Source organism: Boleophthalmus pectinirostris, unplaced genomic scaffold (assembly GCF_026225935.1).
Source record: "Boleophthalmus pectinirostris isolate CB_2022bp ecotype Guang Dong unplaced genomic scaffold, ASM2622593v1 HiC_scaffold_21, whole genome shotgun sequence".
Lineage (NCBI taxonomy): Eukaryota > Metazoa > Chordata > Actinopteri > Gobiiformes > Gobiidae > Boleophthalmus > Boleophthalmus pectinirostris.
Genome location: NW_026571175.1, coordinates 24,520,922 through 24,593,010, shown reverse-complemented (window position 1 = coordinate 24,593,010; position 72,089 = coordinate 24,520,922).

Below are 72,089 nucleotides of genomic sequence, written 5' to 3'. Positions count from 1 at the left end.
GATGTTGTGAGATGGTCCCACTGGAAAACTGTTCAGATTTGCAATGAGATACACAGCCTGAAATGAATTGCACATCTGTAGGACATAATGTACAAAAGAACAAAGAAGAATAATGGTAAAAATGGACAGAGCCTACACTATTTTGATAAGGTTATTCCTCAAATTTGAAAGATGTGTTTTACTTTTCACTTGTTTAAAAGTGCATTGTGTAACTTTTCGGATGAATGGTTTGATTGATTTGATTGCTTTGCTGAATGTTCTACAGCACAGGTGTCAAACATGCAGCCCGGGGGCCAGATCCGGCCCTCCAAGACCTTTAATCTGGCCCTTGGCAGATTTTAAATTTTTTTTTTCTAATTTGTAATTATTTTTAAATTAAAATATTGTTAATTTTCTGTGGTGCTTATCATAGCAGCATCTCCAGCGTCTCTGTGCGTGGCCCCTCCCACCAGAGCAGCACAAATGAAGACTTGTCTCTTTCCAAACGCTCTTAAAGAACGATCGTTTTGACTGTTGACCGTGACACCCTCATCAACAAAATGTCCAACATGAGAAAAGTGGAGCCGAGTGCAGGATTTTCCAAGAAAAATTTACTTATCCCTATTTATACAAGTTCATGTTAAACAAGTTCATGTTAAAACATTGTGTTGAAATTTTATTTTTCTTAAAATTTCAGGTTGTTCATAATATAATATTTTGTAAAAGAAAGAGTTCATCAATTAAAAAAGATTTCTGTAACAGATTTGTGTTTCTCTGCACAAATATTTGATCTTATTGTTATTTTTGGGGTTTATATGACATAAGTTTTCTGATCCGGCCCCTTTGGGATCAAAGTTGGTTGGATACGGCCCCCGGACCAAAATGAGTTTGACACCCCTGTTCTACAGTATTGAATCAAAATTATATAGATTTTGCATTTATTTTGTTTTTGGTTAGGGTTTATACTGCTCAAAATACCTTGAAAAACATTCATTCTTACTATGCTTGGGCTTGCCTTTCCATAGATCTGACCTGTAACTTGGTTGTGCCATCTTCTCAACCAGAATGTACTGTGGAATATTTTATGACACCCAAGTTTTTTACCAAATTTTAATCAACTTCATTTGAATAGTTTACATTTTAGGTTTGAGTATTAATTAAGATATTGGCTCCACATTCAAGTTCAACATCCAACAGCAGAAGTTTCAGAGCTGCTGTAATTGCCAGAAACCTGAAAAGTAGCAGAGCCCTAATCATGACCCCTGAGGGACTCCCCTGATTCTCCATTCATATTCATAGGGGCTCAGTCCTCCACAGCGTGCAGTGAAATAGGTGCAACACGTGCCAAGAGGGATACAAAATGGCTGCCTCCAATATGGCTCCAGCTGGATTTGTTATATCAAACCCAGTATGGTGAGAGACAAGATTCCCAACTTGAGGGGCTTACAGGGATGCAGGCCAGGTCCACATTAGGCTGTAATGAGTCCCCTCGGCCACAACTCCGCTTCATGAATAATTTATCTAAAACAAGGCAGGTCAGAAAGTACTGCCCAGACTTCTCACTCCCAAAGTTTTTGAATACTTGAACATGTACTGTGTGTGTCTGTCATTATTTTCACCACTTTTCTGACAGTTTTAGCCAGTCCTTCTGGCTTTACCTTCAGGACTGATAAAGAACGGATAGTTAAGGACTTTTTAACCTGAGCTTGTCATTCAAGAAGATTGACAGTTTTGCAGTTTCGTAGATTTCTTTTAAGGAGACTATTGAATTTTAGAAAATGTATTTGAAAGATGGCCCACTGCTGATAATAAAGCAGCTGGAAGGCACTTGTGCTTGTGTTCCAAGCAGTGGCTCTGATGTTGACTATACCACGCCTGGACAATCGCTTTAGTCTGCAGAAGTAACACTGAACAATATCCACCTGATTCTGGAGGTTGCTGTGGCTGCCATCATTAATTGGGTTGTTTTTATTTTGTATGGGGCTGCCAATCTTTACAACAAATAAATTAAATATGGATGATAAAGCCATTTTAAAGCCTCCCTGAGAATCAGTGAGGTGTTGACTTGTCGGTGCACATGAACATTGAACATTTTACACAAATGAACCTACTTTATGTCATATTTAAGATGCAAAACTTTTCCCAGATTCCCAGAAATTAATGGGATCTTTGTTTATCTAGAAGTGCCACCACAAAAAAGCGGTTTAGGAGCAATTAGAGACAAAAGTACGTGGGGCAGAATAAGGTGGATAAAAGGAGACGATTGCATATAGGGTTTTTTTTTTAAACCCACATGAACTCAGAGCATCCTCCCTTTGATACATGTGAAGTGTTAAACATCACCTCTTGATTGACAGCTGTCATCCCGGGCTGCTGCGTCACGATACTGTGCACAAGTGCTGAGTCATGTCAGGCTACGTCTCATTGGCTGCTACAGTGTCCTTTATCACCTTTATCACCTTTTTCACCTTTTTCACGACTGTGCCTCCACTCTCCTGACACAGCCCATCTGCAGCCCTCTGCTACAGATACTTTTACTACATAATGCACTCTTTAGAGACAAAGAGGACTTCAAGTGGGCACAAAGTAGAGCTGCCCAATCAGTTTGAAAATGCAGTTTGAGTTGGTGCACTTATCAGTATTTCATTATTTTATTAAGGATCATTATGGCAATCACAGCACTTACCAGAGAAACTGCAAATAGATTTAATTGCAAAATTATACAGCCTTAAAATAAAACCACACTGAAGACCCAGGCTTACATTTATACATTTATACTTTGACTTTTCTTTTTCAGTGAATTGACATTATTATAATCACCTTATTCTAACCCAGTGAGAAAAGAGTACAATGACCTCGGAATTTAATATACCAGAAGTCAATAGGATCTCAAAGAAAACAAAAATATGCCATCATAGAAAACATTTATTTACTCATTCATTCAGTTATTTGTAAAGACCGAAGGATCTCGGTGAAGAAGAACCATTGGACCATAGTAAATATTATTACTTCAGAGCAGTCCCACTCCAAATGATGAAAAATATATTAACGTTTGATGAGACATTTTCTGAATTTTTCTCACAGCACTACAGTCAAAACAAATAGAAATACAATCTTAAAATAAGTAAGCCGCACCCAAAATAGATCAGTTTCAAAAGAAAAAGGATGACATTCTCAGTGAACCTATGATTATAGAACTGATTTTGGTGTTTCGGACAAATGCCATTACTTCAAAAGTTAAAACAAAAACTAAATCGTACTACTTGTAATATTCTATTTCTAAATATGCTTTGTGTTTTGCAAGATACAATTTAAAAGGTTCATAATCCCAACTTGCTCTCTTGCTATTCATTCGTCTGATTAAAAACTGAAATAGAGAGAGGAAGGAAATTGAAGAAAAACATCAAATAGAAAAAAGCAATTTTCCGATGTGCCATTAGCCGCCGAAATCCAATATTACTGATTCTTTTGTGTGAGGGTGGAGAGGTTCAAGGAGGGGCATGGACGTGGACCACAGTCAAACACAAATATGAGATAAGACATCCTTTAGTCTGAAATGGAATCAATAACAACATTTTATTATATTATTTCATATTTTAAGGAGATGTATTAAGCCAAATCAACTTTTAAGAGATTTTTGTTTTCCCATTTCTTGATCGTGAGCGACATTTAGATTCATGAATGTTTGCTTTGAGTAATCTTTATTCTCCTGTATTCTCTGCAAAACTGACTCTTGTGAGCTTTAAGACATGTTGTTTCCTTATCAAAAACATACCCAGAGTTGTGTTTTGTTTCATTCACACATCTGAATAATCCTATAATTACTAATCTGTCTACTTCTCCAAAGCTGAAAATGCTCTGTTTCAACTTGAGATGTCATGAATCTGTAGTTTTCAAGTTAACATCGACCTTTTAGCTTCAGTTCAGTATAGATTGGGAATACTTAATTTGAGCACCTGTATTCCGGTAAATTCACAATACAGTTACTTTTCTAAAATCAGAGGAGTACATTATGAATTTTGATCATGTCATTTAGTCTTTAAACTGCAACAAATCAATGAGACTAAACGAAAGTGTGATTGTTCCATCTCCAAATAGTGATAAGAAATACTTATAAAACTGTGCAAATTTAAAGCTGTTATTAATGTTGCATCTTTACACTATACTGTAAAACTACTATCGATGTAAAAGTATTCTAAGTATTCAGAATATAGTACTCTGATTGGACCATGTCTCAGGAAATACAAAATCAATCTATTAACAGATTATTATTAACGCAAGGAACGTCTGTCTGTGTCTCCTGTTGGTTTGTCGGTTTGTCTGTTCCACACATAACTCTCGAACCACTCATCTCACTGATCTCAAATTTGGACGGCGTCATCCTAATGGTGCGGGTGTGTGCAGCGCCAAGTTTCATGTTTTTAGGGCCAAAAATGCCAAAGATATCGGTCAATCACACAACAACACTCCATAGCCGCTGTGTCACATAACAGCAAATGCTTCATGCATGTGATACTGAGTCTGCTGCAGAAACACACACACACACACACAAAAGTCAGAGACACGAGCTGAGACAAATGATGTACGGAGCTTTCCTCTGGCTACACTTGGAATCGTAAGTCTCAGTCAAACAGCTTCTGAAGTTATCGCTGCTGTGTTCACGCAATAACCTATACATGAATCCCAAATTCTGGACTTCCGGTCATCGCACAATGCATACTGGGAAGGATCCTCCAACAATGTGAGCATCAAACCACCATGTTTGATTTCCCAGTGGGATGAATCTATTGACAAAGCCAGTCTTTTCAAGTCTTTTGAACCATATCACTTTTGTTTCTGGTTCTGATATTGTCATATTTTAGTTATGCGATTCAGACATTGTAATTGTGTGGTTGTTGGATGTCCTAACAGCGGAAAACGGCTCGAGAAATGGACTTCGGAAGTCTGCGAACTCCATAAATGCAAAAGAGAATCAGATCTGTGTCACTGCAAACCTCCGTTTAAACTGTTTCCCTTCCCACTCGACGCATCCCACTGGGAAATCAAACATGGCGGTTTGATGCTCACTTTTTCAGAGGATCCTTCCCAGTATGCATTGCGCCATGACCGGAAGTCAGGATGCATGTATTCATGAAACTTCATGAAACAGCCTGTTCAACAGATTTTTCAAGCATATTGTTACCAAACCATATTATCTACATCTTATCTTATCATCTTTGTTGATTTAGAATTCAGCAGCTACACGAGTCTACAAAGGTTTTGGTCGTTACAATTCACTTGTGGCCAATAAACTAACTTTAAGTGGAAAAGATGCTAAAGACAGAGGCTATTAGGCAAATTTAGGCGGCTGCTTAGGGCCCCCAAACCTGCAGGGGCCCCCAACCAGTTGCCCTGAGTGCCACTAATGGCCTCAGAGCAATTTGATTTTCTCTCAGTATGACATTAAGTGAGTGTAGTTTACTTTTAAACAATAATCACAAGAAAAACAATAATAATCATATGTGATGGATGTAAACAAAACTGTAAATGTACAAGCAAAAAATAATAAGACAAGGTTCCAATCCACCACAAATCAAATAAATCGAGATAAATAGAAATGTCAGCCTTTGTATCAGTGGACAGACGCTCAACCAACTGAGCTGCTGTCACCCCCATGATCTGCAAAAATGAGTGGAACATTGTTGTGGTAATGTGATAATTTTTTATATTAAAGTTGCATTGTGTAACTTTTCTGGTAGAGAGTTCATCAAATGTTTTTTTCTCCATGGAAAGTCATTGCTTTTTCTGGAATGTTCCACAGTATAGATTAGTAAGTAAGTAAGTCTTTATTTATATAGCACTTTCACAGACATTTTCTGTCCCCAAAGACGCTTTACAGATCATTATTCAGCATTATTCATTCACTCTATACCCTGGTGATGGTAAGATACTATTGTAGCCACAGCTGCCCTGGGGCACACTGACAGAAGCGCGGCTGCCATGCCACTCGACGCCATCAGTCCCTCCAACCACCACCATCACTCACACACACACACACACACACACACACACACACACACCACTTTCATACTAGGCAATGTGGGCGAAGTGTCTTGCCTAAGGACACAATGATTGAATTGATTGTATTTAACTGACCTTGACTATCAACTGTTTTTATGGAGACCTGTGTAGCATGTTTTGGGATTAAACTTAAATGAAAGTTTTTTATCATCTTGCTCCACCTCCTCTGAAGACGTTTGTGAAAAGAAATTCAAATCGCACAAGAGCAGCTCTAAAGGCGACTGCTCTGTGCCGTTTAGATCGCTCTTTTTGCTTATCTAGCAGGTCAAACATGAAATACAGAGCCTGCTCATGTACGAGAACTTTCAACACTGGCAGAATAAAACAGTGGTTGTTCAATGGTCAAATATGTCACCATGTTTGACCAAATTATTTTGTTTATATTGAGGGGTTGTCAGTTTAACTCTTTTTAAAAGCCATTTATTTTCATAATTTCCAGAAAACAAAACATAACAAAAACATAGGGAAAAAAAATAAAAAATAATTTAACTCTTTAACTCTTGACTTTGAACTTCAAATGAACTCAAAATTAATTGTATTTATAGTGAATGTGCTGGTGTTTTGTGTGATTGTTGCTGTACTTTTCCCTGTCCTGTAGATGAGCACGAGCAAAGTAGTACTAAGAAAAAAATAAGATAAGTTTCCAGTCCACTATAATTCAAATAAATAGAGATGTGCATGTCTCAAAAAACAGACAATAAATATATATTAAAAAAAAAAAAAAAAAAAAAAAAAAAAAAGTGCATTATAGTGAGGGCCCCAAACTCAAGTTCGCCTATGGCCCCCAAATTGTTAACTCTGCCACTGGCTAAAAATAATGTTTCAGCCTGTAACATTTTAATGCAGTTTTCAGTAACTAAATACATTTTTCTCACCATTGGTAACGTGAAGTGTAGCTCTCTGTTGGCATGGTTCTGCAGTGATTTTAAAACTTCTAAATATAATAATAAAAAAATAAATAAATCAAATGCCGTAGAATATAACTACAGCAGAATAATCTATATCTTCTTCATTATTGGTTTCATTCTTTTGTATTTCTTCAGAATATTCTCCAACTTCTCAGGGGCTCTCATTTAAACAATTCAAACAAAAAAAACTATTATCTGTAGCTACTAATTCTCCTTTAAATCAACATTTGAGCTGAACAAAAACGCCGCTGGATCTCACATCTTGTAATCATAAGTATAAACAACACCAACAAATGGAAACTCATCTCACCTTGCCAAATCCCAGTATGAGTAATTACAGCTATTTTGGAAACTTTTCTATATTTGCATTAGACAACGAATATTTCACATTTCTCTCTCAAATAACATAAGTCGGATAAAGTAAAAGTCTTCGTAGCGTGAAAAACAACATGCTTTTTGTCCAAACAACATCCGTGATTTTTCTATTCCTAATTAGTCTGAGTGCTTTTAAGGCTTTAATGGATGCACTGTGCACCTCCTCTAAGTGTGAGGAGTGGGGCCACGCTTAATTGTGTTTCAGTTTCGTGTCATTTGTAACAAGAGAAGGCTCTCGGGCTACTCCAGGAACATGCAGCCTTATTGGGTTTATTCTGGGTTATATATTCTGAGTATTAATTTATCATCATCATTTATTTATTTCATTTATTTAAAGGTGCATTTTAACTTTTCTGGTGTGGGGTTTTCTTCATGGAGATGTTATTACTTTGTCTGGAATGTTTCCACAGTGTGGTATTAAACCTTTCTATCTTCACAGAGACTAGACCAGACCAAGTTACAGGTCAGATCTGTGGAGAGGCCTGTTTTTCTAGGAATTTTTGAGCTATAAATCCACCTGTAACTGAATAAATGTAAGGTAGAGCTGTTTAATGTCATACTGTGGAACATTCCAGGCAGAGAAATGACATCTCCATAGGACCCTCCACCTGAAAAGTTACAGAATGAACCTTTAAATATTCAGAGTATTTAATAATTTAATATTTAATTGTATTTTTATGTATTTATTTAAAACAAGGACAGTGCACAGAAAATGTAAATCTCAAATAGAAAAGTTGCTCTGTGCCAGATTTAGCTACAAGTTACTTTCCTTCTGCCGTCCTTGGGCAGTTACGGAGACATTAGAGGTGCACTGTGCAACTTTTTGGTTGGGCGGGCGTCATTTGCTGTTTCTATGGAGACATCAGCCTGGATCTCTGCCTGGAATGTTCCACAGTATGACATTAAACAGCTCTACCTTAGATTTATTCAATTACAAGTGGTTTTAGAGCTCAGAAATACCTAAAATGTTTCACAGTAGGACGTTAAACATTTCTATCTTCGTGGAAACCAAATCAGACCAAGTTACAGATCAGATCTGTGGAGAGGCAACCCCGCTCACAGTCAGAATGCCTCTTTTTAGGTTAGGTTAGGTTGCTTTATTTGTACCTGTAGGTAAATTTGTTTTGCAGATTTGAGAGGCTAATCCCACATTTCACATTTTCACGTTATGTACAATAAAGACGTATAAAAACACAATTGCAAAGTAAAGTGTTACAGTGCTCCAATTCAGAATGGCTTTGTTCCATAAATAATTCATCCATCACGCTTGACTAAGATCACAATAAATATTAAATATATAGACAATATACTAAAATTGATAGATAAATAGATTACAATAAATTCATAAGTACAATTGAAGCTGGAACAAAGCTCCTCTTAAAATGATTTGTTTTCGATCTTGGAACTAAAAGCCTCTGACCTCTGTTTTTCTAGGTATTTTTGAGCAATAAATGTAATTGAATAAATGTAACGTAGATCTGTTTAATGTCACATTGTGGAACATTCTAACCAAAGCAAAGACATATTCATAGAAACAAGAAGGTGACCGAAAAGTTACACAGTGCACCTTGAAGTAGCAAATCTGTAGAAATGTTTTTACTTGGTTGATGAGTCAGGCTTCAATTAAGAACAGGAATCTGCCTTAAAAAAGAGAGTAATACGTTTGTGGTTTCTTCCTGGTTTCTACATTTATTTCCTTTTGGTTCATGTTTAGTCTAAATAGTGCCAAATAAGTCTTGGTTCATCCAGTTTTGACCTCAGTGGTTTCACCCTGACACATCAGATTATAAACAAGTAGAATCCTTTTTTTTATTCTGTGCTGGGATTAACTGTAAAAGAAGTACATGAAAAACTGTCGCTTGACCAGCCAGTCCTGTTGGAAGAGTCTGGAATTGGACCATGAGCCTGAAAACTCTCCATTCAAACTTGAGATGATCCAACCATCGCTGCTAATTTACATCAAGTGTCTCTCAAATGTGGAAGACATCTCCTCCTGAAAATTCTTGTAACATTCAGGACAAAATATATAAGTTTTAGATAAGTAATAGTTTGATGTACATGTATGTGCGGGACAGAATTTTCAGTCCTGCTCCCACCTGCATCTGCGATATTTTGTCCCGCCTCCAAATCCCGCACGATGGGGACGTTCACTTTCTTAAACTCTATCAAACACGGAGAAGCGGAAAGGAATTGTCTAAAATGTGCTTGAGATTAGACCATGTCTTCAAATTTCAGCTGCTTAAAATGTTTTTATTAATGCCAAATAAAATATCCAGCTCAAATGATATATGATTGGCAAACATTCATCACTTGTATTCATATATTCATATTCATATTTTACTTTACACTCATATTTACTTTGCAGGACTGCAGTTTATCGCCCGCACAACCTAGTGCCTCCGCTCTATTTCATTTCACTCCAGGGACTAGGTCAGGAATCAGAATACACTAGACAGTTCGCAAAAACCCCCAGTAGTGAAAGTTCGGGCACCAGCCAATCAGCAAAGAGCCATATATTCAGTGTTGTCAACGATTCCTGAGATTGAGGATTTAAAGCTGGAAAACAAAGAGAATGTTTGGTGAATTTCATCAAGGGGAAAGACATTATTGCCCTTCTTCTGATGGGATTTGGGAAAAGCTTAATATACCAGTTAGTCCCGTTAGCGGCGCATTACATACGTCATGACTGAGCGATTGGTTAAATGATAAAAAGTACCAGCCTACAATCAAGCGAACAAAATCTAAGGCTGTGAGGTCAGACAGTTTGTACAAAGTGAAATGAAGTAAAACAGGCTGATGAATCAGGCTAGCCCGCTCCCACCATGAGCTTTCAAAATGTGTCCCGTGCTGCACTGTTTATCGTCAGGTCCAGCAGGTGCTATAGTTTGATGGTTTGACAGTTTGATCATCAGATTGTTAAGTCTGAGAAAATCGGCACTGTTTCTCAGTTCTTATTGTTGTTGTTTTTTTCTCCTTTTTTATGTATAAGCAGCCAGGTTTGTTTTTGACGTTAAAGGAGCATGAGCTTCTCTGATTGGTTAATCCACCTGTCAATCACACCCTCTGAAATCAGGGAGACAGGATACCAGCTTGATGAAACCATATGACCTCACAGAATTAGGATTTGTTCGCTCGACGGTAGGCGGGTACTTTTTTCATTTAACCAATCGCTGCTATTTGCTCGTGACTTACGTAATGCGCTGCTAACGGGGGTAACTGGTATATTAAGCTTTTCCCAAATCCTGTAGGAAGAAGCTCAATAACGTCTTTCCCCTTGATAAAATTCACCAAACATTCTCTTTGTTCCGACTTTAAATCCTTGATCTCAGGAATCGTTGCCAACTGACCTCGTCGCTAGAGAGAAATGAAATATTTACTATTTTGTAAACATGTCAATTTTTGCGATGGTTAAAGAATAACTAGAAAATGCAGTGGAGAATCGTCTCAGCTCTACTCTGTTCCTCTTTAACCGGCGCAGTTCGCTGTCCGGGCCATTACACTCTCGATAATGTGAAAAGTCCATTACTTGGTGACGGGGACATAATGATTCTATTGCTAATTCTGCTTGTGTTTCTGACTGGACACTTGCAGACACCGCTCGCTGTGTTGACTGACAAATACATGACTAGCTGGTCTGCTAATTGACTAGTTAGCATGCTGGAGTGAGCTATGAATGAAATTAGTAAGAGAAACACACACACTTTTACTGGTGCCCAAGATTTACTGAAAAAGTTACACTAAGCAGAAGTTTGGACACACCATCGCATTCAATGTTTTTTTCTATGTTTACTCATTCGACATTTGAAATACTGCAAATACACAAGACACCAAACAGTAAACGAAGCAAGATATGGAATTATTTAGGAAAGAAAAAGGTTAAATATCTACTAAATGATTTTTGACAATGCAAAAGGTGGGTTACTTGAAGATTCGGATATAAAATATAAAGGTTATTCAACTTTTTCTTTGTTACATAATTTCATATCAGTGGTGGAAGGTAACAAAGTACAAAAGTAAAAGTACAATACCTAAGTACAAATTTTAGGTATCTATACTTTACTTAAGCACATTTTACAGTGGGCACTTTTTACTTTTACTTGACTACATTTGAGAACATGTATCTGTGCTTTCTACTCCACTACATTTTAGATCTGGACTGAAAAGTAAAAAGTGTTTTTCTTTATTGTCTGAGACCTGCTGAAATTACAGAGATTTATTTTTTGCACATTTAATTGTCCCAATTTTGAGCAACACAATATACAAAAACACAGAAACAGGAAGAAATCAATTGAATCACTTAAAATCTGCAAAATTCTTTATCAAAATCACTAGACATATTTCATCCTTTAAATGTTCTAAGTGATCCTCTGTGTTTTTAAACTTCATACACCTTCACTAGAATTGCTTGGGTAATTTCAGACCCAGAATTGCCCATCTCAACTGAACAAAACTACCACTATATGACATCACAAGGTGGAACAGAGTATACTAAGACAGACTAATATATATACTAACATATTCCATATATTTTACTGGGGTATGTATGCTGTTTTTGTACCAAAGAGCAGTGCACTCAAATTTGATGTGAAGTTTTATGATTTCTTGAACTACATTTATTTCTTAAAGGTCCTATATTATGCAAAAAAAAAGACTCTTGTGAGCTTTAAGCCGTGTTAGAATGTTGTTTTCTCATCAAAAACAGACCTGGAGTTATGTTTTGTTTCATTCACATTTTATTCGGCCATCCTCATCTCCAGAGCTCAAAATGCTCCGTTCCATCTTTTGACATCATGTAGTGGTAGATTTCAAGGTAACACCTACATTTTACCTTTAGTTCAAGAGAAATTGGCAGTTCCAGAGGTGAAATGATCCAAATAATTCTTGTGAAGGTGTATGGAGTTTTAAACCACTCGAGTTATAAAAGAGCGTGGATATGTATAGGTCAAAACTGCATTGCTTCTCTACCATTATGTGAAAAAATAAAAATACATATTATTATTAAAGCATCTGAAAAGCAGTGGCCACAAATGTGAGAGGCACTGGATGGCTACATAAAGAATAAATGTAGTCTGCTGTAAATAGAAGAAAAATCTGTTGCACTTAAACCATTTTAGCCTTTGCACACACCTATACATATACAGTATTTACATGTGGAGGTGTGTATAGAGATGCTTTATGAGTAACAAAAGTGCAAAGGTGAACCAGGTAACAGCAAAGTATGAAGAGTGAAGTCACCTGTTTACAGCTGCCATGTTTTGTTCTCATCACTTTATTTATGGACGAAGATTCGGAGCTGTATATAGAAACGTGTTCATTTAAATCTACAGTACAAACACACGGGTGTAAAAAGTAATTAAACCAACTGTAATGTGGCGTAATGAAGTGGCTGTGTGTAAATATAGGCCTAAACTAAACTCAAAAACAATACATAAACGCATACGAGTTTAAACTGAAATAAAAGTACCAGCGATATGTGAGAAACTTTATTTGTTAAAGGTGCACTGTATAGCTTTTTGGTTGGGCGTCTGGTACCTGCTTGTTTCTATGGATATGTCATTCCTTTGGTTGGAATGTTCCACAGTATGACATTAAACAGCTCGACTTCACATTGAGTAAATTAGAGGTGGTTTTATAGCTCAAAAATACCAAGAAAAACAAACATTCTGACTGTGAGCGGGGTCACCTTTCCACAGATCTGACCTGTAACTTGTTCTGGTTTGATCTCCATGATGATAAAAGGGTTTAATACAGGGGTGTCAAACTCAAATTCACAGAGGATCAAAATTAAACACTGGGACTAAGTTGTGGGCCAAACTAAATATTTATTGAAAAATTTCTACCACATCTGCATGTTTTCTCTTCTTTCGAAATATCTAATGTTCAACCTTTTCTTATTAAAATAAATGTTTTGCTTAAACGTTGAACCCAGAACAAGCACAATATAAAATAATAACAACATTTTAAATAAATAATGTCTTTATAGTCTATCTGTAGCCGGCGGGTCAGCTCTAATACATATTTGATATGATCTTGCGGGCCAAATATAGTTATATCGCGGGCCAAATTTGGTCCCCAGGCCTGAGTTTGACATGTCAAGTTTAATATCATACTGTGAAGCATTCCAGACAAAGCAATAACAACTCCATAGAGAAAAGTGTTTGACAGACCCTACACCAGAGAAGTTACACAATGCACCTTTAACAATGGAGTAATTGAAGTGTTGCAACAGAAAAACACAAAAAACAACAAACATTAATTTCACTCTGGATCAATAAAGTATCTCTCTCTCAACAGCAACTTTAAAATGCATTGGACCCTCAGGATTAAAGGCAATGTATCTGATGTTTACATCTTAAAAACGTGAAAACAACTCGTTCATTTTCAGTGGTTTGCAGAGGTCCAGATGACTCACAGTGATGGGTTCATAAGCACTTTTCACAACTTTCTGTTCATGGTAATGGTGACAACAGCTATCATGCAAACAACACACTTCCTGATCACGCTTTATCAGCCATTTCAGCAGGTCTCACACAATAATAAAGAAAGACTTTTTATGTTTCAGTCCAGATCTAAAATGGAGTGAAAGTAAAAAGTATCCACTGTTAAATGTACTTAAAGTTGCACTGTGTAACTTTTTTGATGGAGGGTCTGTCAAATGCTTCAAGTCAAACCAAATTACAGGTCAGATCTGTGGAGAGGCGACCCCGCTCACAGTCAGAATTTGTTTTTCTAGGTATTTATGAGCTATAAAAGCACCTGTAATTGAATAAATGTAAAGTAGAGCTGTTTAATGACATTCTAGGCAGAGCAATGATGAACTCCAAACTGAAAAGTTACACAGTATTGAGTATTGAGCTTTTACTTTTGTGTTTTGTTATCTTCCACCACTGCTGTCAATCTTGTGGCATGCAAAAGGCCCATAACATGAAGCATAACCCAGTGCATATGTGTGATGTGCTGCTTAGAGCCTCACATGTCCAGGCTACCACATTGGCACAGTGACTTCAGGCTTGTTGTCAGCCTGGCTTCTCTTTAATCCCTCTCTTTCTTTTGATGACTAAATGGGCTTTCGAGTCTGCAGGCCTGGGAGATGTTTAAAATTTGCCGGATTGGGCCCATACGTTTCTCTTTAGGTTTATAAAGAGGGAGGAGCCGCTGCAGTCTGTCTCACAAAAAACAGCATCATGTGAACAAATCTGCTCGAGTAGAAGTATTAAAGTTGTTTGAAAATGTGTAATACGACTCCTGTGAGGTGTTTGACGAGTTATAATGTTGTTACCTCTTCAAAAACATATTCTGCTTTATTAGTCTGTCTACATCTGTCATGTCGTGTAGCAGTAATTTTGTCTTTTGTTCAGCTGAAATGGGCAAAAGTAGGGCTGATATTTTCCAAATGATTCTAGTGAAGGTGTATGGAGTTTAAAAACACAGTGGAGCACTCCCTGTATGAACACATGACAAGGTGGAACTGGTTTGTGTGTTAAACATGTGAATGAAACAAAACACAACTCCAGATACATTATAACATACAGTAGATAAGAATTAGTATTTTGTGCGGATTTTGAGCTCTAACAAAACTTCAAATGTAGTGATTTTAATAAAGATTTGTGCAGAATTTTGTTCAGTAGAAATAACTGAATCAGTATTTTTCTAGCTGTTTTTATTTGTATATGTATATATTTTTTATATTGCTCAAACTACAAACATGTTCAAAATAAACCGTTCTTTAGCAGGGCTCAAACAATAATAATAAAAAAAGACTTACTTTTCAGTCCAGTTCAAAAATGTAATGGAGTAGAAAGTACAGATACACTCTCTCAAATGTAGTAGAGTAAAAGTAAAAAGTATCCACTTGTAAATGTACTTGTAAAAAATGTACAGAAGTAAAGATACCTATTTTTCACAGTACTTTACAACTTTTGACTTTCGTTGCATCACTGTTTACAGGCCAGTGTATCCAGGAGCTCTGAAGTCTCACCCTGTTGGAGCAGGTCTGAACTGCCTCTGGAACAAATGAAACAGCCTCTGCTCTTTCACCTGCGCAAAACACTAGAGGTTAAAACACAAGGTTACACGTGTATTTGTTCACTTTAGCCCCGTGAGCCCGTGCTGGACACAGCCAGAGATCCTCTGTGTGTGTGTGGAGGTCTAAAAGAAAATATTTAAAGGGCCTATATTATACTAAATGGAATCTTGTGAGTTTTAATGTTTAATGTTTCATGTTATAATGTTGTTACATCATCAAAAACAGACCTGGGTTTGTGTTTTTTCATTCACACATGTTTAAGTAAACATTTATTATTAGTCTGTCCAAAGCTCAAAATGCTCTGTTCCACCTTGTGATGTCATGAAGCAGGTGGAGGTGAAATAATCCAAATGATTCTAGTGAAGATGTATGGAGTTTCCTGTGGAGCACTTCCTGTATTACCACATGACATCACAAGGTGGAAAAAAAGTGTTTTCTGTTTGAGAGAAGAAAATATGCAGGGTTTATATGTTAAACATGTGTGAATGAAAGAGAACCAAACTCCAGGTCTGTTTGTGATGTAACAGATAAGAAGATAGTGTAATATGGACCCTTTAAGACTTACCTAAAATTGTCCCAGTCTTGCAGTTTTTTTTAGATTTATTTCCTGGTTGAAAATCATGACATTACACTAATGAGAATTCTATTCAAAAGTTCAGCACCAAGAAACTTTTTTTTTTGTTTTAAACATTAGTTCAGCAAAATAAAGGTGTTTTCTTGTATTTTATTTGTCAAATAATAATCTCTGAGAGGTTTTGACCCAGTGTACACAGTCACACTTTACAACCAGGAAGTAACATTTGAAACCTGAAAAATTTGAAACCTAAAAAATTGCAGTGAAAACTGTGAAAAAAATGTAACATAATTTTAATTACAGTAAAATCTATCTAAGTTAAAATGACATGCATCCATTGGTAAATCATTTTACTTGTTGACTTAAAAATTTTACCTTTTCATATCAAGTAAAATGTTCTTTACTGAATTCATTTTTAACTTATATGTTAGTGTTTTTATGACATTGTTTTCTTTATTATTTATTTATTTTTTATTAAAACTCCAAGTGAAAATTCTAAGTCAGATTAAATATCCTAAAAGTTGTCCAAACGTCTAACCAAATGTGGAGGTTCTGTCACATCAGTGTTATTCTTAACTACACTTACATTTTGCAGTGGGGCTCTGAGATATTTTTATTTTATTTTTACTTGTACATATACATTTAATAACTATGCCTTATTTGACAATAGTCTCTTGCTATTTTTTCTACTTATTTAGTCTTTATTACACCATTTTGTCTTTATTATTGCGATGTGCGCGCTACTGTGTCCATGTCATTTCCCTCGTGCATCAATAAAGTCTAAATGTAAGTTTTAAGGACCATTCCAGATAAGGATAATGTAACTATAACACATAATCTAACTGCTGGGCTTTATTATAATAGCACCTTTATCAAAACATTTTCTCTCCTTTCAAAGTCTAAAAAGTGGGAGAAGAGAAAGTGGCCCTAGCCGATCATTATTTTACACACACGTGAGAATCGGGGCCCGGGGCAGTTAGCTCTCGTTAGCTGAGGTAATGTTTATCCAGCATTATGCCACCGCACACCCCAGCGCCGCTTAACGTACGCCTCTGAAACGCCATCGCCACGGCAACTCCGAAAAAAAGAAATGGTTTGTGAGAAAGTAATGGGAGCTCCTGATGTAAAGTTCTGCTGGAGTCATATATAATAGGGATAATTATATTGGCGATATGGAAGTCTGGGTCTGGGCCTGAACAAAGAGCTGCTTGTGTGTTCTAATGGTATTCCAAGCGCATGTGTGTATCTGTATGATGTTGAGTCTAGAGGGGAAATGACTCGAGCGCCGTGCCAAACCCCGCCCACTTTTCCCCCACCGTGCCCTCCTCCTCCTTAAACACACGCTATACCCACCCCGCTATACCACTGTGTACATCAACTACTACGATCTCAAACGCTCCGTACTAGTCCTGCAGTACTAGACAGTGTTGGAAAGGTTACTTTTAAAATGTATTCCCCTACAGATTACAGATTACATAGCCCAAAATGTAGTTTGTAACGTAATCCATTAAATTACTTAAAGTGAGTAACGTAATCTGAATATTTTGGATTACTTGGTTTGCTGTCGAGAAGCAAAGACGAGGTTATCGTAACATAAGATGTTTCGTTTGTTCTGCTAGAAAATAAAAAAAACAGACTTTACTTAACTGTATTAAAAATATTGTTGATAGAAGAGGAGACACGTCCACACAGCATGATTTAGTCCTGTTCAATCCTGTTAAATCCTGGTTTAGACTTGATTTAGATCTACTTTAGATCTAGTTTAGATCTGGTTTTAGTCCTGGTTTAGTTCTGGTTTAGACCTGGTTTTAGACCTTATTAGACCCAGTTTAGTCCTGGTTTAGATCTAGTTTAGATCTAGTTAAGACCTGGTTTAGACCTGGTTTTAGTCCTGGTTTAGATCTAGTTTAGACCTGGTTTTAGTCCTGGTTTAGATCTAGTTTAGATCTAGTTTAGACCTGGTTTTAGTCCTGGTTTAGATCTAGTTTAGACCTGGTTTTAGTCCTGGTTTAGATCTAGTTTAGTCCTGGTTTAGATCTAGTTTAGATCTAGTTTAGACCTGGTTTTAGTCCTGGTTTAGATCTAGTTTAGACGTGATTTTAGTCCTGGTTTGGACAGTAACTGCAACTGAATACAGTTACTCATAATTTGTACTCTGATTATGTAACTCCAGTACATGTAATCTGTTACTCCCCAACAGTGGTAGTAGAATAGTAGTAGCGATGCAAAGTTACAAATACACCGCAAAAAACAGTATCTAGTAAGTTAAAATTACTTAAATTAAGACTTAAATTTACTTTATTTGTGTAGATTCAACTTGACAAGTCAAATGATCTACCAGTGGAATAAGTGTGTGTGTCTTAATTCAAGCAAGATTTGATTTTCTTTCGTATTTTACACCAAGGTATAGAAGAATTTGTACACAAAGTAATCTAAAGTGCTTTACAGAATAAGAAATACATTAAAATCACAATCAAAACAAATCAAAACATAAATAAACATCATCAACTTAAAGAGAGAGAGAGATTAAATTAGAGAGAAGAGCACAGAATGAAAAATGAAAACCTTTCAGTGACATGCACAGCTAAACAGAGTGCAAAGAGTTGTTGTTTTTCTTATCTTAAGCGTAACAAGATATATTTTCATGTTTTAAGTACAAATAGTCTCGTTCCATTGGTAGAGCTTTTCAAATCTTTTCAAATCATGATAAAAATGTCTTAATTCAAGTCATCTTAACTTGGCAAGATTTGAGTTTTTGCTGTGTATAAATGCATCAATAAAAAACTGACTATTCACTATTATATTCACTAAAGTACAAAAAGTCTTGTTCCATTGGCAGATCTTTTTACTTGTCAAGTGAAATTTACCCAAATCATGATAAAAATGTCTTAATTCAACTAATCTTAACTTGGCTAGATTTGAGTTATTGCAGTGTATAAACAGCTTGATTCATCAGTCAGTTTCACTTTGTGGAAACTGTCTGACCTCACATCATTAGGATTTGTTCGCTTGACGGTAGGCGGGTACTTTTTTTATTTATCCAATCGCTGCTATTTGGTCGTGACATATGCAAGGTATATTAAGCTTTTCCCAAATCCCGTAGGAAGAAGGGCAATAACGTCTTGCCCTTGATAAAATTCACCAAACATTCTCTTTGTTCCAGCTTTAGGCAAGGCAAGGCAAATTTATTTGTATAGCACAATTCATACACAAAGTAATTCAAAATGCTTTACAGAATAAGAAATACATTAAAAAAACAAATCAAAACATAAATAATCATGAAGATTCAAATTAAAAAAAAGAGAGACATAAATTGGAGAGAAGAGTGCGGAATGAAAACTTTTCAGTCATATGCACAGTCAAACAGAAATATTTTGAGCCTGGATTTAAACAGCGTCACAGAAGAGTCTGTCTCACATGTTCAGGAAGACTGTTCCAGGTTTTAGCTGCATGAACCTGAAACGCTGACTCCCCTTGTTTACTCCTGACTCTGGGCACCAGCAGGAGGCCGGTACCTGAGCTCCTCAGGGACTTTAAATCCTCGATCTCGGGAATTGTTGCCAACACAGAATATATGGCTCTTCACTGATTGGCTGGTGCCCGAACTCACACTTCCAGGGTATTTGCAAACCAGTTTAGTGTATTCTGATTCCTGACCTAGTCGCTGGAGAGAAATGAAATTGGTTAGAGTATAAATGCGTCAATAAAAAACTGACTATTCACTATTATATTCGCATGGGGATCTTAATAAATAAACAAATAAACAAATTCTTCACCTAACTTGTGCATAATCACAAATGAATTACAAACTCCTCATGAAATAAAATCATTCTTCCATTATTTTTATTTATTTGCTTACCACATTACACAGTACGTTCTTAATTACATCCATAATTTATCATAGTATTTTGCCAGTTGCCAGAATATGAGAGAGACGAGAGAAAAATGAGCAAGTACAAAAGCTGCAAAAGTGGTGTTTTTGTAGAATTGAAAATTGAATAAAAACTAGAAACAATATTTACAATGTGACAGGCCATCTGCAGTTTCAAGACTAAGAACGTCAGGATTCCCAAGGACGCGAGAGAGAAATCAATGAGGACTTGTAATAAACGTTCATTTGGAGATGAATTTCACGTTTTGTTTGAGCGTACACACAGCGAGGTGATGAAACTCAGAGAACACTGTAGTACATCGTAAAAGTTTTATTCAGAACGCCCATCAAAATCTACATTTGTGTAATTGTTTCAGTCGTTTGTAAACCTGGTGGATATTTGAAAGAGGTTCTTGCTTTATATTGATTGACAAAAGTGTGATTGAAATGGTCATGAGCAACTAAATAAATAAAATGAAAAAGAAAAGAGAACAGACCCATCGTTCCTGTGAGAATACACTGCAAAAAACAGAATCTAGTCAAGTTAAGATGACTTGAATTAAAAAAGTTCTATCACGAGTTGAGTAAATTTCACTTGACAAGTAAAATGATCTGCCAAGGAAATAAAACTTTTTGTACTTAAAATGAAAAATGAAACATGAAAACTTAAAATAAACAAAATCAAATGTTGCTTGAATTAAGACAAACACACTAATTCCATTGGTAGATCATTTTACTTGTCAACTTGAATCTATGAAAAAAAAGTAAAAATGTTCTTAATTTAAGTCATTTTAACTTACCTAGATGTTGTTTTTTTCCAGTGTAGGAGCTATAAAAAAAAAAAAAAAGGTGCTTTACTAAATATTCAAACATAGGCAAAGATTCAAAACCAATTAAGGACTAAGGAAAAAAATGTGAGGGAAAAATAGGAATAAAAACTATATATATATAAAATACCACAAAAAGTAGACAATAAAAAAATATAAAAAATAGTAATTTTTTTTTTTCTTAAATTTTTTTTGATATATTATCTAAAAAGAATTAAGATTTTTATTTTATTTTATTTTATTATTTTTAAATTATTATTATTATTATTATTATTATTATTATTATTATTATTATTAATTCATTTTTATTTATTTATTTATTTTTGTGGCTCAGGGCTTCCGTACAAACGTAACATCAGGTTTGACAAAGGAATACCTTGCCTCAAAACTAAAGCTTCAAAATGAATTCAGACTATTAATTTGAATTTGTTTTTTGTAATTTGACTGTGAAATTGAATTGCTTTTTATTTTATTATATTATTATTATTATTTTTTTCACAAAGAATAGTTAACTGGTTTCAGTACATTGGAGTAAGTGTATGATGTTTTCTCAGGTTTCAGCTAAGCAATGTATCAAAAGAAGTAAAAAAAAACAACAAACAAACAACAAAAACAACTAAAACAATAAATCTTAGTCAACATGGCCATGAGTAATATCCTGAATTCAAGTAAAAGCGGCTAATCTATATTAATTATTTCCAGTGTGAGCCTGTGGTGGTGACGGACTCGCTCTAGTTCATGCATCATCTATTTCCCTGCAGAACTTCTTGACCATCCAGACTTTTGGGTCACTGAGTTCGTTGGCAATTCATTAAAAAAAATAAGCCCGGTGACCGCTGGTTTAGTCATGGTTCAGACTTGTCATCTTTTTCTACCAGAGACAGTTTACTCTGGTTCAGTCAGTTTTAAAGCTGCTGTAAGATTTAATTCTGGTTTAGTCCTAGTTTTATTTCACGTGAGCTTTAAGTCATGTTATAATGACTCAAAATGCTCTGTTCCACCTTGTGATATCATGACATGGTAGTTTTCAAGTCAACAGCTACATTTTGACCTTTTGTTCAGAACAGACTTACAATTCCAGGGCTGAAATTATCCAAATGATTCTAGTGAAGATGTGTGGAGTTTTAAAACACAGTGGAGCACTTCCTGTATCACACTGGGGGAAAAAAAAAAACAATATCTAGTTAAATTAAACTAAACATTTTACTTTATTTGAGTAGATTCAGCTTGACAAGTAAAATTATCTACCAATGGAATAAATCAAAGTTACTGTTTTTAGGACTTGAGACTTGACTTGATAAAATAGACAAAGACTTGGAACTCGACTTGACATGAAGGTCACTGACTTGGGACTTGAGGCCTGTGACTTGAGAAGACTTGATTCTTAGACTAGTTGACAAATTAACTGTTATGAAGCACTTTTAAATCTTAACTCTTTCTGTTCTCACCGTAATAATTCACACTCTTATCAAAACATTTAAAAAGGAAAACTTTGCATTACCAAAACTCTTATATACTAAATACTGACATACTATGATTTTTTTAAGTACAGTTTAGTTTAAATATTCATATAAATTGCAAAAATCAAAGCTGTATTTGGTATTTTGGTTTAAAGACTTGAAATGACTTGAAGCTCAAAGCAGACGACTTGGACTTGACTTGGACTTATGGGCCAGTGACTCAAGACTCGACTTGGATTTTCCTGTCTTTGACTTGGGACTTGACTCGGACTTGAGGTCAAAGACTTGAGACTTACTTCAGACTTGCAAAACAACGACTTGGTTCCACCTCTGGAATAACGTGTATTTTTTATTATTATTATTATTATTTATTTTTTTTTTTAAATGCAAACAGTTGTTGTTTTCTTATTTTAAGTGTATCAAGATGCATTTTCATATCTTAAGTACTAAAAGTCTTGTCCCGCTGACAGATAATTTACATGTCAAGTGAAACTTACTCAAGTTATGATAAAACTCTCTTAATTCAAGTCATCTTAACTTGACTAGATTTCGTTTTTTGCAGTGTAGCTCATGACATCAAGAGGTGGAACAGAGTGTTTTCTGGTTTGTGTGTTAAACATGTGTGAATGAAAAAAAAAAAACTCCAGGTTTTTAAAAGTGGCAAAATTCTGGTTTAGTTTGATCTGTTTTAGCTGGACTAGTGATACTTTTGATCAACCCTTATGACTCAAATACTAACTTAACTTCCGCTCACGATTTAAATGCAGTATTTATTTGCAGATTTTAGTTAAGAAATCTTGTTTTAGGCTTACAGTATACATTAAAAACCAAGGATTTTCCATGGTAGCGCACTGAGAGTGTCTGAAATAGGGGATTTGTTGTACCTGTACACTAGAAGCTGATCTTTATGCATGAGGGAAAAAGGAGAGGGGTGGTCGTGTGGCGAGTGATTAGGTGTGCACTAAATCTCCACAAAACTCGCTTTCATTCTTGCGTCATCTATCTTCCATACTTTTTTCCCAACATCTCGTCTCGTAGGTTCAGCGGGTTTAGTCTGCAATTTAGTGTAAAAATAAAGCGGGCGCGTGACGTCAGGAGGTGTGTGTGCGGAGTGGTACGAGAGCTTTTCCACACATGGTTCCCAGTGGGCGGGACGTGGTATTAGACGAGGTGGTATGGCACTTTCTCACACAAGTAATGTACTGTAGTATTACTGTACGGGCGCCACGGCAACTGGAGGGAAGGTTTGGGGTGTTGTCAGCGTCTGGGTTTGACGCTCGGACTTTAGATTGAACTATATGTGAAGTAATGATCAAATGTCATGGGCTGAACTTTAGACCAAAAAGCGTAATAGGGATTCTTTAAACGTATCTGTACTTGCATTGTGTAAATTTTCCAGTAGTGCATCCGTCAAATGCTTTTCTCCATGGAGATGTCATTGCTCTGCCTGGAATGTTCCACAGTATGACATTAAACTTCTCTGCTTTACATGTTTTAACTTACAGATAGTTTTATAGCTCAAAAATCCCTAGAAAAACAGACATTCTGACTGTGAGTGGGGTTGCCTCTCCACATGTCTGACTTGTAACTTGGCCTGGTTTGGTCTTCACAAAGAGAGAATGGTTTAATGCCATACTGTGAAACATTTCAGACAACACAATAACATCTCCATGGAGAAAATGATTTGTCCCTCCACCAGAAAATTTACTCAGTGCACTCTTAACTAAGTTAGTATTACCTTTAAATATTTTTCAGACTATAAGTTGCTCCTGGATATAAGTCACACCAGCCAAAAAATGCTTAATGAAAAAAACAAACAAACTAACATTTATAAGTCACACTGGCCTATAAGTTTTGGGGGAAATTTGTTTATAGTAACAACAGTAGAACAGAGAACAACAGACTGTTAATGTCACATATGAACAGTTCTTCAGATAAACTATATCATAAACAACAGAACAGAACAAGTTTACCAAACTCTTCCATCTCACTCCAAATCACTAAATCCATTGAATTCTTCATCCTCGGTGTCACTTCTGAGCAACTCCACAACCTCTGGAGGTAAATGAAGCACCACTTCCTCTTCTGCGTAGCTGTCGTCAGACTCAGCATCAGTTCCAGTTCGAATTATTCTGGCCTTTCTGAATCTCGACAGGATTGTTTCAGTCGTCTTTATAAGTTTGTTTAAATTTTACATTTTTAGTGGTACAGAAGTAATGGTGCGATCGACTGACATGATACTGACAGGGCAGAGGCTCTTTCTTCAGGAGACACGTGCAGTAGAGTGAAGTGACAGTGGTACATAGTAGTACTAGTAGTAATAGTAGTACTAGATACTGACACACAAGCCTAGAGCCTCTCGTGACTGTCAGTGTGAACATTTTATCATATAAGTTGCACTAGAGTATAAGTCGCAGGACCACCCTAACCATGAAAAAAAGTTTGACTTATAGTCCAAAAAATACGGTACATTTTAAAGTTGATACTTTTGACTTTTACTTCACTACATTTGAGGGCAGGTATCTGAACTTTCTACTAAACTACATTTTTAAACTTGACTGAAAAGCAAAAGTATTTTTTCTTATAGTTTGAGCCGTGCTGAAAAGGCTGAGGATTTATTTTTGTCACGTTCATAATTAGAGAAAATTAAAATATAACAACAAATAAACAAATAAAAACAGCTTGATCAATCAAAAAAGACTGAACAAAATTCATCACAGTTCTTTCTCAAAATCACTACATTTGAAACTTTTACTTTTTACTTTACTTTTTTTCTGTAAGTACATTTTTTAACAGATAATTTCATACTTTTACAGAAGTTGATTTTTTAATATGATACATTTACTATTACTTTGAGTTTGTTTTTGTTTTTGTTTTTTTGCTTTGGTATCTGTAAACTGCCAAAAAAAAAATAAAATAAATAAAAAATAAATGACTTGAATTATGAAAGTTTTATCATGATTTCAGTAAATTCACTTTTCACTACAAAGTCATTATATTTTTTTATAATTTAGCTTTTTTTTTTTTGCAGTGTGATTCTAGTGTACTTTTACTTAAGTAACACAATTGAGTACTTCTTCTACCACTGCTGGCTTGTTTCTATGGATATGACAGTATGATATTAATCATTTATGCCTAAGTGCCATTTTCTGTCCCTACACTGGTATCAGTTAATAATCTGTTGATACTTAGGGGCAGAGTATCGATATTGGGACTGAAAAGGCTGCATCCCTATAGCAAAACTGAATATTGATATGAAACTGATATCACACAACTTACATAAACTCAAACTCAAGATGCCATATTAGATCGCAGACAGTCTGATTCATCAGTCGGTTTCACTTCGTGGAAACCATCTGACCTCACAGCATTAGGATTCGTTCGCTCGACGGTTGGTGGGTAGTTTTTTTATTCAAACAATCGCTGCTATTTGGTCATGATCTATGTAATGTGCTGCTAACGGGCGAACAGGTATATTAAGCTTTTCCCAAATCCCGTAGGAAGAAGGGCAATAACGTCTTTCCCCTTAATAAAATTCACCAAACATTCTCTTTAAATCCTCGATCTTGGAAATCATTGCTAACACAGAATGTCTGGCTCTTCGCTGATTGGCTGGTGCCCGGACTCACACTTCTGGGGTTCTTGCAAATCGTCTAGTGCATATGTGTCAAGGCCAAAGCCCGTGGGCCACATCCGGCCCACCAAGCCATTTTATGTGGCCCACAAGGGGTTAAAAGGTATAATTTATTATTATGTCGTGACTCTGTGCCGGTACTACATCTCCCACAATGCACTGCAGTTGTTTCCTGTGAAGTGACTCCATCTCACCACTAGAGAGGCCAAGAAAACTCATCAAATTTCCCCAAAAATGTCCAAGAAAAGAAAAACGGATGCAGAAGGATAGTTATTTCATGAATGCTACTGAAGGAGTAACGTGAATGTTTTAACTTAAACCTTTAAATCAGATCCAATCCACTTTATTTCTATAGCACATTTCATAAACAAAACAGTTCCCCAAGTGCTGCACAATACAGATAAAACATATCCAATAGGAATATAAAGTAAAGCTCTACTTAACTCTACTAGTCCTCATTAAGACAATAAAACTAAAATCAACAAATAAGAGCAAGAAGAAAACATACAAATAAACAAAATGAATACTGAATGAAAATGAAAAATCAAATACAGACTTTTACAGATTTGTAACATACTGATATTACAGTTACAGTTGCAGTCTTAACCCTCTCCAGGCAGGTGTTGCAGATTTGCAACAGCTAAATGCCAATTACCTACTTACTCCACATCCATATTTTATGAGCCTTTTTTTTACTCAGGAGCCTTTTCTCCCATCCATGCTGATAACGTGGACGATGCAGACTGTGCAAGAATGACTACACGCAAACGGCCTGCCAGAAGTGCAAAGTACTTTTGTTGTTTACAAAGGATAAAAATGGTTTCTTGGAGTACGACATGAAAAAGTGTTCTTTTTGTTTTCATTGTTATGAAAAGTGGTATACAAATAAAGTTAGTGTTCATATTATTTTCAGTCTTCAGTGTTAATTTACCACACTAGACCAATGCTGCAAATCTGAAACATCCCAGAACGCATTAGATGTGAAAGTCTCTCTCTCAAAAAAAAGTCAGGATTGTATATTACTACCCCATATGATAATTTTCCCCAAATATCAGATTTTTCCTGATACTAAAAATTAATTTGAGCCTGAGAGGGTTAACTTTACAACCCTTTGATGACAAACATGATCCAAATGTGGCCTTTAGTGAAAATGAGTTTGACACCCCTGGTCTAGTGTATTCTGATCCTGACCTAATCGCTGGAGAGAAATGAAATTGAGCGAAGGCACTAGGTGGCACTGGCCTGACTAAATCGCAGAATCCTGAACTAAAAAATGCCACTTCAAACATCAGTAAAGTTGGTGCTGAAATGGCTTTTACTAAGTTAGTTTGGAAGTCTATCAACGCTCTAAAAATCTATAACCATTAATAAACCTGCAGTAAATACCAAGAAGGAGTCTAAATATACTAGCATGACTGAGACATTTATAACGAAACACAAAGAGCACATAAAGAAAGATAAAACGCTGACACTAGGAGGCAAGAGTTAAAGTTTATAAAGACAGATTTACAGATGAGCGTCAGAAAAGATAGTGCTGGTCAATACATCTCGACTGGTTTAATATGTCCCTTTCTCGTAAAAAGGCGTTTTCCTCTGTGTGGTTTGCATATCGTCAATATCACTTCTCAATTCAATTCTGCTTGACGAGGCGGGTTGTAACTCAAGCTCCACTAAAACAAATATACGAATAAACAGTCAATACAGATAGAGCCATTACTGTTGGAAACTTCATCTTTTATCTCGCCGCAAACTTTTCGGAATATATATTTTAAAGCCACGTTAATGGCCCAGGAAAGATGTGTCCTTGTTTCGAGACGACTGCTGTGTTTTATTATTTATTGAAGGTTTATTTCATATAGTGGCAGATATACTGTTTTAAAATGAAAACAGTTAGTCAGTGTCTCATAAATGAATCACTAATGTTTTTGCTCATTTCGAAAAGTGTCTGGTGAGGTATTTAAAGTGACGGCGTTGTAAAACTTTTCAACACATTTTCCAGAAAGGAAAGGGGTGAATAAAACAAATCAGTGTGTATGATTCCACCAGTGCATTTGTAATGAGTTTGAAAATAAAATGAAAAAATCAGACTCATGTCACTGTGCCCGTGCATCCTTTATGTGAGATTTTGCATCTTCCCCCTGTGGATACTTTTTACTTTTACTTTACTACAGTTTAGAGCAAGATCTATACTTTGTACTCCACTACATTTTAGTACTTTTCTTTATGTTGTGAGACCTGTTGAAAAGGCTGAGACTTATTTTTAGCACATTTCATTTCATCCCAAGTTTGAGCAAACCAAATACACAAATACAGCAAGAAATGTTAAGAAACCAATAGAATCACTTAAAATCAGATATTTTAAAATAAAAATCACTACTTTTGATGCGTTAACTTTCTAAAAATCTCATCAAAATACACTTGTGAACAGGTATTTCAATACTTTTACTTCAATAGATTTTCTCATGTAATACTTTTAGTCAGTGTTGTGCAAGTTCACACTTTTCATGAATTAGTTCAAAGTTCAGCTCATTTTATTTTTAGGTGAGATATGTAAATGAAAGTGAAAACAAATTCCAGTGTTTAACTGAACCCCAACAGTGACATACATCGTTCATCTCACATGATCTAAACAAATTCACGTTCAAGTTCTTGATTTACAAATGTGTTGCTTTCAGTTCAAAGTTCACTGAAAAATTGTACGTGTTCAATGAACACGTTCTTTTGAAGTCGTTCATGCACAACACTGCTTTTACTCTCACTTGAGTAATCTTTTGCTTCTGTATCTCCATCCATCCATTTTCTTCCATTTATCCAGGGCTGTATCATGGGGGTGGGGACTCCCAGACTTCCTTCACCCCAGACACTTCTTCCGGGGGGACCTTGAGGCATTCCCAGGCCAGCCAAGAGACATAGTCCCTCCAGCGTGTCCTGGGTCTTCCCCTGGGCCTCATCCCAGTGGGACATGCCCAGAACAGAGGGAGGCGCCCAAGAGGTGGCTCTATTTGAAGAACAGAGAAACAGGAAATAATAATTCTACATATAGCATATATCTGGTAAAGGTTCATTCTGTTTTCAGTTACGATTCTTTTTGTAAGACAGGAGAGTTTGTTTACCTCCCTTTGTTTACATGTTTCAGCATCTTCAGTCCATGTATCATTTGGTCATTCGTTTTTTCAAAATAAAACCAAAAATAAGTAAAAGCAGTCCTAGGATCAGTCCTGGTTTAGTCCTGTTTTAGTCCTGGTTCAGTCCTAGTTCAGTCCTGGTTTAGTCCTCTTGGTTCAGTCCTGGATCAGTCCTGGTTCAGTCCTGGTTTAGTCCTGGTTTAGTCCTGGTTTAGTCCTGACCCGCCTGTGAGTAATTACACACAAATAGCATATGCCAGTAATATAATGTAGTGTTCTTTGTATAAGGAAAAGATGTAAAATTCAATTACAATAGCACTAATTAAAAGTAAAGTCAAATTAAAAAACGTTATGATACTTCCTTGGAGTATTTTCTCTCTGCATCCGAGCATGAACTAAAACTAATCAGGAGATCAAAGGTAACTAATCCTTACAGACGGCTCCCATTAAAATCCATCATTCCTGTGCAGCTCCAGGCCTCCCCCATCCATCGTGCACTCAGACCTGCTGCATTCATCACACAGGCAGAGGGGCGGCCATTTTTCTCTCTCTTTGTCTTTAATTCACTGCCAACTTTGCCTCCGCGGTACCAGTCTGGGTGCAGTGGGTTAGTCTTTTCAGATGTATTTGGCGTTATCAAACTGTCTCTAACATGAGGTCAGAGCACCGAGGGAGAAATACGGGTGAGGACAAAGAGAAACTGTTAAAAATAATGTTGTTTCCTCATCACAAACAGACCTGGAGTTGTGTTTTGTTTCATTCACACATGTTTAACACACAAATCCTGCATATTTAGACTGAGTTCCTTGTGATGTCATGTGGTAATACAGGCTCCACTGTGTTTTTAAACTCCATACAATTTCATTAGAATCATTTAGATAATTTCAGCTCTGGAGTCGCCAATCTTTAGAGACGTAAAGGTAAAAGGTAGCTGTAAACTTTTTGTTCATTTGGTTTAACTCATTACAGTCTACATACATTATATTCAGTCTGATGTTATAAATAAAACATATTCAGAATGTAGGTCATGACATCACAAGGTGGAACAGAGCTTTTTCAGCTTTTGGGGATGCAGACGTAAAAGGCCACACATCAAAAGATCAAACATGTGTAGATGAAACAAAACACAACTCCACGTTCATATTTTTGATGAGGTAAAACATTCCATGGAGATGTTATTGCTTTGTCCACTCATAATCAACTGTACCAACTGTAATTGAATAAATGTAAAGTAGAGCTGTTTAATGTCATACTGTGGAACATTCCAGGCAGAGCAATGACATACAGTATCCATAGAAACAAGCAGGTGACGGACCCCCAACCAAAAAAACACAATGCACCCTTAAAGAAGAAGAAGAGTTACAGCAGAGTATTAAACACATCGATACTTTCATACACACAAACAGCACCTGGACAATAACATTCAAAAGACAGTGGAGTAATTATTTCAGATAATCTGACAGAACTATGGTAAACGTACAGTTCTGCTGCACTGTGTATAATTTAATATTGTGGTTTAAATGAACAATATAGAAAATAATCACATGTCACAGATTCAACTTTTGACCAAAACGCAGGCTGTGATTTATGTAGTAGTGGATGAAGTACTCAATTTTGTTACTTAAATTAAAGTACAGATACAGGTGCAAAAGATTACTCAAGTAAAAGTATCAAATGAAAAAATCTACTTAAGTAAATCTACTGAAGTACTTGGTCCAATGAGGTTCAGTTGGTCTTCAGATAATTTATGTTATGAGCTTCTTTCTTCAGACCAAGAGTTTGTTTTCATACCTGACAGTTTTGACTGCTCACTACAGAACCTACTAACATACTACAGTACTTGTTTTAAAGTGTACTTTAAGAGTAAATAGTAAAATTATTTTGCAACAATTTCTTTGAACACTTAACGCATCAAATGTAGTGATTCTGATTTTAAGTGATTCAACTGATTTGTTAATTTTTTTTAGCTGTGTTTGTGTTTTTGTGTATTTAGTTTGCTTAAAGTTGTGACATTAACAAAAATAAGATGCTAAAAATAAGTCTCTGCCATTTAAGCAGGTCTCAAACCATAAAGAAAAGTACTTTTTACTTTACTACTCAGATCTAAAGTGTACAGATACAGCCTCTCAAACGTAGTGAAGTAAAAGTAAGAAGTATCCAATGTAAAGTACAGATATCTACAAATTTTACTTTTGTATTTTGCTGCCTTCCACCACTGGTACTCTTATGAACCTGTGTTTTCATTAAATTAGAAACCTTTTTTTTCTTCTTTACCAGTCAACTATCACTTCCAAAGCAGTAGAACAACCAGCCTCTTCAGTTTTCCAACCTCCTCTTTTGTTTCTGTCCTGATCTCTGGACCCTTCTCTCATTTTAAACAATCTGTACTGTGCCATAATCCATCTTAGCCCCACGGTCCCAGACAAGTACCATAAAAGTATGAAATATCTCTTTTATAATTTCTATAGATTCATTTCTGTGGGTCTTCACCTTAATCTCAGCTGCTCTGTTTCCAATCACACCCTATTATTGAGCGCACTGTCAGTCTTCCTTTGTAATTACACTCCAGACATCATCCGAGCAACTAATCAAAAGCCAATGGGCCTTTAGTCTCCCTGCCTGCTCCTGCCTGCTCCTGTCAGCTCCTGCCTGCTCCTGTCTGCCGCTCCAATCCTGTCCTTAAAGTCTCTACGACAGCTTAGACTACTCATTCTATTAAAACGCAGGTTAAGATCATTATATTTAAGATTTTTGCGAAAAAACATTCACGTTCGTTTTCCCAATTTGGCCTTTTTTTTTCACATTTGCGTCACATTTTTGGACAGAATTTTCATGATTTAGAACTTTCTACATCCCATATTTTTCAACTTTTCTTCACAAATTGCTTCTTGATTGGTGTAAAAGTATAATTTTTTAATCCCACCAAATTAAGTCAAAATTTGGGAATAAAAATCTGTCATACACACTGTAAGACTTAAATCGACACCAAATAAACAGTGATGTCATTGTCTCAAAACCCGCTTTAAAGGTGCATTGTGTAATATTTCTGGTAGAGGGTTTGCCTTTTGCTTGTGTCCATGCTGATGTTATTGCTTTGCCTTGAATGTTCCACAGTATGGCGTTAAATTTATATACTGTATCTTGCATTTATACAATTACAGGTGTGTTTGTGCTCAAAAATACGCCGAAAAGCAGGTATTCTTACTGTGAGCTGGGCTGCCTCTCCACAGATGTAACCTGTAACTTTGTCTGGTAGCGTCATCTGCTCGTCTCCATGGATACAGACACGTTTAATGCTGTACTGTGAAGCACTGTGAAATTTTACGGTTTAGTCGACCTTTACACTTTGAAAATCATGTTCAAAGTAAACAACAATCCCTTGTCAAAATCATTACAGAATATTTAGGGTAATTTGTCCTGACAAAGACCATCTTGCTGGTCGAAACGTGTTGGTGTCCTTTCATGAAATAAAGGGCTTTTAATATATTCATCCGGAGTGCCTCGGGTTTGTACCTTGCCCACTTTTACATTTTCCAGTAAGGGCAACTTTCTGTTTAAAGACTATTGTTTTAACCCTCGTAGAGCATCTGCATTGTTATTTTTTATTCTTTTCTGACCCAGTGAAGCGCTCTACCTCTTTTACTTCATCATTACAGAATATTTAAAAAATCCGAAATAGCCAACTTGAGCTCAGAGGTACAGCTATGTTTATCAAAATGAAAATCAAAACGAACATTATGAAATTTTGTCTATCTGTTAAAGGGGTGGATCTCTGGAACAACTGTACAGAAGACCAAAAATTTTGCACCACTCTCTTCCATTTTATAAAGAAAATGTAATGTTTAACTCTGGGCAGATACATGACTTATGATACTGAGTTTGTGCTGTAGTACTTCGTTGTACTGTTTCTGATTTGTTTGATTCCTCTTGCTGTATTTATGAATATGAACTGGTGTCAAGATGGCGCTCTGACAAAGGATGGTAAATGGTAAAGGCAAAATAAGCTCAAGCTTCAGCCTGCAGCTTTTCGGTCTGTGTATGTTAAATAATGTCAGAATATACCTGTGACTGAAATAAATCAACCAATCAATTCAAGACAAACCAATAACATCTCCGTGGAGACAAGCAGGTTGCAGCAGATAAAGAACAAATCAAGCCTAAATCAATACATGGTTTGTTTGTTATGAATGAAGTTTTTTTTCTTAAAACTACCATCTGGGATTAGACTGGCCATGTTGTATTCTCATATATTACCACTAGATGCCGTCTATGTTACTGTGGTCTGATAGTGTGCCAGCTTTGTCCTCTTAGAAGAAGAGCAGACAGCACAGGGCTTGTCTCATTTCTTTTTCCTCGCTTCCTTCTCCTTGTTTCTGCAGGAAACGGGAGAGAGGATATAAACTCCTCACTGAGACCAATCAAGTTTGACTCTTTTATTTGATGCCTGCTCCTAAAGCGTCCCTCATGTTTACTCCTTCATACCGTGGTTTTCTTTGGGACAACACTTAATACAGCACATTTTATTGACAGCTGAAAAATGGAGGATGAGGGAGAGAAATCGGGCAGGAGGAGTGAGGAAAGAGAAGCGAGACACGGCTCAGGTGAGTCTGAGCAAAGGCCAGGTGAGAGGAGAGCGGAGCGGGGAACACTGCCATCTACTGGTATAAAAAAAAAAAAAAATCACACAACTTTGAGACATTAGCTTTAAGGTACTTCGAAGTAAGCTGTAGTTATTATAAAGTGATTAAACATGTTCAGAAATCATATTCAAGTGGAAGTGCTCTTTTGTCAAACATTATCACCAGTAAATTTCCAAGTTAATGAGAAACTAATTTCCCATATTGAGAACGAGGCCTCCTTATAATACCTGTTGCTTTTACCTTTATCTCTCTTAAAAGTTCAAAAATGACTTTAGTTGTGAGTTTATTTATCCTATGACTGACATGGCCGTAATATAGAACAGATCAATAGTGTTAATACATCCTTAATATGATGAAGGAGAGACGGATGAGTTTGTGGAGAGGGAAAAGTAGCCGTGACGGGTAAACACGTGGAAGTTACTAAAAGCTTTTCTTCTAATTCTTATGTAATAGTACACATTGTTGTGACTCATTAAAACACACCTTAAGGCTGGACCAAAGAGGATCACACTATAGAGTCTATGATCCAGAGCATTGTTTCCCAAAATCTGGGTCGCAGCCCTCAGGTGGGTCACAAGAGATATTTTTTGCATCACCTTGCCACAACCGGCATGTCTGTCTACAATATACAGTTCTGATCTGTGACCTTATCGTCATTCTGGATCAGCATTTCATCAGAATATCCTGTCCTCAGTAGGGCCAGGATTTATATGCTTCTTCCTTTCACTACTACATACAGTATATGTGTGAACTGGGATTTTCCGTGCTCACAAAAATGAAGACAAAGCACAGAAACAGACTGAATGCTGCGCCTGATCTATGTGTTGCGTTCTCCTCCTGCACCCTGGACTGAAACACACTACAAAAACACACACAGGCCACACCTATCTCCACCTATTAGAAATGTTAGAATGTTAAGACATGTTTTGAATAATTTCTAATCTTTTAGTAATTATTTTATTGACTATTTTGTTCCAGTATTGTTGGTTCAATTGAATGTTGAAAAGAAAAAGAAATGGGCTACATTTAATGTCCAAATAGGCGACTTATGGATCCTTTGATTGCTGGTTCAGTGACTGTTTTTTACTTGAGTAATACTAATTAATCAGAGAGACACGATCACTCAGTCAACAATAAAATATCCTCATTAATGTTCAATAATCCACCTTAATTTTGTGATTTCCAAATAATGTCTGTTGACTTGGGTCGTGAAGGTTTGTGACTTTTAACCCTTACAAACTGTTCATTTCTTAAGCCTTCACAGTATGGTTGGGGTCAAATTTGACCCGTAGCAAGAATTCCTTCATAGTAAGTGTCTATACTAAATTTTGAACTACAAATCTATTTAGTCCTGAGTGAGTGAAAACAACCTTGACTGACTTCTGTTCCTTATGTGCACCATAAACATGATGATCAGGAACTCTTGAACTCTGTCACCACTGTCCCATAAAAAATACACACAAACATGGTCTGTACAGTTTCACAGTTTCATCATTCCCTAAAACTTCTATTTTGCTTCATTTGACCCGTGCTGATAGAGCTAAAATCCAGGATCAAACTTGACCCGAACCTGCCTCAGTGTCCAAAAATGTGTAGCACTTGTAAAAAAGTATGACATTTTAAAATATGTTCATTTTAATATTTTGGCCAAATTTCAGGATCAGAGAATGATGATTAGTGTATTTTTTACTACTGTTGAATGTCAAAATGGGTAAAATTTGACCCGACTAGTATGTAAGGGTTAAAATATGGTGAATGACTCAAATTTGATGAACTTGTAAATGTATAATTTTGATGCATAACTTTGCGCACTAATAAAAGGATAAAAGTTTATGTTTTACAGGTATCTAACTATTCCCCATGTAAGGCTTTCCTAAGATCAATTACTTTCGACCACTAAAATGAGTAGCTCTTTGGTATTTTGTTTTTGTAAAGGTACCTCACAGGAAGAAAAAGGCCGGAGACCCCTGATCTAGAGAAAGAGAAAGAGTTGTAAAGAGCTGGGTCACACCAAGTAATGATGGAGACTGGAGCTCAGGCACACTTTGATGAATTGTGTGTGTGTCTGTGTGCGTGTGTTTGTGTGTAGGGAATGAGTGCGAGTGAGAGAGATTACATCAATGCTGCCTCTGGTGGCGGAAAAGGGAATTACACTTTAGATCAGCTTGAATTAACGACAATAAAGAAAAACATGGCATGCAGCCTGTTGTACAATTTATTAAAAACACCATATGGGAGTGGGTGTTACATTCTTTCTCCTGCTCCATTCATCAATATTTTTCATGTATTATTCATCTTCATTGTGTAAAACCAGGGCACTCCAACCACTATACGATGTGTAAGTATAATTTTAATAATAAAGATCTGAAAACCCTGTTCAAATTGTCAAGTTGTGCAGAAAAAAATGCAATACCCAATACGAGAAAAGCACATATATATTCTGCCCTTTGTACTCACAGAACTTAAATTAAATGGATATTCTACCATATCTAACATTATAGTAATATCACGCTTTGCATTTTGGTATATGTCCAATTAAAATGTCATGTTATCTATAATTGAGCTCAGTGTATGGTATTTATTACGCTCTCACAGTCTAGGGGATCCTGCTCTAACTGCGTTTTATTTTGTTTTATGACCTTCAAACTCAAATGCTTGTGTTATTTTTTTATATTCAAAGTCTGTTTTCAGTGTTTGGTAAATTGAAATTCTAACCTATACAGTATCAGACTGTGTTGCATTTTGGTCTTTAGAGTTTGGTTTTGTTTCTTGAGTGAAAAAGTCTTTATGTACCAATATGTGGGTCTGATCTGTGTTATAATATTGTTTTCTCATCTCAAACAGACCTGGCGTTGTGTTTTGATTCATTTCACACAGGTTTAACACACAAATCCTGCATATTTAGGCTTAGAGTTCTTCTCTCAAACAGAAAACACTTTGTTCCACCTTGTGATGTCATATTGTAATTTAGGAAGTGCTCCACTGTGTTTTTGAATTTGAATTTATTTGTTTGGAGGATAAACCCCTTGAGATGTCTCGCTCACCATCTCGTTTTTGAGGGAGTCCTCATAAATACAAAGACAAAAGATAGATACAGTAGGGCAGACAGTAGGATACACTCACTCACGCTTGACCGTTTGACACATGATAAAACAAATTTGAAATAATAATAATAATAATAATAATAATAATAATAATAATAATAAAAACAGAGTTCAAAGATAGTCACAGAATACAACAAGATGAACAACAAAATTCAACAAAATGATCAAAAACAATTACACGGGTTCTGTAAATATTGAACCAGAGCATTTTTAACTGAAGGGACAGAAGTTAAAGTGCAAATCGATGAGGGAAGATTGTTCCAATCAGAAGGAGCTTTGTGTTTAAATGAGTGTTTTCCTATTTGTTTTTTGACTCTTGGGACAACAAAAAATATCTGATCAGCGTGACGTAAACTGTAAAGAGGATCTGAATGGAATTAAATACTGTTTGAGATATTCAGGATAACTGAGATTAAAACATTTAAAGATAAATAATAACCAGTGAAGTTGACGTTGGGAGGACAGAGTGAGCCTGGACAGTTGGTGATACATCATTTTAGACAACATACACGAACCATTTGGAAGATTTCAGCAGTGAAATTGCCAGTCTCTACTAAGATAAAAAAGTAAAATGAAGCTGTTAACTTGAAAACTATGGTATCACAATGTGGAAATTTTGAGACTCAGGGTCCAAACCGTACACAGAAGGACACACACCCACAATACACACGCACTTACACATATCCATACCCATGCACATAAAAAAAAAAAACCTACTGTGGTGTAAGGTCCGGTAGAATTGAAATACATATAGATGGCTCTTCTAACCAGAGGAATATTGGGTGTCACTTTCCTTAATATCAGTCAAGCACGTTATAATTCCATTTCTTGATTCAATTAACCTATGTATAAATTTATACATGAGGTTCCTCATTAGAGACTGGAACAGTCACAAACAAAGCACAATAATAATAAAGGATTACTCAAACATGTGTAAATGAAAGAAAACACAACTCCAGGAAAGTTTTTGATGAGGTAACTTTATAACATGGCTTGAAGCTCACAAAAATCCATTTTGTACAACATAGGACCTTTAATTTTGTTAATTCTGTTACATTATTGTTGTTGAAGTTTTCAGCTTGTCCAAGAAAAGGTGGAAGTAAAAGGCTGTAGACCAACTAGATGTCTTAAGCAGGAGAAGTTTATTTATTCTCAATAAAACGGGCCTGGGGGGACTTGGAACGCCAATATAGAATGTTTTCAAAAGTGAACATAGTATGATCTTTGAGTGTTCAAGCCCCTTAACTAAGCTTCTGAATCATTGTTAAACTGAGAGATATACGTGGAGGATAAACTACTTTCTCTTAAATTCTCTTACAAGTATTTGTAAGACTTTTGATTATTTAAATAATACTTAGTTTTGAATTGTTGTTTACTCTGGTACTGGTTCATGGCTTAAAGGTAGAACCCACTGTATCTCCTTAAAAAGTACATTTAAATGAATAGTAAACCTTTGTATTCTTTCAGCATCTTTGATCAGATTCATTCTACTTGTATTTGTTTTCATTTGTGATTACTGCAGTTCCTCTCTGTTCATTTCAGTTCAAGGTCTCATAATAATTTGTCTACACGTTTATAATTCAATTCCATAGTTGTTCTTGGTTGGTTGTAAACAGCTCTCGCTCTCCTGCTCAGATTTTTCATTTTTACTGTGATCCTTTGTGGCACCACTGTCAAAGCCCAACAATATGTCCTGAATTGTTCTGCACAGAAAATAATACAAAGAACTGAGAACGAGAGATTAGGTTTATAGGGCTCGTAGTATTTTCAGATCTACAGTATGTTATAATGTTTCCTCATCATAAACATACCTGGACTTGTGTTTCATTCACAAAGGTTTAATTAACACACAAATCTTGCATATTTAGGCTGGGTTCTTCTTTTCAAACAGAAAACACTCTGTTCCACCTTGTGATGTCATGTGGTAATACAGGAAGTGCTCCACTGTGTTTTTAAACGCCATAAGTCTTACGCTTATGCTCACAAAAGTCAAATTTGTGTAATATGGGATCTTTAAGTTACATTGAAGAAAATACACTGTTACTGGATTTTGGGGAGTTTGGAGTCACTAGTCAAACTTTAGAATGAGTTGCCGTAGTAACTGTGCTAATTGTAGATTGGATTAACTTCTCAAATGGGAGAAAAAGAGTTGGTGAATGGCGAGGGATGGAGGAGCGTAAATATGAGATAACAACTACAATAAATCACCTTATGATCAGTTTTCTCAAGCTTAATTCACAGAGATTGGAATAGAATTTGGTGTTAACAAATTACAGCCCTGAGGTCCAGCGTACGCAGGAAGTGTTGATTTCTTTGTGAGTGAAAAAAAAATACGATAAAGGTGCACTGTGTAACTTTTCTGGTGAAAGATCTGCTCACATTTTTGTCTCCCTGATGATGTTACTGCTTCATGGTATTAAACTTAACTGTCTCCATGGAAACATGCAGGAGATACCGATCAGATCTGTGCAAAGGGTGGCTCACTGACTGCCGCAATAAAAACACCCATGACTGAGTTTAATGCCACACTGTGAAACATTTCAAACAAAGTAATACCATCTCCCTGGAGACAAGCAGATAGCAAACAGTCTAACGAAAAAGTTACACCATGCACTTTTAAATGAACCGAAAAAGGGACACGTGGTCACTCTAGTTGTACTAAGGCCTGAACATTTACTTTTACATGATTATGAGTTGGAACTTTGTCAATTTTGACTCCTGGCGTACGTTAAAAACAAGCACTTAAGAAATCAATAGTGAGAATTACTTTTTTTAATGATAGTAGGAGGAAACTTTTAAATAAGACATACTAATGAACTGCCTAAGCAATACTTATTTTAATTTATTGTAACAGTGTCATAAACCTGTCTAGGGATTGCAAGTGGAAACTAATATTTTTGCTGTATTTTCTTTTTTATAAAGTTAAAGAGCCCATATTATGCTGTTTTCTGATCTATGCGATAATGTTGTTTCCTCATCAAAAACATACCTGCATATTGAGTTGAGTTCTCCTCTCAAACAAAAAACTCTGTTCCAACTTGTGATGTCATGTAGTGATACAGGAGGTGATCCACTGTGTTTTTAAACTCCATACACCTTCTCTAGAATTATTTTAATAATTGCGCTGGAATTGCTAATCTGTACTGAACTAAAGGTAAAATGTAGCTGTTAACTTGTAAACTACCACTTCATGACATCACAAGGAGATCTAGACCAGGGGTGCTCACACTTTTTCAGCATGCGAGCTACTTACAAAATGACCAAGTCAAAATGATCTACCCAATACAAAGTCAAGCAAACTGCACTGAAACACTCTGTGCCCCTTTTTTGGACCCTCACCCACAGTTTGAGAACCTCTGGCACTTTACACAAAACTGTGAAAAATTTTTAAACCTGTTTTTTAAAGTTCCAAACTGGAGTTTCATTCTTTTCTGGTTTTGCAGTGATATTTACCAGCCTCTGCACGTTTACCAAACCAAACGCACATCGTGACAAACACAGATGCATTTGTGCACTTTTGTTAGACAAACTTCAGCCAAATGTGGCAGTAGGTCTGTTCTGTAGATCTGCTCTATGCTGTAGACCTGCTTTGTGCCAACACTGTAACACAAATTTAGACTCGTTTTTGCTTCACGTTTCGTCTTGCTCTTCTAATCAACGCGCACTGTGGAAGGGGCTTGTGTTCGCTGTACGCAGGAAGGAGCGAGACCGTGAAAAGGTGAGGGGCGGCGTGCTGACGTGAGGCAGATGGACAGGTAGGATGTTTAGGAAGTTTAACCTGCCCTGTGATGCACGCTGGTACACGAGGGCACACGCTGTTGCAGACAAGCCGTGCACAGGGAGCGTGTGTGTTTGTGATGTGCCGTAGAGTCTCCGCGGGCTGCACTGAGACGCCCCACACGCTCCTGCACCCCGCTACAAGTTTATTGCCAACAGCAGCAGCCGTAATGAAATATGATCGCACATGTTGAGTGTCAGACCTTGAGTGAGAGACAAGACCGAGTCCAAACGCAATCGAGTCCGAGACGAATACTAAGACACGGCGATCTACCCACACGACCGACTGGTAGATCGGGATTGACGTTTTGGGCACCCCTGATCTAGACAAACTAATAATAAAGGAAAACTTAAACATGTGTGAATGAAACAAAAACACAACTCCAGGTCTGTTTTTGAGGACCTAACAACATATAACACATATAAGAGCGCACTCACACTAGGACTTTAGAACCGTGCTCTGCTCAAACACGATTGCTGTGGGTTTTATGGCCCATTCTCACACTTGCACATCCAAACCAGGCCACAGCCCAATGATGCCATCACATGATACTGTTTGTTTACATGTGCTAACGCTGTTAATGTAAAAAAAAAAGTCCAGCGGCAGAAATATCTATTAAATAGTGATGCTGATGTGCATCCTTTTATGATATGTGGTCCTTCGTGAGTTTGTGTGAAAACAGCGCAAAGCAGTGATGACAGCCGGAGACAAGACGCAGCTAAACTTCTGTCACTGTCCTTACTGAAGGTAAGCGCAGGTTTGCCGTGTGTTTTGGAGATGATTTTATTCACTGTTCACCTCGTATGAGTAACACCAGCGCACCTGACAGGGCTCGTATAGTAAAATCATGTGTGTGTGCGTACATGAGCAATCGTCCCGTGCTTTGGGCCACCTCCTCCAACCAGGCCAAAGTCCCAGCTGTGCCATGCCTGGGTACAGTTTGATTGCACTCACACTGGACAAACATACCACACCTTAGGTTACACTCACACTAGCACTTTAGAACTTTGCCTAAGCCTGGATTGCCTCTAAGAGTCACTTTTGGGTCATATAGGATTTTGAATGTATTTTGTGCATTGTCCAAAATTAAAAATAAAATTCAAATGGATAACAAAGTTCTCAGCTCTGCCCTGTCATAAATACAACTGGGCCTTTACTCAAATGTTGCCCAGATTTTTGTATTATAATTTACCCTCACTTCTCCTCTGTTCATCTTCAGTTTATTTCTATATTTCCTTGTTGCCCCGGAGATGTAAATCTTTTGCCCTATCAGTCTGGACGTCCCTCTGCCCCTCCCCCTTCATAATGATTTTTCCTTCAAAACTCATAAACCATGTTCGGAGCTCAGAGATGGGAATATGGCTGTTTGTAATTATCAATCCATTTGGGGATTTGAGGATTTTGAAGTCTGTAAAAGTTAAAGGCTTGTTTTTCTGTCTGAGCTAACCACATAACACACACACACACACACAGAGGAGTTTTATTGTCTATTGTGGAAATTAAAAACACAAACTTATGTATTTAACATGCAGCGGCGCCACTCTGATCTCCGAGGAGAAGAGTTGCAGTGTTTGAAGATAAGAACAGGCCTCTTTGTTCTGGTGTTGTTTGTGACTTGTTTTAACAGAGATAGTCACTTCTAAAACAAATTCATTGTGTTTTGACAAAAGGGAAGAACCCAGACTCCAACTATGTTTACTAAGCGAACCATGCAGTATTATAATGAAGCTATTTGAAGCAGAGATGCACCGATCCAGGTTTTTCAATTCCGATTTAATGTCGATTCTATGTCTAAACGAAACCAGAGAAAGAAACTGAAAATGGCATAATTTTCTCTCAAAATACAGTTAAAATACAGTCAGAAAAGAGTCCAACAAGGATATCAGCTGAACCAATATCACGGAACCAATATCCCTTACTGCAAATTATCTTGGATTGGCACTGATCTTCGATACCAGTATCAGTATTGGTGCATACCTAATTTGAAGTTGTATGTTTTCTGAAATTAGCCATGCTGGTGCCACCTACTGCCTCCGCTCAATTTCATTTCTCTCCAGCGACTAGGTCAGGAATTGGAATACACTAGACGGTTTGCAAAAACCCCAGAAACGCGAGTTCAGGCACCAGCCAATCAGCGAAGAGCCATACATTCTGTGTTGGTAATGATTCCCGAGATCAAGTACCACACTTACCGTCGAGCGAACGAATCCTAACACTGCGAGGTCAGACGGTTTCTACGAAGTGAAACCAGCTGATAAATCAGGCTAATCTGAATTCATGACGGTACACATCTGTTATTTCTACATGCACAGATCAGACATAACCATGTGAGCAGTTGTTACATGCTGTGTTAAGTGTATTGTCCAAGGACACAACAATGGCATTCATTAGTGGAAGCTGGAATTGTACAGCCCATCTGTATCTCAGTGAACCTGGTCACTCTGCTGTGATGTTTACGTCGAGAGCGAAATTTGAACCGCCAACCTTCGGATCAGTGAACAACAGCTGAGCTACTGTCGCCCCTAATGTGAAATTAAACTTCTGTATCTCCATGAAGAAGCCACCAGGCCAAATCACGCCACTGAGAAGCTCTAATTAATGGCGATATTAAAAGAGTAATTTAAAAGTGACAAAACTTCCTGCCCATGAAACGTGTGTCCTATTTGATCACATTGTCACCAGATAACTGTGGACCCGCTTTAGGGCACATCTGTCATGACCTCTACAAAGATTTTATTTTATTTACCGTATTTTTCGGACTGTAAGACTGGGAGGCAACACTGGGTGAATTACGTCACAATCTGCTCATGGATCGTAGATGTCTGGGCTGAAGGCTCAGTCTCAAGTGTTGCCCGTTTGTTTCGCTTGTTTCGCACCTTATGTTTGAAAATAGACGTGAGAATTCAACATTATTGACATTGAGCTTTATAATCTGGTGTGCCTTATAGTCCGAAGAATATGGTATATATTTAGTTTTTCCTGCAAAGATGCAAACGTGTTCCTGTTCCCCTCCTGGCACATCCTTTTCACAAAATGGTCTCTTTAAAAGTGCACTATGTAACTTTTTTTTGGAGGTCCACCATCTGCTTGTTTCTATGGTTATGTCATTTATTTCATTCAATTACAGGTGGTTTTACAGCTCAAAAATACCTAGAAAAACAGGTATTCTGACTGACTGCAGTCTCCACAGATCTGACCTGTAACTTGGCCTGGTTTGGTCTCTATAAAAATAAAAAGGTTTAATAGCATGCTGTGAATCTCCATGACATCTCCATGAAGAAAAGTATTTGCTGGTCCCTCCACCAGAAAAGTTACACGGTTCACTTTTGAAGTTACCAGTGTGGACGAGTGCAGTTTTCCATCTTTATTTAAGAGCTGGGTACAGGTACATGAGCAAAGTGCACCCCCACACATCTGAATACATGCATGCTTTCCAAATCACTATTCAGATTCAGCAAACACACTTCTATTAGGTGTCAGGACCCGTTTAAAAAGCCATTTGTCATTTGCAGCTTTCAGGCGGAGTCTTATCCTCACAATCACATGAACGCACATATGAGCAGATAAGGAGGAATTCAGCTCAAACAAATATATCCGCTTTGGTGTCGTACAATCTGTTTATTTTTCTATAATGTGGAATTTTCTTGCCAAGAAGCTGATGAAGCATTTTTATCAACTATAAACCACAGAGACAAAGCCAAGAATAATTAATAAGAAGGTGCTATATTATGCAAAATTGACTCTTGTGAGGTTTAAGTCGTGTTAGAATGTTTTAAACCTCATCAAAAACAGACCTGAAGTTGTGTTTTGTTTTTGTTTTTTTGTAATCCTGTTTTATATTCTACTTCACCAAAGCTCAAAATGCTCTGTTCCACCTAGTGATGTCATGTAGTGGGTAGTTTTCCAGTTAACAGCTACTTTTTACATTTTATTCAGTACATTCTGCAAAAAGCTTGGCAAAAATTGAAGATATAAACACTTAAATCTAACAGAAAATTTAACTTAAAAGTACCGTAAATTTCAGACAACAAGCCACTACTTTTTTCTTGCATTTTGAACCCTGCGGCTAATAAAATGATGTGGCTAATATATGGACGGATTCTTTATTTGGCACAGTGCAGAAAGAGTTGCTGTGAAATGCAAACTTGAGTCGGACATCCACTCATACCTGATCGATACAACTAGCCCCGCCCCCGGGAGAACCTGAAATCTGCTCAAATCCTTCAAGACACTGACATGATACAGACAGAACAGCGGCTCTTTCTGCAGGAGACATGCGCGGGGAGAGAGGGGGGTGATGCGCTGAGGAAAATGCTTGTTTGTTTGTGTTTTGAACAATTATTTTGAGCTTCATGCACACAACCCCCTTATGAAAAATACACGAAGAAATGCAGATGATGCAGCTTTTAAGTTAACGGCAATTGATCTTTCTGTCAAAGAAGGAAACAGATCTGCTGCACATGAGCTCGGCATCAGTGAGTCGATGGTGAGATTTTGGTGACGGCAGCGTGACGAACTGACTCAGTGCAAAAAGACGACAAAAACTTTCAGAGGCAATAAAAGCAGATGGCTCAGACTTGAAAACGTTCTTGAAGACGTGGACACCTGCGGCTTATATTCAGGTGCGGCCTATATATGTAAAAATTTTAAATGTAGTTAAAATTTTGCTGATGCGGCCAATATTCATGTGCGCTCAATAGTCTGGAAATTACGGTAGTGAAGTTATCTGTCCATGTAGCAAGATAATATTACTTGACAAGTCATACAATAAACTTAAATCGTAAAATAAATTACCTCTAAACAAGAATTAATGCAGTCTCAGGACTAGTAAGTAGATAATAAATCTGAAAACAAGATTAATTTTTAAAATAAGTTTTAAAATCACAGCCAGATCAGAGAAATTTGCAGTGGAGAGATAGGATATTCCAGAAATGAAATTATCCAAGTGATTCTAGTGAAGGTGTGTGGAGTTTAAAAACACAGTGGAGCTTCCTGTATTACCACATGACATCACAGCTTGGAGTGTTTTCAGAGAGAAGAGCTATTTGTGAATGTAATGCATGCAGATCCTCCCTTCACACTTCTGTCTTTTCAGATCAGTGTGTTTTGACTATAGTAAATGTATTGGATATTGACATAGTTGTTGTTTGGAGTAATCAAAGCCATTAGAGGCTATAGAGACAGACTTCAGACTCATTAAAGAGACAGTGGGGGGCCCTCAGAACCACAGGGGTCCTTCAGCTCTACTCTTCACTTCACTGAGATCCTTAAATGGTGCTGAATATGCACAGTGCACAAGTCAATAAAGCTAAAAAACCCCAATCTGGCAACACCACAGCCTCTACTACTCTTATCTAATACACACTGGCCTCATCTAGTAGTAGCAGTAGTAATCCCCAGTATAATACATAGTAAGGTATACTTTTTATATTCATTGTTAGTTAGCTATTCTCAGGGTTCCCACTCTTTTTCACTGACAAAATTTTAAAAATTTTCCATGACTTTTTCATGACCAAAAGTGAATTTTCCATGACTTTACTGCACCTACATGTGTAGAATTGATCAGACTTTTAGGGATAAATATAAAATGTTAACCCTTTCCACTCACTTTATCATTTGGTGTTACAGTTTTTAACATTCAAAATACTGTCAGTGCATGTATTGTCGTCTCTTTTAAACAAAAGGCACATATATTCAGAAATAATCATAATAGCCTAATGATAACTTAACAGAATGCTGTAGTTGCATGAAAGAGATACTAAAAAATTTCCAAAACTTTCATTGAATTTACAAAATTGCATAACTTTTCCAGGCCTGGAAAATGACATTTTCAATTTCCACGACTTTTCCAGGATTTCCATGACTGTGGGAACCCTGTATTCTGTTAACCTTTGAGTTGATGAACAAAGGTTCAAACCACTTGACTCATATTAAAACATGGTGCCCACTCAAACTGACTGACCTTGTAAATGAGTCTCATGTTTGACTACTGTGCTTTTCAGTTCTAAAAATTGTAAAAAAAGAAAAAAAAAAAAATAATAATAATATAAAAAGTAATTTAGTGATTTGTTATTTTTTGCTGCAATAACCGCACGTGCTGTCATGACACATTTTATTTTTTTAACCTTTATTTAACGAGGAAAAAATTCCAGTGTGATTAAGTTACCACAGAGTTACAACATACATACAAACAACCCGAATGACATGAACATGAGCTGGTAGGATGTGTGTTGGTACGATTCCTGCTCTCGACATAAACATCAGTGGTTGAGCGGTCAGATCCACTGACACACAAGTTGGCGATTCGATTTCAGCTCCTCTGGCAAGACACTTAGCCCACCTCGCCCCCAGTGTCTGCGTACACTGCTGTTTGTGTGAATGTGTGAGTAGTTCCTTGTTGCAAAACGCTTTGAGTGCCTTGAACATGGAAAAGCGCTGTATAAAAATATGACCATTTACCAATCCTAGATACGGAAATTTACAAAGCAAGCTCCCTCCTGGACACACTGGTCTATTTTTAGTTCAGGGCCTCTATTTTCAGCTTTAGAAAAAAGACCTGAATAATGAATTAATTATTTTTACTCTCAGAAACCATAACACAATCACTTCTTTTTTGGGCTCTCATATATTTTGTATTACTTGAGTTCTACATTCTTCAACTTATCAACCATCTGACCCAGGCATGAAACAACACAACCCCACAGCTCAGACAAAACAGGAAGTCACTGTTAAAGGGCCCATGTTATGTTATGTTCTAATCTATGTTATAATGTTGTTTCCTCATCACAAACAGAGCTGAAGTTATGTTTTGTTTCATTCAAACACACAAACTGCTCTCAAATTGACCTTTAGTTGCCATGTGTTAATACAGAAAGTGCTCTATTGTTTTTTTTTAAACTCCATACATCTTCACTAGAATCATTTGGACAATTTCAGCCCTGAAATTTCCAATCTATAATGAAAAAAGGTAAAAGTATGATGCAAACTTGAAAACCGCTTCATGACATCACAAGGTGGAACAGAGCATTTTGAGCTTTGGAGATGTAGACAGACTAATAATGCAGGATTACGCAAACGTGTGTGAATGAAACAAAACACAACTCTGGGTGTGTTTTTGAGGAGAGAACAAAATGATTTAACTCTCACAAGAGTCAATTGTACATAATATAGGACTTTTAAAGGTGCATTGTATAATTTTTCTGGTGGAGGGTCAGTCACATGCTTATCTCCATGGAGATAAGTATGAGGTTATTGTTTTTTTGTCTGTTTGTTTGTTTTTTCACAGTAGTGTAGTAAACATTTCTATCTTTATGGAGTTCAAACCAGACCAAGTTACAGGTCAGATCTGTGGGGAGGTGACCCCGCTCACAGTCAGAATGCTTGTTTTTCTTGGTATTTTTAAGCTATACTGCCCTACAAAGGCAAAAGGCAGTAAACAAAAATTAGTTAATGTCATCGTGTATTTGAGACCTAGCCTCATTCATCAGCTCGTTTCACTTTGTGGAAACTGTCTGACCTCGCAGCATTAGAATTCATTCACTCGACGTAGGCAGGTACTTTTTTTTTAACCAGTTGCTACTATTTAGTCGTGACGTATGTAATGCACCGCTAACGAGGCTAACTGGTATATTAAGCTTTTCCTAAATCCCGTAGGAAGAAGGGCAATAACGTCTCTCCCCTTGATAAAATTCACCAAACATTCTTTTTGTTCTTTTTGTTGAGTTTCCGAAGCCTCGATCTCGGGAATCAGAGCCAACACAGAATGTATGGCTAGTCACTGATTGGCTGATGCCCAAACTCACACTTCCAGGGTATTTGCAAACCATCTAGTGTATTCAGATTCCTGACCTAGTTGCTGGAGAGAAATGAAATTGAGCGGAGGCACTAGGTGGCGCTAGCTTGAATATTTGAGACCTCCTTTATCATGTGAATAAATATTGTGAAAATATTGAGCTCAGAATTGACCTTTGACCTTTATTAAGCAGTTACTGTACTAAAATAAGGAGTCATGCAAAGGCAACAGACAGCAAAAGACCCTGTTACTGCCCTTTTGCCTTTGCACGGCTCCTTATTTTTGGCACAAGATACAAAATACAATAACTGCCAAATAAGGGTCAATGGTCAGTTTTGAGCTCAATATTTTTCGCCTACAAATATTTCTTCATTATTGCAACTTTAAAGTCATATTTCTCAGTTTCACACTCTGGAGAGTTAACGTCTTTTGCTTTAGTAGGGCAGAATAAAACCAACTGTAACTGAATAAATGTAAAATCCATTGTACATTGTATATTCCAGGCAGAGCAATGACATCTCCATAGAAACAAGCAGGTGACGGACCCCAGACCAAAAAATTACAAAGTGCACTTTTAAGATGAGAGTGTGTATGCAATGAGTAATATTTTAGGTGCAATCCATAATATTCTAATACTTCTAAAAGCATTAAATCACAAATAATAACCATGATATCATTGGCCCTTCATGGTCGAGTGCAGAAATCTGTGCTGCATTTTGTATTAATGTGACATAGGCGGGACAGCAGATTAAACTATTATGAGGCGGTCCACTTTAGCCCATCTGAATGATTCAAACAGAAGCGAACCATAAGCGGGGGCAGCGTTTACTGTGTTTAAGCTGTTACAGGCAGCAGATGTTCACCCTGCTCCAGATTAACCCCGACCCAATGTGACTTTCCTGCAATTTGGCCCAAGTTTGAGCTGAAAAATTGATGCGTATCTGGCAACCCAATAAGAGCACTCCCAGCCTCAGGACTCGCTCAATATTAACTACAAAGTGCTCTGAAATATCTTATCACACGGAAAACTTCAGATACACTTGAATGCACGCCAAAGATTCATTGCGAGTAATGATTTGTGTGTCAATTAGAGTAATGGGCAAACTACAGCAATTTGGCAAGAGCTCGGACACGGCAAGATAAAGCTGGATTACATTTTGTCGTCAAAGATACAGTAGACCATAAAAAAATACTACCAGCTCTGAAACTTTTCTTCAAGGCAAGTAGTAACCCACATCTCCACATCAGAGCTATTTGGTCAGGACTGTGGCGAAAAAAGTACTCAATTTTGTTATTTAAGTAAAAGTATAGATACCAGAGCAAAAATTACTCAAGTAAAAGTATCACATGAAAAAAATCTATTAAAGTATCCATCTAGAAATGTTTTTAAAGAGTAAAATGTAAAAATATTTTGCACAGACAGGTAGGTTTAGAAATAAAGCTTCAAATGTAGTGATTTTGAAAAAGATTTGTGCTGAATTTTGTTCAAGAGAAACAACTTTTTTTTTCTTTTTTCTTTCCTTAGGTGTTTTTATTTGGATATCTTTGTTCAGACTATGACTAAAAATAAATCTTGAGACATTTCAGCAGGGCTCAATCAATCATTAAAAATACTTTTACTTTTCAATTCTGTTCAAAAATGTAGTGGTGTAGAAATAGCAAATACTTTTTTTCTCAGATGTGGAGGCGTAACATTAAAAATACACACTTTAAAATGTACTTAAAGGTACATTGTGTAACGTCAAAATGTTTTACTGCATAGAGATGTTATTGTTTGTCTGGAATGTTTCATAGTATGGCATTAAACCAAACCAGACCAAGTTACAGGTCAGATCTGTGGAGAAGCAACCGCGCTCACAGTCAGAATGTGTGTTTTTGTAGATATTTTTGAGCTATAAACTGTTGAATAAAATTTAATAAATGTAAGGTAGAGATGTTTAATGTCACACTGTGGAACATTCCAGGCAGAAGTATTGCGTATCCATAGAAACAAGCAGGTGACATACCCTGAATCAAAAAGTTACATAGAGCACCTTTCAAAAAAGTACCGATACCTAAAATGTATGATTAATTACAGTACTTTTACAGTACTTTTTTTATTTATTTATTTTTTAAAGACAACAGAATATAACATTTAACAAAATACAATGATCAACATAAAAACAAAACACAAAAACATAGAGCAACACCCACAACAACATCCCCCAAACACACACCAACACAAATTTAATTAAACAAAACAAAAGTAATGTGGTAGTGCAGCATAACCACACTGCTAGGCTTCCTTATATTGATTTAAATTACTTTTCTCTCTCTTCTTCTTTTTTTCTCCCATTTTTTTAATAAACAACTTTAGTCACAATACTTAACTAATATTATTTTCACCATCATCTTTTCCTTTCATCATGTTGTAGTATTTATTACAATCTCAAAGCATCATTGTAAAGGTGTTTTCTTTCTTTCTTTCTTTTTTAATACAGTACTTGACTACTTTTACTTTGTTATGTTCCACTTTTGTACTGGGTCAGGACTACCTTCACTTGTTTTGGATGTTTTGGGTTGATGGAGGAAACTGGGACTCACCCAGACACAGGGAGGAACATGTAAACTCTGCACAGAAAGGCCCAGGTGGCTCAGGAGTTGAAACAGGAACCTTCTAGAGATGAGATGAGAGCGCTGTAACCACTGTGCCAACCTCTTTAAGTTAACCTTAGAAGATTCCTTTTCAAAGTCCAAACTGCTGTGACATAGGCCCGATGATGACATATTCATTTTTAAAGAGCCCATATTACATTATTTTTCTGAAGTTATAATGCTGTTTCCTCATTCAAAACATACCTGGAATTGTGTTTTGTTTCATTCACATTCACACATCCTGTTGAATTTTTCTCTCAAACAGAACTGTTCCACTTTGTGATGTCATGCTGTAATACAGGAAGTGTGCCACTGTGTTTTTAAACTCCATACACCTTCTCTAGAGTCATTTGGATAATTTCAGAATTTCCAATCGCTATGAACAAAAGGAAAAAAGTAGCTGTTAACTTTAAGGCTACGTTTACACTGAAACGAATCACTGTATCAACGTATCGGAAACTATTTGCACCCAGACATGTAGTTTCTGTGTCCACAAGCCTTCCCTATTCACACAGCTTTGAGCATATGTGTTTACATTTTACAGAAACAAAACGTAAAACTGAAAATGGCTAATTTGCATAAACTAAGCGCTCAAAAAAAACTGCTCACTATTGTGCCCTGATACGATTCAGCTTCTGTCTGACTAAAGGACACAGTGGATTGTATGTGTTCTTTCTGTGACAGAGGGATGTTCTGCTAATGGAGGGTCTGTTCTGTGCTTCTGTCGCGTTGGAAATGGTTCATGTTAAACTTTTCAGAGATTATACATCTGCAGGTCATACGCATAGATCGTACATATGAATGGACATATATTCTAGCCTCTTAGTGTTTTGGTGGTGAATTACTTCGCTGTGCATAGAACTACATCAGCGTATCAGCGTTTTCAGGTGTCCACACGGTGTCCGATCAGATCTGTACTCAGATGAATTTGTGGGAGCTGGCACCAGACCGTTCCATCTCTGGAGCCATTTTCCATTGGATTAGTGTGGATAAACACTGCATCCACAGTGAAAACGACTCTAATATGTACTTAGTGTGTGTATATGACATCAGAAGGTGGAAAAGAGCATTTTCAGCATTAGAGATGAAACTAACAATGCAGGATTACTCAAACATGTGCGAATGAAACAAAACACAACTCCAGATATGTTTTTGATGAACTAACAACATTGTAACATGGCTTAAAGCTTATAAGGGTACATTTTGTGTAATATAAACCCTTTAATTGCTATATATTTTACTGTTACATGTTTGAAAATAACCCAAAGCTTTCCATATATTCACATTTATTCACTAATCCTTTGAGAAGGAAGGTGTGTACTTCTGTATTTGTTTGCCATATAGACTTTACATCCATCAAAATCACTCAGCTTTGACATTTCTGTGATATTTTACACAACACAGTCAGCAGTAATGTATAATGCAAAGTATGTGATTTATGGGAAACGTAGCTTAGACCATTGCAGGAGAATGGCCCTGTTCAAAAGCTCGTGAACACAGCCCAAACAGAGGCAGGGGAGCAGCCACAACTATCAGTCACACAGTAATGGTTCAAAGTGTCTGTGTTAAAGTAATAGCTGTGATTGTCAATCCATCTCTCGGGTACCAAACTGCTCAGGCTGCCAGCTCCCATCGCCATCTGCCTCTCCCACTGTTTTGTTTTGGGTGTCAACAGCTCATCTGTAAGAAACTCGTGTGTGTAATGTTAATTGTACCATCACTGAGTGCTGCTGGTGATTTGTCCAAAGTTCCAACTCCAACCACAAGGGGGCAGGCGTTAAAGAAGAGAGAAGAGTTGGTTGTGCGTGATGTGTGGTCCAACTAAAGTGCAGTGCTATGAAGATTTAGGGTGTACCTGACCAGCCAGAACCACATATCCTGATTCATCAGCTGATTTCACTTCGTGAAAACCGTCTGACCTTGCAGCATTAGGATTCGTTCGCTCGATGGTAGGGGGGTACCTTTTTTATTTAACCAATCACTGCAACTTGGTCGTGACGTATGTAATGCGCCAAATCCCATAGGAAGAAGGGCAATAATGTCTTTCTCCTTGATTAAATTCACCAAACATTCTCTTTGGTCCGGCTTTAAATCCTCGATCTTGGGAATCGTTCCCAACACAGAATGTATATCTTCGTCTACATCCATCTCGGCCGCTTTTATCACGCAGGTAAATTGGACTCAAATGCAACACAAGTATACAGGCAACAAACTCTTAGTTAATAACGGAACGTGTCCTCTAACAGGTAATGTATAATGGTAACTCAGACTGAAAATATAACAGAGGAATGTATGATATAAAATGTGAACAGAAATATCCTCCAAGACTGGGAAATACACTAGTAAGAAATGAACTGGGAGTAAACTCAGGAACAGGGATAACAACAGGGAAAAACACAGAATTGCAGAAGCTGCAAACAGATCAGATTCAGGGGTAATACAGGGGGTTCAGAAATTGGGGTTCAGGTTTTCAGGAGCTTGAGAGTACGTCTTTACAGGTGTACAATCTGGCAAGGACTGAGGGAGAAGAGGGAGTATATATAGACTGGGCCTGGGCTGATTACGGAATGAGAGGCAGCTGTAGGGAAAGGAGGGAGGTGACAAAAGGAGGACCGGAATGGACTGACAAACGGAGCTGGACTGGGGAAAACAAACAAAAAGGCAGAACTGTGACAGCTTTGTTTACTGTTGTGCTGTACCACAAAAGGACCCAGACAGGTGCTTGAGTATGACGTCATGGCTTCACAGCTCTTCACTGATTGGCCGGTGCGCGGTCTACAACTTCCAGGGTACCTGCAAACCGTCTAGTGTATTCCGATTCCTGACCTAGTCACTGGAGAGAAATTAAATTGAGTGACACTAGGTGGTGCCAGCCTGGCTATTATCCACACGCTTTGAAAAAACTTTACAAAGACAAGGGGATCTGGAGGGTGTGATTGACAGGTGGATTAACCAATCAGACAGAAGTATGCTCAGTTTGCATAAAAAAAAAAAAAAGGCAGTTTGTGTTTTATGTAAAAAAAAAAAAAAAAAAGGGTGGAAAAGCAACATAAAGGATTGAGAAACAGTGCAGTTTTAAAAGAATCAACTAGACTGTTACTTATCCCCGGTAAAAGAAGTTATATATTTTGATCTGAATGTTACGGAATTTTCAAGAGATGTGTAATGCCTTTGAGAGACACATCATACAAATTAGCAGGTGTGGTTGAATCATCTCAAGTTTGGAAAAAAGTATTTTCAAGCTCTACCATCCGGTTCAAGGAAACTGATAAACTTTCATGTTGAGTCATATTATCCAGTAAAAATAAGACGAATAAGAAGATTTAAAAAAACAACACATGCACTCATTGCAAAAACAGGTGCCTGATTGAAACTTTCTCTCCCTTCATGTAATATCCATTTGGAGTTTGCCAATTAATTAAGCAGAACCAGAAAGGCCCGCCCAGACTCTGGACAATATGTTAACAAGGCTCATGATGAAAAAACACAGAGACACAGCTCGGCGAAGCAGACTCAAACCAAACAGCTGTAACAGATGAGACATAAAAATACTTTATTATTAGCTACAGACAGAACACAGCACACTCAATTTGTCACAAAGTGCTGATTTTACAACATACTCACAAACCGTACTCATTTACAAAAAAGTCAGGTATCCTAAGGGGCTTTAAGGGGCAGTTAATATTAAGTGTCACCTAATTTTCTGTCAACATCTCATCTGCGGGCTAGCTGTTTGTAGAGTGTTCATTTCCACCTCCTCATTCAGCTCCTCTTAAAGCTGGGCAATAGTGTAACAAAAATAATCCAAAATATATTTTTTTCCCCATATTGACTGATCTCGCAGGAGCAGGAGCTGTGTTCGCATTGCCGGCAGTAAGTCAGACCTGTTCCCAGTGCATGTTGGACTCCGCCAGGGCTGCCCTTTGTCACCGGTTCTGTTCATTGTGTTTATGGACAGAATTTCTAGGCGCAGTCAGGGGCCGGAGGGGGTCCAGTTTGGGGACCACAGGATCTCATCTCTGCTGTTCACAGATGATGTTGTCCTGTTGGCTTCCATCAAACCAGGACCTGCAATGTGCACTTTGGGGCGGTTTGCAGCCGAGTGTGAAGCGGCTGGGATGAAGATCAGCTCCTCCAAATCCGAGAGGCTATGGTTCCTCGACCGGAAAAAGGTGGCTTGCCCTCTCCGGGTGGGTGGGGAGTCCTTGCCTCAAGTGGAGGAGTTCAAGTATCTCGGGGTCTTGTTCACGAGTGAGGGGAGGATGGAGCGTGAGATTGACAGGCGGATCGGTGCAGCGTCGGCAGTGATGCGGTCGCTGTATCGGACCGTTGTGATGAAGAGGGAGCTGAGCCGAAAGGCGAAGCTCTCGATTTACCGGTCAATCTACGTTCCTACTCTCACCTATGGTCATGAGCTCTGGGTAATGACTGAAAGGACAAGATCGCAGATACAAGTGGTCGAAATGAGTTTCCTCCGCAGGGTGGCTGGGCGCTCCCTTAGAGATAGGGTGAGGAGCTCAGTCACACGGGAGGAGCTCGGAGTAGAGCCGCTGCTCCTCCATGTCGAGAGGAGCCAGTTGATGTGGCTCGGGCATCTGTTTCGGATGCCTCCTGGACGCCTCCCTCGGGAGGTGTTCTGGGCATGTCCCACTGGGAGGAGGCCACGGGGAAGACCCAGGACACGCTGGAGGGACTATGTCTCTCGGCTGGCCTGGGAACGCCTCGGGATCCCCCTGGAAGAGCTGGAGGAAGTGTGTGTGGAGAGGGAAGTCTGGGAGGCCCTCCTCAGACTGTTGCCCCCGCGACCCGACCTTGGATAAGCGGAAGAAAATGGATGGATGGATGGACTGATCTCGATTTTCAAATCAATCAAAATCAAATCATAGACAAGTGGACTTCAGGCATAAAGGGCAGGGTGTCAGGATCATTACAGTTTATATTTCGTGTTGTCCAATATATGAATCCTAAAAGTACGTATGCGTTACTGCAAGTGGCACAAACACAGGCACATGCTCATGTCCTGATGCAGACCTGAACCACATGAACTACTGTGGAGCTCATCAAAGTCCAGGTGCATCATGGGAATCCAAAGCATTTAATTTTAGTTAATTAGTTGTTATTTATTTACTGTGACAATAAACAATCACATTAGGCTCATATGGAGACGTGTGCAATATGTGAGCTGCTCTGAGCTGTTTTTAATCATTTGTCCGTAGAGTCTTTGTGGGTCAACCAGTCAGGTGCTTGTGTTTGGCAGAAATGTTGCGCTTTTTAAAGTTTTGGGCCAAGATGCATGTACACATCATGTACACAGCACGCCAAACACGATTGCCTCTATTCACACTTACGTCGCAAAGCAGGAAGACGTTTGGAAACATGCGATGAAAACTTCGGCAGGCTCTGTTTGTGGTACTAAGTGTGACAAAATCTATGAAAAATGAAAATGTCCCAGTTTTCTTCATTAATATGACATTGTGGTGTTCTGTTATGTTTGGTTAATCAACAATTACAACCATACCTCAGTTTTCATCATTTCCCTACTGACACACAACTCCAAGAGCACTGGGTACATGTGATTAGAAGAGATGAGGGGTCAAATTAAAGATGATTCCAAACAGCATTTCACTTCACACCATCTTCATTTTAATGCTGATCACATTTACTTCATTGGGTTTAATCAGAGTCGGTCAGCGGGTCCAGTAACTACACCAGAAGTTGTCATCGCATGTTTCCAAATGTCTTCCTGGCTTGTGACGTGAGCATGAATAGAGCTTATTGGCTTTTGTGGTCATCAGGGAGCTGTGAGCCACATCCTTGAACATCTGATGCCGGACTATAAAGCGGCGTTTTAGGCAGAAACACAAAATTAGGTGTTAAGTTTTACTCATAAACTGTGAGAAAATAGTCGTTTACTTTCATAACTTGCATTATAAAGCTGAGAAGCACCAGAGGAGGGAAAGAGAGGAGGAAAGGTGAAGAGCTGTGCCTGGATCAGGGAGAGGAAGCGAGGAAGACGACACCACACACAGAGAGACACAGAGAGAGAGAGACACTGGAGTTTTAGTCAGATTGTGCAGATTTAAGTAAAAACTTGTGAGACAAAAGGACACATGAGGAGACATAAAGAGACGCTGTGGGCCTGACTCAAAGCTTTCACCTAAACAAGAGAACTGTGACTCCTCTATGAGCACCGCGCCCTCTTACTGCCACACGATTGTCTGTAGACCTGTCAATTAAAACGCTCTTGCCTTATAATTGAGATCGATCGAAGTTTAGATTATGATCTATCACCACTCTTTAGATTTTTGGCACAGCCCGAGCTCCTGTTATGAACCTCTACAAACTTTTCTGTCATTTTCACCCAAGTCCATCCAGCGTGCGTGTCCAGAGTCCAGAGTCCAGAGGTGCTTCCTGGATTTGACACTGTAGCATTTAGCCTGGTGCATGGAGCATGTGTGTGGGAGCGCGCTGAGTGGCAGGGTGTGACGCGCTAGCATTTGTCTGCTAAATGCCAGAACAGAGAGAGACATAAAAGGGCACGCAGACGAGGGCGGGGCAGGCGGGTGGGTGCGCGCGGGGGGTGCGGGGGTGAGGGGTGTTTGGGGAGTTGGGGGGTGATTGGAGGAGCGTGTGTGCCAGGCGAGACTACATTAATTACAAATCCAACCGAGTGTGGCAGAGATGTGGCAGAGATGTACAGACTAATGCTCCAGCGCTAATCTTTTCTCAAACTCTGACAGGTTCGCTAAGGGGCCAGGAGGAGCCACTCTGCTGGGTTCTGTGTTGGAGGATGCAAACTGAAACTAAACTGACATGTTTGTTATTATATTATAACATATTATGGAAAAATACACAAGTAACGAGAGGCATTGTATGTTTTTTTGTTTTCTTTTTGTATTTATTTAAAGGTCGTATATTACAAGACTGACTTTTGTGCAGAGGTGGGGACTTGGACTCGAGTCAGACTTGATTCACTATTTTTAGGACTCGAGACTTGACTTGATAAAATAGACAAAGACTTGGGACTTGACTCGGACTTGAAGATCAGTGACTTGGAACTTGACTCGGACTTGAAGCCTGTGACTTGAGAAGACTTGATGCTTCTCCCAAAAAAGATGTTTTTATAAAATACTTTTCTCTTTACAGTTGATAAATGTGGTTCTTAATTTTACAAGAACAAACTGAAACATGTCCCTTCCACTTCTCTGTTTGGTACTTTGGATGAAATTGAAGTACTGTGAAATCCTCAAATGTACTACAGTAATATGCAGTAGAATACAGTAGTTTATAGTACAATACAGTAAAACTACAAAAACATGATCCTCCCATTTCAGTGCAGACTACATGACAAAATAACTGTTATTCAGCACTTTTAAATCTGAATTATTTTTATTCTGACCGTAATGATTCACACTAAGGTTTTGTCAAAACATTCAAAAACGAAAAAACTGCATTTCTACAACTCTTAAATAAATACTCATATATAAATATACTAAGAGTTTTTAAGTACAATTTAGTTTAAAGTCATATAAATTCCAAAAATCTAAGCTATATGTGGTACTTTCATTTAAAGACTTGAAATGACTTGAAGCTCAGTGACTTGGACTTATGGCCCAATGACTCGAGACTCGACTTAGACTTGCCTGTCTTTGACTCAGGACTTGACTTGGACTTGAGGTCAAACACTCAAGACTTACTTGAGACTTGCAAAACAACGACTTGGTCCCACCTCTGCTCTTGTGAGTTTTAAATATGTTATAATGTTGTTACCTCATGAAAAACAGACCTGGAGTTGTGTTTTGTTTCATTCAAAGTTGTTTGTGTAACCATTTATTATTAGTCTGTCTACATCTTCAAAACTCACTATGCTCTGTTCCACCTTGTGATGTCATTTAGTGGTAGTTTTCAAGTTAACAACTACATTTTACCTTTAGTTCAGTAAAGATTGGCAATTCGAGGGCTGAAATCATCTAAATGATTCTAGTAAAGGTGTATGTACTTCCTGTATTACCACATGACATCACAAGGTGGATCAGGATGTTTTCTGTTTGAGACAAAAAACTGTCAGCCTAAATATGCAGGGTTTATTTGTTTAACATATGTGAATGAAACAGAACACAACTCCAGGTCTGTTTGTGATGAGGAAATAACATTATAACATTGATCAGGAAACAGCGTCATATGGGTCCTTTAATTGATTAAACGGAGCACAATGTAACTTTTAAAAATATATTTAAATCAACAATAGATCAATCCAAATACCATATAGTACTGTGTATCTTCTCACACATTCTCAGAAGATATTCTTATTACAATAATTACATGCAATGAGATTTTAATGATGTTGGTAGTGGAGCTGTCCAAGGTGCTTATTCATTATAGTTGGAATGTGAGGCACTGACTTTATACATCTGATCAATTTCAAAGTATCATTGTTCATATTCAGTCTCTAAATACTTGAGTCTGCTGAACAGTATTAGTATCTATTATATAAAAATGATCTATCCATGGGTTTCAAAGTGATGAGAAATTTTACATGAAACGCAACTCCAGGTTTGTTTGTGAAGAGGAAACAACATTATAACACAGATAAGAAAATAATGTAACATGAGCTTCTTAAGGTTATGGATGATGCATATTGAAAGCTGGTTTGGACAGAACTCAGGATGCACTGTTCCAGGTTTTTCTGTTTCTCTGACAATACTTTAGCTTTAAGTATCTGCCCTTACCTGATATCAACCAAAAGTAGGGCAGAGACTGAAAATATAATTTATTTCCTTTGAACACAAACAGCATAAGGTAAAAAAGGTCCAAATGTGTTTTGTAACTATAGAACAGCTTTGAACACATTTCCAGAGCACTTAAGATCAGCTTGAACTATAAATGCTTTTAAATCTGGGCTTAGGTTACGTTTACATGATGACAGTCGTGTCTTCACTTTTTATTCTGCATTTAGACGAGCATTTTTGGGAGACGCATAAGTGTGTGGAATTGGCTTGGGTATGCATGTACTTAAAGCAACAAGGGCATCTTTGGACATACGGAAGTTTGCAGGCTACGCATTTTCATCAGCTGCTCCTTCCATAAAGTTGTCCCACCATCGGCTGGTTCTCCCAGGTCTCGTCCATAGCGTCTGGCTCGCTTGCGACGAACTGGTGCAGAACTTGACAGAGGTAATTGCAGATCCTTCTCTGTTCACTAATAGTATCTCTTCATATTCTGTACACTTGTTGGGATGCCTCCTCTAAGTTTATTAGAGCTGCTAGAGGAGCTTGTGCATGCACCTTCACTAGAATCATTTGGTTAATTTCCTACCTGGAATTGTCCATTTCTACTGAACTAAACGAAAAAGGAGCTGTTAACTTGTTAATTTGAAAACTACCACTACATGACATTACAAGACTGCTTCAGACTGCTGCCTGAAGTGACCCAAATCTGATTTTTTTCACCCCTATGTGACTTGTATCTGACCTTTTAATGGCAGTTTGAACAATACAGATCCGATTTTTTCAAATGTGACCCAGGCCACTTGGATATGTGCACCTAAAACCGACACATATCCGATCTTTTGACATGCAACTTCAGTCTGAACGGTCAGGTCGCATTGCTCCCACCTACACGTCACAAATGTACACAAACATTCTTCTCGTCGGATGAAAATTGTGTCTGAATTCCATGTGAGTGAAGCAGTGAAATCACAATCCCATCACTCTTTCTATGACTCCGCACCAACATGTTCCTTTCTTTGCCACTGTCCCACAAAACTCCATGGCCAAAACCCTCGTCCTTCTCCTTCTCAATCTCCTCTTTAAAACAAATAAGCTGTACATGTTCTGGCTCTGGTTCGACAGCAGCTTTAAAATCTCCAGGTGCTCAATGTTCACGTCCATGTTTAGGCGACTTCAGTAAACATTGAGTGTGACGTTGTCGTGTCCTCCAATGCGCCTGCGGGACACTTTTGGGGCGTTTAAAGTTCACACTGGAGATCACAAACAAGTGGCATTTAAGTGGAAACGTGAACAAACTCAGAAAAAAATTAAACCCTGCAGTCTGAACATAGCCTTTGAGCTTTGGAGATGTAGACAGACTCATAATAAAGTGTTACTCAAACTTGCGTGAACGAAACAAAACCCAACTCCAGGTCTGTTTTTGAGGAGGTAACAACGTTCAAACCTGGCTAAAACCTCACAAGGATCCATTTTGCTGACGATAGTTGGAAAACAAATAAATAAAACCACAGTGTTTCTTTGTCAAAGTTAAAATGCTAAAAAGAGTGTGTGTGAGTGTTTCTCTGGCTGCCTGTCTCCCCTCCGTCCCCCGGGACCCCGACGTTGACAAGCAGAAGACAAATCGGCCCATCATAGGTGCAAACAGCATCAGGATAGAGGTTACAACACAAGTCAGCGTCTCCTACCCAGAAACACAAATGTACACACACAAATCAAGGGCATATGCAACCTGACAGCGTTCAGACCCCACGAACCCGGCAAGGGGAGAATGTACACTTGTGGGGGAACTTTTGGAAACTTTCAGAGTCATTCCTCAGACCGTGTGGCTGTCTCAGGACTTCAGGACATGCTTCGTATATACTGTAGTGATGTATAATTCATATGGAGAATGTAGTGAGAGCAGCAGTGAGTAAAGTAGCTGCCGAAGCCACGAGCAGGTAAATTGAGGGCAGTGAAGTCAACAGAAAATACACGAGATGCACATTTGAGAAATACAACCTATAGATTTAAATCGCAAGGTCTTTTCAATGTTGTTTTTACCATTGGCAGGGTTTGTAGGATTGATTGAAACATTAAAGGTGTGTACGCTGCCGCTGTCTTGTTCACAAGGACGTGTTTGAATGTTTTACAGTGCGGCAATGAACTTGTGCCAGGCATTTATTTAATATTCATTGTGGTTTTATTGCTCGAAAACACGTATGCTTACCGTGAGTGGGATCGAATCTTTATTTATCTGATGGCTAAACTTGGCGTCTGCTTTTCTCCGTGGAGTTAAATAAAGCTTTACAGGGGGACTTTGAGGAAATAGCATCACCATGGAAATAAATTGTGGCACAAACTCCTCTGGAAAAGTTGACATGTTACTATATTAACATTCGGAAACTTTCTTGGGTGATTTTCTTTTCTTTTTTTTTTTGTTAATGAGCTTCATGTTTCTGTTCATTGTCCCTTGGAATAAAACTACAATTAGTGTTGTTGTCATAGTGATTAATTACACAATTGAAATATTCCTTTCAATAGTAAAAAGTCCTCGAAATGGTTAAAAGGCACGTGACTTAAATCTTTCAATATCTGTGATGCTGAATCCTGAATCTTATTTTAGTGGGATACTAAATAGGAGAGAGAGAAGAGAGAAGAGAGAGAGAGAGAGAAAGAAAGAGGAGAGAGGGAGAGAGGGAAACAAAGGAAGAGAGAGAGCTGAGAAAGAGGAGAGAATGAGAGGGTGGGAGAGAGAGAAAAGAGAGAGAAAGAAAGAAAGGGATAAAGAGAGGGATAGAGAGAGGAAAGAGAGGGATAGACAGAGAGAGAGAGGAGAGAGAAAGAGGAGAGATTGAGAGTCTGGGAGTGAGTGAAAAGAGAAGAAAGGGATAGAGAGAGGAGAGAGGGAAGAGAGAGGGATAGAGAGAGGAGAGAGAGAAGAGAGGGAGAGACAGAGGGTAGAGAAAGGAGAGAGGGATAGAGAGAGAAAGAGAGAGACAGAGAGAGGGAGAATAGGAGGGAGAGAAGAGAGAGAGAGAAAGAAAGAAAGAGAGTGGAGAGATGGTGAGAGAAAGGTATATAGAGAGGGATAGAGAGAGAGAGAGAGAGAGAGAGAGAGAGAGAGAAAGAGAGGCAGAGAAGAGAAAGAGAGAGAAAGACAGAGGAGGGGGGATAGAAAGAGGAGAGAGAAGAAGAGAGAAAGGTTGAGAGAGAGAGAAAGAATGAGAGGGTGGGAGAGAGAGAGAGAGAGGGAAAGGGAAAGAGAGAAGAGAAAGAAAGAAAAAAGGGAGAGAGAGGGAGAGAGAGAGGAGAGACTGAAAGATGTCGAAGTCAAAGAGAGAGAGAGAGAGTTCTATAGATTCACAGCTGAGGTTGAGACTTTTCTTTGTGCTGCTCGTGGTTTCCTTCTGCTGAAAAATGACTGAAACATTGTTGATACATTTCTCATGATTTACTGATAAGGCGTCCTTATCTCAGACATAGATCCAAACAGTGCAATAAAATAAGACTTTATCGAGATTCCACTTTTGATCTTGTGATTACTTGGCTGAGTCTCCACAGTGGTCTCCTCAAACTGAATACATAATCAAATATTGACTTCTTACCTGAGCTTCACTCACTCCTGTAGCCAGAGTCTGTCAGCCGATACATCCGAAAGGTAATCTAAGGAGCCACGATTTTAAAGGGAATAACATGACACACGGAAGGAAGAGACGGGATTGAGATGTGAGAGCCATCGACTCCACTGGACTCATACTCTGGGCTCAGCTTCTGCGGGGGAAATAAGGTGAATAGGGATGTAACAGTAAACAAAATACCGTGATACGTATCGTCAAAAGTCTCACAATAATATCGTGTACCATCACAATATATCGAATTACAAGTTCCTTTGCTTAAATGCATGGTTTTATAGTAGCAACCGCTTATGAACATCGGGAACTACATATCCCATGATTCATTTCAGTGCAAACAACATGAAGAAATATGTTTTTTACTTGAATTCTTAAGATTATGAGGGAAATAATTCACACCAAAATCTTGCCAAAGTATTTTAAAAGCAGAAACGTGTCCTATCTACAATTACATTATCCAAAATATCGCAATAAATATCGTACCGTGAGATGCATATCGTGATAATATCGTACCGTGAGATTTGGATATCGTTACATCCCTAAAGGGGAATATACCGTATTTTCTGGACTATTAGGTGCTCTGGATTATAAGACGCGCTGTCATTAAATGGTCTATTTTCAAACTTTTCTCACAAATAAACCGCACCGAACTTTAAATGAAACACAACAGATCGATGGGTCAGTTGGACTTTGTTTGGCGCGTTCACAGTGACTCTGAGCTTTGTTCAATTGTGGCGTGTAGGGAGGGTGCTGTCTGGGACCTGGACTGGATTGTTGGCGTGTTCGCAGTGACTCAGTTGTTCAGTTGTGACTCAGAGTGGCACATTGGACTCATTTTTTCGGGTCGTTCCTTCGTTCCATTCCTCGTCGGCGTGGAGTGATGAGTGTGGCTGCGGGTGTGTTTCGCTGCGCGGTCGCTGTCTGCTCCGTGTGTGTTTGCGTGCGCTGCAGGTGGTGCGGCTTTGTAGTTTACTGAAGTCGTGATGGGACACCCGAGTGGATTCGTGTATAGGGCGCTCTGGATTGAGGGGCGCGCGGTCATTTTTTGATGCGGTTAGAGGTTTAAGAGCGCACCTAATAACCCAAAAAATACAGTACACAACTATATTCTTGGACCCTATGGATGGATGGAAAGTACAGATACTGGGGCAAAAGATTACTCAAGTAAAAGTATCACATGAAAATATCTGTACCTGTTTAAAATCGTACTTAAAGAGTAAAAAGTAAGAATGTTTTGCAGAGAGTTTTAGAACAATTAAGGAATGAAATGCAGTGATTTTAATGAGTTTACAGGATTTTAAGAAGTGATTTGTTTGATTTCTTAATTTTTCTAGCTGTTTTGTGTTTTTGTGTGTTTGGAATTCTCAAAATTGTGACTTTAACTCAAATTAAATGTGATTAAAAAAAATCTCAAACTGTAAAGAAAAGTACTTTTTACTTTTCAGTCCAGATCTAAAATGTAGGAGCAGAAAGTACAAATACATGCTCTCAAATGAAGTGAAGTAAAACATATTTGCTGTAAAATGTACTTAAGTGAGTACAGATACCTTAAAAAACACATACGAAAACCAATACTATCCCAGAAGCTTTACAGTATACAGTTTCCAGAAGTAACTTTATTTATAATCTTTATCACAAGTACAAACTGCTAATATATAAATCTAATTATATAAGATGACAAAATTACATAGGACAACATACTGCTGACAGCTAAAGTTAGATATTTATAATTATATTCATAACAAATTAGCATTGCTGTGTGAGTTTCCCATTAGTACGTCCAGACTATTTCAAGTTTGTTTTTCTTTAGGACCACAGATCATTTATTTGTTCAGTCGTGAATCAGAAGTTGAAAGAAGAAATTACGTCTGACATTTGTCCACAAAGTAAATGAGCAAACTTTGTCAATCTAACTTAAAGAACACACGTTAGAGATGCACTATGTAACTTTTCTGGTGGAGGGTCTGCCTGTATTTTTGTCTCCATGGTGATGTAATGGTGTATTTTCTTTGGAATGTTTCACAGTGTGGTATTAAACTTAACTATCTCCATCTAAACAAGCAGGAGATGCTGGTCCAGATCTGTGGAAAGGGGGGCCCACTGACTCTAGGTGTGAATGAATTGAATGGTGTTTAATGCCACACTGTGAAACATTCCAGACAAAGTAACACCATCTCCCTGGAGACAAGCAGGTAGTGAACCCTCCGCCGGAAAAGTTACACAATGCACCTTTAAGAAGCCATTAGTTTGATGTATTTACTAATCGCTTTACACATTTTGCACAAGCCCATCTGTGTATCAGGTAGTACACACTCACATATTTTCTTGATTTATTTCTCAAAGGTGACAAATTTGAAAAAAAAAGTTCTTCAAACATTTTTGCCTGTGCTTATTTATGGTAATGCATTAGCATTTAGAGACCCAACCAAAGATGAATTTGTGTCTACAAGCTGTTCAGATTCGCCTCTGCATTATTCATGGAGTTGGAGGCCAAAGTAAAAGTAATGATAGGTGGCACCAGCAGGCTGCAGTGTTACAAAGACTCAGTGTATTTCAAAGGGAATGGGCCACAGCGTACATCTGTTTACAGCAACGTTATTTCAATTAAACAGCGGGCACCATCTTATCTTGTCTTTATGTCCTTAAGCAGTATTTAAAGATGCACTGTGTAACTTTTCTTGTCTCCTTGTTTTGTTGTTTCTTGTTTTCTTGAGATGTTATTGCTTTGCTTATGGATCATAAATGTCATTAAAGACCATATTACGTTATTTTCAAAACTGCTATAATATTGTTTCCTCGACACAAACAAACCTCCAGTTGTGTTTTGTTTCATTCATGTTAAATACACAGACTCTGCATATTTAGGCTGTGTTCTTCTTTCAGACTTGGAAACACTCTGTTCCAATTTTTGATGTCAAGTGGTAGAAAAGGAAGTGCTCAACTGACCACAGGTTGGAAGTAACTGTGGCTCTAAATCTCAATATTGATAACATCTTGGAGAAACTCGAAGGGAGGAATGGGCAGACATTGAGACCAATATGGACCAAAGAGAGTGGTTGTGGAAAGTGGAATGTGGCTACTCGCTCCAAACCCAAACAACTCCAACCTTTTCTTGTTTGCCTCTCCCAGCTAGAACCGGTCTAGGCCATAGACTGTATTAAAGAAGTGGACTAAGTGAGTGTGATGTCACCCATAGTGGTCAGTGCCGCTCATATGATCCTCGCGATGCTCACGGTTACAGGAGTGAATCTGGAGCCAGGCTCTATGTTATGAACAGGATTTTTTGATGGACAAATTGTGAAAAAAAAAAAAAATCTGGATCATGTAGAGCGGGTTAATACAAACATTTTAAAACCAAAATGACAAGGCTCGCTGCAGCAGGTACAGAGAGAGCAGCCACAAGATCCTAATGTAAGTCAATTGGAGCCAGAGTCAGAAGGAGCCGGAACAGCGTCCTGGCGAACTTCCTATTTGGCATGTGGTGTCTAGTGCGTTAGCTCTGTCCACTCATATATACGGTTTATGATCTTGGCCAAGACCGGCTGGAAGCAAGCACAGCAGGGAGACACTCTCGCACCCCCCCGCCACTTGAACTGACACCTGTGGATGGTGACTTTGTTTGGGAGGCCAGGTGGAGTGACTCTCCAGGCCGACGCCCCATTCCACGCCTGCGCAGTGAAGGCTCTATCAAGTGGAGGTTTGAATATTGGTTAATGAAGTTACACATTGAGTTGAAGCTTAAACACTGAAATCTTACATATGTTGAAAGGTACTATTGTGTGTCCTAAATAATGGGTAACCTATGTGCTTTTAAAAGAAATTCCTTTGCAGAACTGGGACTGTGGAGATCACCCGGGCTGGCTTATCTAAACTGATTTGGTGGTGATTTACAATGGTTTGGTGGGGGTTGTGACTTCCTCCAAAGAAGAAAGAAAGACGCTTCAAGGACGAGTCAAGGCGTTACCTGCTCAACATATTATTTGCATATTCATACTGTTGTTTTATATGTCTGGGTTGAGGGAAACTCAGGCGTTCAGATCGCCTGATGTAAGTACTGTGTAGCTGTAGGCCATCAGGGACAGCAATTTGACCCAGAGCTCTGTATTAGAATTGTGTTGGCAGGGGAATACATTTTTGTGATTCTAATTGATTGAGTCTAGTCATTTTTGATAGAACATGCCTAACAGTAGCTTTGTACCCCCAGCATGGTGGCCGGTCTACCTTAGCTTAACTCCACCCTCCTCTCCTCTTCGGTTGCAAGACTAGTTAGTCGTAATGTTTGTATTGTGTTTTTTTTTTTCAAATTAACTTTTTATTGAAAAAGCAGATTACATTTTGCAGTGTGTAAAATTAAATCACATGTTCCTGCTCTTACAAATTTTTTAAAACATATACAAACTCAGAACAGGTTGGGGAGCCAGGGAACCTCTTTCACAATTTAACAGAATATTGCAACTGTGAGGTAGTGTTATATGAAGTCTGATCTCACTGGCTTTACATATTCTGTCCACCTAGTCCACATCTTGTAAAAAGAGTCCAGCTGCACTTTCAGTAAAAATGAAATCTTTTCCATCATGTAGATCTCTTGCACAATGTCAATCCAGTTCTCAATTGTTGGTCGCTCAGGTTTAAGCCATTTCCTTGTTATTGCCTTTTTACTTGCTGCCAGTAGAATATAGAGTAATCTCTTATTTGTGTTGCTAAAGCCGTCTAACACCAAGTAACCACCAGTTACCAAGGTACAAAGTTATAAATGACAGGGGGAAAACACATGAAAAAACACCCTGCAGATGTTGATGAATCTCTGACCAGTATTCTTGGATGACCCCACATTCCCAAAAAATATGGAAGTGATTAGCCCCATCATTCCCACATCTCCAGCAGGCATCACCTATTCCTTGGTGTCTCTTTTGTACTGGTGTAATGAAAAATCTCATTAGGTTTTTTCAACAAAATTCACGCCATGTTATTTGACCCTGTTGAGATCCACTGGATTTGACATATGTGCTCCCAATCATCTTCTGTCATTGTAAACTTTCCCTCTCTTTCCCACTTTTCTTTGATATAATATGTGCTCCCCTCCTTACCCAACAGGATGCCATTATACAATTTCGAAACTATTTTTGTGGGAGATGATGATTTTATTAGCGACATAAATATTTGTAAGAAACCCTGATCGGCTGAGGGAACTGTAATTTTCTGAGTGAAGTAATGCCTTATTTGCAGGTACCTGAAGAAATCCTCAGAGCGCAGTCCATGCTTCTGTTTTAAAGTGTCAAAAGCCTGAAATGCCCTGTATTGTGTTTTTGATGATGTGTTGATGTCGCGGAGGTGTTTTTTTGTTGTTGTTGTTGTTGTTGTTGTTGTTGTTGTTGTTGTTGTGTGTGTGTGTGTGTGTGTGTGTGTGCACTGATCCCATATTATGCCCCGTATGAGCATGGTCTGGGGGTTGTTCTCTCTTTTTTTTTTCTTCTCCCCCATCCTCATGTTATGCTACATTGTTTTCTTCCTCATACGATCTGTCTTCTGGTCCAGTCCATGTTTAGGAAGTCCCTCCATACTGTGTGTTTGCAATGTTGGGATGGGGTGACAGGTCCCATTTCGTTTCCTTTGAATGTCTAGTACATGTGAAGAAAACTAAAAGCTCACAAGAGTCAGTTTTGTATAATATAGCACCTTTAATGGGTTTATATATTTATGTCAACTTTGCACACTGTTACATTAGTTGTATTATAAGGAAATAGATATCAAATCTAAAATTTAACCAGCTTCATTGAGTTTAAAGTTTAAAGTTAATCACATTTCTTCTGCTCTTCTTCTTCTCCCTCTCTGTTACTTTATTTACATCGACTTAAAATCCAAAAAGAGCCTTGTGCTGAGATAATTCCACATCTACTTCTCCTTTGTTTTACTCAATTATACAACATTTTCTCTTTGCACTTTCAAACTTCAGTGAGATTTGAGAATTAAAGACTTGTCGTATTAGCATGCCTTTAAAGAGTGTGTAACAGTCCCATAGCTGCTTCGTGATTCTGTCCTGAAATCATTTATATTCGCTAACAACACTCGCTCTCTCTCTCTCTCTCCTCAGTGTCCACCAACGAGATTTAACCCAGTCACATTTAAAGACCTGGGTGCCATTTTGTTTTTTCAATATAATTCATCTTTTTAAGGCAGAGCTGTCAAACCTAACCTTTGTATGACAGAACAAACCACAAAAACCTACCAGGGACCTCCAAACAGCTCATAGGAGGAATATAAAAACACTGTGGAAACTACGAGCCTATTCCGTTGCCCCGGGTTACAATTTTAGTCAACTTTTCTTCCCTCAAGCCCTCATTAAAATCAAATTTATTTGAAATTTGGAGAGTTTGGAAGTGACTGGTCTGGCCTGGGACATTTGAGGAGCAACCCACACAGTCCACAGTGAGAAGCTCAGTGGTTCTGCAGCGGAGCGTGTATTCTTAGCCTGAGAGAAAAATCCGACTGAGGAGATGGGAACGCTACCTTATACCTTTTTCCTCTACTTCAACAGCGTATGACAGGTTTTGACGATGCTTTTATTTGTATTTAACTTGGTAGAATAATATGAATGATAGTTTTACATAGCCAGGCTGGTGTCACCTCCGCTCAATTTAATTTCTCTCCAGCGACTAGGTCAGGAATCAGAATACACTAGACGGTTTGCAAGAATCCCGGAAGTGCAAGTCCGGGCACCGGCCAATCAGCAAAGAGCCACATATTCTGTGTTGGCAACGATTTCTGAGATCGAGGATTTAAAGCTGGAAAAAAGAATGTTTTATTTGGTGAATTTTATCAAGGGGAAAGACATTATTGTCCTTCTTCCTACAGGATTTGTGAAAAGTTTAATATACCAGGTAGTCCCGTTAGTGGCACATTACATACATCATGACCAAATAGCAGCGATTGGTTAAATGAAAAAAAGTACCCACCTACCACCAAGTGAATGAATCCTAACGCTGCGAGGTCAGACAGTTTCTACAAAGTGAAACCGTCTGATGAATCAGGTTAAGTTTTTCACAAATCAAGAAGCAATTTGTGAACAAAAGTTTAAAAATATGTATAAAATTACAGGAACTTAGACTGAGTCAGACTTTATTGATCCACAAGGGAAATGACTTGGACACAGTAGCTCACACATCACAATTGCCACGATTAAATGAGAGCATTAATTCTGAATAAAAATTATTTATGTAATGTAAACACTTAATTCCTAATAAAATGATTATTCGGCTTTAAACCTAATTCCCGAAGTAAGTGGGTGGTTTCTTCTGATTCTAAAGCTGAATTAATTTATTCCTTGATCATGTAAAAATGTATTCTTCTTAAAAATAATTCTGGTCATTCAGCGCATGCTTGTTGGGTCGTCCTTCTCAAGATTTGGCTCCACCAGTTCTCGCTTCGGACTTTCATCCGCTGCTCTTTGGATTTGCGGTTTGGATGCAGGAGTGGGCTGAGGCAGAACAGCATTTGACTCAGTTTGTCTTCTTCCTCCTTTCTCCGACACTCTTCCCTTCTCCTTCTCAGCTGACAGACGTAAAGCCTGATGAGAGAATTCTCGAGCTACTACTTAATTATCATAGGAGAGACTGCGAAAAAAGTTTGGATCATGTTTGTGTCCGTGGCGTAACGACAAACTGAGATGATAAAAAAGCCGGTAGCAGCTGAAATGTGTGTGTTTTCTACCGGTCGACATAAATACGTTCATGTCCCTGTCCAATCATGTTGAGTGGAATTAAAGATGATTTTTTAAAATTATAAGTAATAAGTAGCAATAAAAATAGCAACAGACTTGTGTCAAATAAATCATAATTATACAAATGTACATGTACAAGTAAAGTGTAAAAGTTTATTGGCACAGTTTACATGTGCAGTGGAGCATGTATTACTAACCTGACAGCGAAGCACCACTGAACTCTACTTTATACCTTTTTCCTCTAATTAAAGCATGTATGGTTTTGACGATTCTCTAATTTGAACTTTTTGGTGACTTTATTTGGTGGGGTAATGCCTTCTGTCAATTCACACTGCAAAAACAAAAAAAATAGCCAAGTTAAAATTGCTTGAATTAAGACGGTTTTATCATGACTTGACGAGTAAAATTATGTTCCAAGGGAACAAGACTTTTTGTTAATATACGAAAATGCATCTTGCTACACTTAAGATAAGAAAAAAATAACAACTCTTAACACGTAAAGGGCCCATCTCATGCAAAATCAACTTTTCAGAGCTTTCTACCGTCTAAGAGTGATGTGTGGGCCTTGTATATGTCGCCGAAGTGGTTTTTAGATTGATTCGGCATTTTTTAAAAAACAAATTACAACGTATTTCTGCCACCCTCCCATGTGACAATGAGCTAAAGCTGCTACAATGATGACATGGCCAGATACACCTATATAATGTTTGATGTCCACCCGCCTCCACCTTGCATCAGCTGACAATTCCCACATGAATACCTAAATAAAACCGACAGCATAACCTTATTGTTCTACACTGCAGTGAACACGATATAATATGTTAAACTATTAGAGTTTATTAATACTTTACCAATCAGTAATGTTCAGTTGATGTCGCTTCGTGCAAGTCCAAGTCCTCGTCCGATTCCTGGTCCAACACATGCGTCTGAACTCACTGTATCGCCATGATGAATGATGAAAAAGTTTATTTCTACCACTATCAGGGTGCACTCCTGTCTCCCCCTCCCTCTCTGAGATGGGCGGAGGAAGGGCGGCTCACTCAGAGCCTACGTCACGTTTGGAGGGCGGAGCCTGTGCTTTCTCAGGACGGACAGGGGGACTAGCGATAGTCATTCATTCATAGTTCCTGGTCTGTGACGCCTCCAAGAAATCAAGAAATTCATAACTGTTGTGTAATGGATGTTCCAAAACCCAAATTGTGCTTGTATATGTGCAGAAGATAAAATGTGAAAAGAGTTATTTTG